This window comes from Amblyomma maculatum, chromosome 10, assembly GCF_055883805.1.
Source record: "Amblyomma maculatum isolate TAMU_Amacu chromosome 10, ASM5588380v1, whole genome shotgun sequence".
NCBI lineage: Eukaryota > Metazoa > Arthropoda > Arachnida > Ixodida > Ixodidae > Amblyomma > Amblyomma maculatum.
In genome coordinates, this window is record NC_139353.1 from 76,267,965 (window position 1) to 76,340,053 (window position 72,089).

General features: G+C 45.8%; 1 protein-coding gene across 1 annotated transcript; it reads left to right on the plus strand.

Annotated features, from left to right (window-relative positions):
• The first annotated feature begins 329 nt into the window (after positions 1-329).
• LOC146176832 (sodium-dependent low-affinity dicarboxylate transporter 1-like) lies at positions 330-38,260 on the plus strand. Its single transcript, XM_084581406.1, has 15 exons — positions 330-464; positions 3,857-4,006; positions 4,565-4,840; positions 5,722-5,956; positions 12,090-12,152; positions 12,279-12,348; positions 13,467-13,586; positions 16,834-16,950; positions 19,863-19,943; positions 21,578-21,685; positions 23,889-24,060; positions 30,088-30,249; positions 31,158-31,312; positions 33,054-33,138; positions 38,093-38,260. The coding sequence occupies exons 1-15, from the start codon at positions 330-332 to the stop codon at positions 38,258-38,260; spliced, it is 2,097 nt and encodes a 698-aa protein (XP_084437532.1).
• Positions 38,261-72,089: the final 33,829 nt, after the last annotated feature.

The following is a 72,089-nucleotide window of genomic DNA, read 5'->3' on the forward strand; positions in this document are numbered from 1 at the left end:
GACTCCTCCTTACATGGTCGTATCTACGGTGGCTTTGTTACGCGCCAGCACTGCTTATCGCATTTCTAGTCTCCATGCCACGCGAGAAAATGAATTATTTTCGCAATTTATTTCCGGCACTTATGTACCATTCAGGCCATATGTACAATTGACATGTAATGTGATTTAATTGGCACTAGAAAAAGAGAGTTGAATAGTTCAGCCTCCTGCTATCCAATTGGCCCTCAGAATCATCAGTAAGCACGTGTTCCTGAAAAATGCTTAAGCACCATCGTGCTGCACGCTATAGGCCCATATACCTGCGCGTCTATGCGCAGTTCTTGGCCTCCATGCCTCCCGCCGAGAGGAAGGCAGCCGACAAGGGATGGCGCTACTGGTGTCGCAAGCGGCTCACTGCCCGCCTGCTGTTGGGCTACGCAGCGCCACCTCTGCTCCTCACGCCGGCCTTCGTCATCAACAGCGACGTGAGTTTGCACCCTGTCATTGGGAGTGAAAATTACATCCTTCTTCCCTGTGTCCAAATTTCGGCTTGGAACGTGGATATGATTGTCGAAGACCCCGACAGAAGTCTAACGGACGAATGTATTGGCCACTTCTGTGCAAGAGAAAACGCGGATTCGGTAGCTTTGCTCATTCAAGCGCATGCTGTTTGACGGACTTTGCACTGAAAACCTGATCACATAGAACTGTGACCATTATTACCAAATTCCATTGCTTTTTTGTAGTTGCTACACTCCTTCTGCATAGACTGCGGCTCACAACTATAGCCTACTATACTGGAAAAATTAAGTATTTAAACATATATCAAACTTTACGGCATCAGTAGTAGGAGCTGGCCGACTGTTTATAAAGCTTACAAAGAACATTATACCGCCGGCCATTGCAATTGCTATTTTGCCCATGATGCCGCTATTTAAATGCTGAACACTGCTTAGCTTCAGGCGTCTTTAGTACGAGCCCCAATAAGAATTTATACATGGATTACACTTGGTATGAAGGTACTGCTATAGACGTGGTCGACACGTCGACACGAGGTGTCGGTTCGAACTTCGTTTCTTGCTGCAGAGGGGAGCATATTGCTACGACGATGATAAAGCGGGCAGTGGCGCGGGGTTGAGTGCTAGGCCCGCTGGCCATTAAACCATATTTCATCGTCATGTCATCACGTCGTTCTGTTTCTGTTGTCACCGTGTTCCATCGCTTGTCACGCCACCACCACGTAACATTTGGTTAGAGGTGCGGTTCACCCCCATCCTCGCCTTGCCCCGTCGAAGCCAACCGTACGCCGGGTCCATCGGCCGAGAGCCCGTGGAGATCGCCGCCCAGCTTTACCCCAGCCCTTTTCACTCAGACCCGACCAGCCGCTCTCCCCAGCCCCGTCCCCAGCCTTGACTTCAACACATGAAGACCAGGAAGAGCCCAAAGCCGACCCGACCGACCCTACGACGAAGCGACCTCACTGACCTCACGATCACTCGAGCGAAGACAGCACCCCCGCCCAAGCCGTTCAGCGTGCCCACGAGCCTTGGCCTTCGGCAAACGGTGAAGATTGGACCTGACGCTCCGGGGCAAGCATTCATCCCATCTTCGCATTCATTGTGATGTCCAGCGTTTCATGTCCTAATCCTGTGTCCGTGTTCATCGTCACTTCATGCAATGAATTTCTAGCAATCGATCGGGACGATCGCTCGGTGTCCCCGGGTAGGGCTACGAAGATGACGAAGCGGGCAGTGGCGCGGGGTTGAGTGCTCGCGCTAGGCCCGCTGGCCATTAAACCATATTTCATCGTCATGTCATCACGTCGTTCTGTTTCTGTTGTGTCACCGTGTTCCATCGCTTGTCATGCCGCCACCACGTAACAATATTTTCTCGCCAGTAATGATGCCATCAGTTAACAGAACTTACATACATATGGGCAGAAGGATTTGCTAAACAGTTTTTCAACAGTTCCCCGCCGCGTTAGTTGAGACGAGTGGCTGCAGGTTAAAGTTGTTGTGGAAAAAGGAGTGTCTAAGCACAATAAAACCAAATGAGAGCTGTGGAGAGTCGCGAGGCATAGTGTAACGAAATTCTATCTTTTATGAACTAATTAATTAGCAATGACTAACTAACTATATTGACAATTACTGACACCTGGAACGAGGCGTCAATTCACAAGTTGTAGACATTCTTAGAAAACAGGGCCCTTGTACCGAGTTTGCGTCGTTATCGAAGTGTCGCTATCTTACATGACCTCGAGCCATCTGACTGGTCGAAACGCCGGAACTGAATGTTGCCACTGCGGAACCAGAAGAGGTGGCAAAATCATTTTCCAATGTTTCCACCAATCAGGTGACTCAAGGTCGGGGAGATAGCGATACTCACGATAACGACGCAAATTCGGAATACGGGCCCAGGTGTGCTTGCACCGAAGTATCTTTTCTACCTGCCTGAAGAGATGTTTAACTAAATACAAAAACTTCAACTTAGCAGCGGTGAGGTATCAGTGTCTCATAGTGTCTCTCGAAGGGAATGACAGCCGATTTTCTCAGGTGCACAGTGTTCGACGGGGATTGTGTGCGCTGGGAGAGACGCGTTCCAGCAGCCAGTCACGTGGTAGCATTCTTTCAAAGCGTGTAATAGAGCTACGTAAATAACATTTGTTAGCAAGAGTTCGCGCTAGCTGTTTTTCGAGACATTATACTTCGTCAACTAAAATTTTGTTCCTAAAGCAAATAACTAAGCAAATTCATCTTTAACAACGAAAAAAATTATGTATACTGCGACGCCCAGCAGCTCTTAGAAACCCTCAAGTTGCGTTAGGCTCCGGCCATACATAGCACGATTAGCTTTGAAAAGGAATTAAATGAGCTTGCTTACTATTTTTCCAAATATAGTGAAAATATAATTGAATTACAATATTAGTTCTTTGTTCTTCGCGCCAAATTCCATGTCATGTCCTTACTCCCTTCCTTTTCTCGACACGCGCCAATAATATATAGAAGACAATGGCAACAATACGAAAAAAAAAAAGGCATGATCAAACACTCGACGCTCATTGCGTTCAAGACTGAAACGAAAGGCGAACCCGGCGCGCCTTGCTGTCCAGAGCTCTACATTGTCTGACGCTTTCGAAGCAGGTCATATATTCGGCCGGTGATCCCAGGAATCGACCATGACAGCTTGCGCTCATTAATGTCCCCGTCATGTACGATTCCGCCAGTTTTCCTTCACCCCACCCCATCACCGGACAAGTGTAGCCATACATCACTGTGCCCTAGCCGACGCAACAGCTGGTGCCATTGCATGCTTCTGACTAATTTTGAACACCTTCTGACGCCATCTGTCCCTTCGACGGCCTTTTGATGCTTTACATCTTACTGCTTGGGGAATGGTTGCTACTGTCAGCTCCAGATAACAGCATTAAATGATACTGCCAATGGACCTGATTCGGCAATACACAGGACACGGACGGTCTCGGACACGCAGTTCAACTCAGTTCTGTCTCTTTTTGTCTCTGCTGCAGGCTCGCCCACGCTTTCCGCAAGTAATTCATGCTGCAAAACTAGCATCGCCTGTAGAAAGAGCAGCGATGAACTTTAGCAAAACTTTAGTAACTAGATAAATAATTTCGCTCCGAAATTACTACCAGAAATGTACTAAACCGTGACTGACGTAATGAATAAAGCGTGACAATATGCATGTTCAAACAAGTGGATTGAATGCTTTTGACCTGCACAAAAAGATTATCTTGTTTTCGTTAGCTCCGAAGATATCTAAAGAATCGGATGCTTTTTTTTTTTTGGCGTTGTTGGGGGGATTTTCTGTCGGTAGCACCTCAGAATGTCATCTTTAAACTATGCCGGCGCATCCACAGGTGGCATGGTGGCTGGGCGTGGGCCTGCTTATGGTCACCTGGACCGTGCTGGGGACGGTGCCCGTGCCGATCACCTGGCTGCTTCCCTTCCTTCTCTTTCCCCTGGCGGGCATCACCTCCGTCTCGGACCTCGCTGACAGGTTCATGGAGGCGAGTGTTAACGGCCTTGCCCAGCGTCTCTGCGGGAGTGCAGGTCTTAGCAACTGGTGAAATGGCTTAGTCCTTTTGAGCCTCTACCTTTCATGTCATCATCCGCACCAAGCTTCCAATCGATGGATATCGAGGAACGACTACGCCTTGCTTACTTACGTGCCATAGAAGATATATAACATGACTTGGGAGGCCAGACAAGTAGCTCTAGTGTTTGATGTGGATGTTTCTCGGTGTGTCATTTGTCCAGATGCCGACGTCTTCAGACCCAATGCGTGACTTATTTCAGGAGTGTGTTTTGTTCGTCTTCCAGCATGCGGCCCAACAGCCAGTTTGGTAATTTTAGCATATTTCCGGTTACGACTTTGTGTACCGAGCGGCTTAAATTCGTGTATTTTTGACAAACCGGGCAGATTGTTATAAGTGCAGACGGACAAACGGTTCCAATCGATGAGCCTTTCGGCATTGATTTCCCCTTATACAGCCAAAGAAAAGCCTATTGATGCGCTTCGAATTGTGGCGGCGCACCTTGTAAGGACCTACGTTTTCCACGTGTAGGACGGCCTGGTACTGCTGCTGATGGGCATGAACATGATGGTGGCCGCCAGCGAGCAGACGGCTCTGAGCTCGCGCATCGCCCTGTACCTGATAGAGGCGTGCGGCTTCCGCCTGCGGGGCATTTTGCTCGGACTCACGGGCGTCACCTTCCTGTCGGCGCAGCTTCTTATGGGCGGCGCGACCACGCGGTTCATGGTCGCTGTTGTCGAGGCCACCATGTTCGAGCTGCAGCACGACATCATCGCCGCCGTCATCGCCCAGAGGAGGCGACGGAGCGTATGTGCACGTGTAGTGCTTTCAGTTTGAGCACGACTGCAACGACAGGCCAGAATCGAGAACTATGAATTTAAAACAAGGTTCAAATTGTTCGCGTTCCGGGGAAACTGCCATTGGTTTCTTGAGCACCCGATCGGCAGCTGGCTAAAAAAGGTAATAGCCCGTGCGCGGTGAAGGCAATTAAAAGAAGCTAGAGAGCAAGAAACCGTAACGATGTGTGAGCTACTTACAATAAGGCACATTTACTCCTCACGTCACGATAGAGGGACAGAAGTTATGTTGACGCCATTTGCCGAAGTATGTGTGCGAGTCCGATTAACTGCGTTTTGTGAGCGTGATTATTGGGGTGGTCATTAAGCATGTTACTTCACGACAGTTTTGAAGGCGAATATTTTACTTCTTGTTTCTCATTAGCATTAACCCTTTAATCGCAATCAACCTTGAGCCAATAACATGATGAGCATTTCTTCAGTCCTCAAAGTATGAGTGAGCACTTGCACGTGCCTACAGAACGAATTTTACTTGCAAGATAAGTGGTGTACAATGAAGCTTCTAAGCAATCAATTACCCGCAATGCATTGCTTTAAACCCTCCTGATCTTCAATTCCTTCATTCCCGCGTACAGTCCCTTTATTAGTATCACTCTGATATTGTTATATTGTTCGCAAATGATTCGACATCGTTTCGCTTTGGTTAGGCTACCCCTGTGCCATGAAAGTCGAAGAACCATCACTTTCGCGCACTTAGCCGTTTTTTCTGGTCTTCGATGCAGCGCGCACCATCGCGAAAGCGATGCAGGCTATTAGCCGTCACTGCAGATGTGCGTGCGGGATGAAGTACTAAGAACTCATGTGCGCATCTCAATGGGTGTACCACCGCAGGTGCGCACCACTGTGGGCGACGAAGTGGTTATGACGCCCGTGCACGTGATGGTGATCTCGCCGCGCCGCAGCCCATCAGGCTTCACTTCGCCCGAGGATGAAGAAGACGAGGAAGAGAGCGAAGAGAGCAACGAGGAGGAAGATATGCGGCCCCAGGTGTTGGTGCCGTCTATAGGGCCGCTGAACGCGCGCAACCCGGGCGCCTACTACGAGCTGCACTCTAACGCGCCGGACGGTGCGCTCTTTTCATCACTTATTTTGCAGCCTTAGCTCGTCTTAAACTTCGCTTCCTGCTAACCTGGTCCGAAACGATGGGCGCAAATTCGAGGTTGGTTTTAAGGCAAAAGCTTTTCTTGGCTCATAAGTGGTGTGAACAGAGGGTGTCCACCAAACTAACGTGTGCGCACGAACTAGCACTCAAAGCAAATTACTTGTCATCACCAGGAATCGAATCGAACTTCTAACTCGCGCTGCCCAAACGAATATGGAAACGATTACGCCACTATAACTGCCTGTGAACGTATCTGTAGTTCCCCTTGTCTAGCGTAAAGACGCCGGATTGAGCTGAGGGAAGGACAACAATGACTGTAAAAAATAAAAAATAAAACATGAACAAAATATATACAACCTGTGCTAGAGGTGGTCAACGAAAGCGCTTCGAAAGCTTTTCGAAATCTGCGTGTTCAAAATTAGGAAGGAAGCAAGGACAATGAATCTGAACTTAGACTACATTGTCTCGATGCGCGCTATCCCCACCGCCACTGAGAGCATTGAGGTACCCTAGTGCATAGAGGAAATAACAAAATTCCCATAAAAATAAGTATCAGGCAAAGAGACACGATCTCTCTAGTACTATTCACAGCTGGCTTTGAGGAAATGGCTTTGATGAATGGGAATGGAATCACTTGGGGATAAGGGTCGATGGAGAATACTTGAGTAATCTGCGAATTTCTGGCTGACATTGTCTTGCTAAGTAACTCTGGGGATGAACTGCAAATAATGATTGATGACTTAGACAGGAAAAGTAAAAAGGTTGGCTTGAAAATTGATTTGCAGAAGACTAAGGTAATGTTCAACAGCTTCGGGAAGAAATTGCAGTTCACAATAGGTAGCGAAGCACTGGAAGTGGTAGACTAATATATCTACTTAGGACAGGTACTAACCGCAGATCCAGATCATGAAAGGGAAATAACAAGGAGAATGAGATTGGGATAGAGTGCATTTGGCAAGCACTCGCGGATTATGACCAGCAGCTTACCGATATCGCTGAAGAGTAAAATATACAACAGTTACATCTAACCTGTACTCACCTATGGGGCTGAAACGTGGAGGCTAACAAAGAGGGTTGTACTTAAGTTGAAGACAACGCAGAGGGCTATGGAGCGAAAAATGATAGCGGTAACATTAAGAGATAGGAAACGTGCATAGTGGGACAGAGAAATAACTCGAGGGTATGATATTCCTGTGCAAATCGAGAAGAAATGGGCATAGGCAGGGCCTGTTGTACATAGAGAGGACACCCGATTGTCTCTTATGGCAACAAATTAATTCCAAGGGAAGGAAAGCGTAGCAGGGGGCGGCAGAAAGTTAGATGGGCGGAGAGGGTTAAGAAGTTCACAGGGGCAAAGCGGATGCAGCCAACACATGACCAGGCTAATCAGACGAGTATGGGAGAGGCGTTCGCCCTGCAGTGGGTAGAGTCCTGCTGATGATGATGATGAACTCAGCATTAGACTAGTCTGCAAGCTCGGATCGCCGAAACGAAAGCCGTGATCAAGCGGTTGAAAGGGATGTATTCTTTGCGCAACGCTCACTCCAGCGTGATCTGACCGATACCTTCCCAGAAGTTATTCTGCACGCTAAAAGTATTGCCACCAGGACAAGAGTCAAGAGAATGTCTCTTAGGATCGCACGCTATCGCTGATTTTACAGAGGACCGTCCGTACTCGGGGATCTCCTGTCATCTACATTATTGAATCGCAAAAACGAGATTCCGCTGAACATTCCCTCCTTAGTCGTGAACTGAACTTCAACTTCGCTGCTGCCCCTAATCCTGCAGGAGTGACCTGCGCGGTCGAACTAGCAGGTCGACAGGTTGATCCTAGTCGACGAGAGGAGGAACGTTTGGGTGCATTGGAGCCCTTGGAAAACTGTCGCAGATAAAAACGAGGCTCCTATGGTTGTCAGAAAAGAAATCCATCGAACAGTTGCAGACGAACGGCAAAATAGCAATCTTTCCCGCCAACAAAGAGAACGCCACCGTCAATACAACGGGAAAATGTCTGAAATTCATAAGGATGCAGACCCCTATATGAAGTTAAACCGAAATCCAACAAAAAACATTTAATCTGAACTACAGAAGCTGTTGACTGAAGTGTTCAGGTACGTACCTCTTGAGAGGAAGCACTTGGGCAACAAGTTTCTTTGCCACAATAGCACGGCTCCCGCGATCTACAGAGTTCCAAAAGTGAACTAGCAGGTGTACAATGGCGACCAATAGTAGACTGCAGGCGTTCACCACTATACAATTTGTCCCGCAATCTCCACGAAGTGCTTCGCCCACGAGTTAGAAAAACGACGACGTGTGTCAAGGACTTTCGCCACTTTGTGGAAAAGCTAAAGCAGACATCAATTGAAGACGAGGACGTCATGGTTTCATTTGACGTGAAATCTATGCTCATGTGCGTCCCTGTGGACTTCGCAGTGCAGTGCTGCAAGAAAACACTTTCTGAAGTCGACGATTTACCTTCAAGGACTCCGTTCGATATGGACAACCTTTACCGCCCCTTGAGGTTTTGTCTCGACAACACGTAATTTGTCTTCAACGTAACTTTCTACAGGCAGCGCTTCGGCACAGCAATGGGAGCACCAGTCTCAGTTGTCTGCGCTAACGTCGCATTAGAAGCCATTAAAAAAGCAGCCATTTCCGTGTTCCAACCGGCACCGAAGCTATTCCTCCGCTATGTCGACGACTGTTTCAGCAGTATGTCTCGCGAAGATGTGCAATCTTTCCTACTCCATCTAATTTCAATTCAGCCATCAATGCAATTTACCGTGGAAGAAGCCGAAGAAAAAATAATCCCTTTTCTCGATGTTCTCGTACAGGGAAATAGAATCATGTTTCGAACCTCAGTGTATCGAAAACTGGCGCACACCGGAAAATACCAACTTTCAGTCCGCACACCCAATTGGACACAAGGGGTGAGTCGCCAAATCTCTCTTTAAGAGCGCTTTCACCCTATGCTGGAGCCAGAAAGAACGCTGCTGCTAAATCGATAAAGTGAAGCAAGACTTACAAAACAAGAATATCTGCAGCAGCTAGAGAAAAGCCAAGAGTTCTCCGCTCACGCTTCCCAACCTGGCCAAGCGGGCGAGCATTCCGTAGGCTTCCGGGGTGAACAAAGCACTTCTATGCATATTCAAAGGTTATGTCGTGTACATTTATCTTGGGCCTCCAGCAAGTTGAAATAACAAGATACCCGGGCGTGATGTACAAGATACCACGTGGAAGCTGTGACACCAGAATGACGTCACGAACAGCGGCTCTACATCTAATTCTTTGGCGAAACACAGCGTATCAATGGGACACACCATCGACTGGGACGAAGCATGCCATCGCCACAGAGAAAAACGTATCATCGTGCCGCTTCATGCAGCACTCTGTGATCAAGGGACCCGTACGGGTCCCGAAACGTCGTGCTTTCTTCCTTCAAAACACTTTGGCGGGTGTGTGTTTGTTTATACAATGCACCACTGCAATAGACTGGTAACTCTATAAGCTTCGCTACAGTTGCGCGTTCCATTTCTTCCGCCGCCAAGCAACCGTGTAACACCGTGAAGTTAACCCGACAGGCACTCCGGCTACATTGCATCATCCGTCATGGGGCGGCGTGCCGTGCTGTATGTGAGCTGCAGCGACGTTGACTTATTTTGATTAGCCCATCCAAAGTAATCACTCCTCGAATGCTTTCCAGTCTCGCTGCTCCTACAAATATGACGTATAGTTTCAATGCAAAACTTGGTTCCTTATGGTTCGCGCAACTCTAGCAAAGCCTATACAGTACGTTAGACAGACGCGTTCCGCCATCTAGCGAGGTTGACACAAAACACCGCACCTAGCAAATGACTGGAGAAGAGAAAGGCTTTCGCATTACACGGTTTTAAGCAGTCTTAAAAGCGATCATGTAAATTTTGTTTTATTTGCGTAGGGCCAGCCACATTGCTTTGTAAATATTTGTGTCTTGCTGCAATACCTATATAGCTATAGACGTAGTCTTCTTCTCACCTATCTGAGGCACTCGGCAATCTAATGCTTACCTTCAGAGACTGATATAGAACTCACTGACAATTCTCTGATGTCGAATGACACCTTGGAGGTTGTGATTCGCACTGGCACCAACAAGCTGCACCAGGTAAGCTACAGACCAGCCTCCATGTTGAACATGATATGCAGGACGACGGTATATGGTCTCGGATTGGGAGTGTAAAAGGCAGAGACGAGCTGTAGCTTGGGAAAGGTGGTGGAGGTGAAAACTTAATTTCGTAGTATAGCAGGAAAGAGATTTTCTAGACATTCTCAGCACTAGGCGGCATTCTTAGCTTAGAACCCACTGGACGAGACCACTGCCCGTTTCCTGGCAACGAAGGCAATTTTAGTTTCTAGGTCGGAGCAGCCCAGAATTGCTGTCTCGCAGTACCTAGTAAGGTGGGGCTAGCGGGTAAGGACCGGATTCCATTGGCACGGCCGTAACCACTGGTAAGAATTTAGCTAACTCGCCACAGTGGGCAGTACACATTATGCATCCAATCAAAGTGCTTCAAGACTACTGTTTCTCTAGAGAAGAGAGTTCACCTGGAGTCTTCGAAGAATTTCCTCGTCAGCCACACCTGCAGTGCCTTGGAAGGGGCTTGGTAACGGCGATGAATTTCGTGATAAAAGTGCTATATTTCGCAGAAAATGAAGAGGGTTTGTCCTACATCTGCCCTATAAAATATGGCATCAACCAGGCGTTCACTGTGAGTGAGCGTTCGGGTAGTAGAAGCGGGTGGCGCGAAGTCGAAGCAGAACCGAGGGGGAGATATCAGTAGGGAAGACAGGGAGGGTGCACCGTAGGAGTGTTACAGTATGAGGCTACGCTTCACTGAGGAAAGGGAAAAAAGAGAAACAGGGAAGGCTGAAGAAGGCTTCATCTGCCCATATAAATTCCTTAGTGTTTGGTTTAATGAAAATCTTTCATGGAACACTCATGTTTCCGAACTGGTTAATGACATCAGCAAAGTTGCCGGTTGCCTGTACAAGATCGCTAGTTTAGTACCGGTTTGTGTCAAGCGTTCGATATACCATGCGTTGTTCTATTCGCGGCTCACATATTGCATTCTCATTTGGAGCACGACAACCTACAGAAACCTTGAGAGATTAGTGGTCGTTCAAAAGAGGCGTCTAAGATCGATTGAAGGGTATTATGGTAGGCCACAACATTTGCCTACTGCACCGTTATTCATCAAGCACGATAGGCTAAAAGCCAATCAGATTTATTATTTCCACTTGTTAAAACACATCCATCGGCACAGGCTATATGCATCAATACCAGATCATAGCCTAGCGCGATATGAACTTCGAACCCACAAGAAACTTACCTCTAAGGTTGGAACAAACTACGGCAAACAAACTCTAACCTACCAAGTTCCCACTGTTCTTAACAGGCCCAATCCTAATGTTGACTTCTCTGTTAGAAGTAACACATTCAAACGTAACATTAAAGCATACCTAATTGCAAACAATATTTAATTTTCTCCAATCTAACATTTCAAGACTTCTGTATGTTGATCTTAACACTTTGGTTGAATTTTCTTGGTTGGAGCAAATGAATTCAATCGCCTATGTTAGCAGCTTATGACTGGATGGCAAATTATGATTCTATTGTATATGCCTGTAATACAGTTTATTTTGTTTTTCTGCGCTCCTTTTGCTGCTGTGGTTTCACGTGTATAACAATCTTTCTCCGGCATATGTGTTTATTACTTGTGTTAGGTTGTATATGCCTAGATTGATAATGTATTATTTCACTGGTCTGTCAAACTTTGCTTGGATTCCGAGGCCTCGTCAGGTTTTTCAACCTTTTGCCTCGGCTGCCCCTTTCTGTAGAAAGAAAAGAAATAAATAAAAAAAAAGTAATGATGTAAGATACGGAACCATGATTATGCTAAGTATAAGGGATACACTGATAACATGCGCAGCAAAAGTGCACAGACGACATCCTTGAGTCCATTTTGAACAGTTCCTTTGCACTACAAGAGCTCTCTTCGGGTATGCCTTATTGAGCTCAGCCTTTTAACTTCTCGGTTTCATCCTTGTTTCTTCATCACAGATCCGAAATTAATCGCTGGAATGGAAGCAGTCATACCCGAAATTGAGGAAAACGATGATGCCGGTGAGAAACAAGTGCCTTTTTATTACAACCAGTTTTTCAAAAGTGAACTTGTCATTCTTGTTCCCGGCATCTCACACTGGACAATCTTCATAGATACTCAATATATCGCCTTTTCCGCCATCGCAGCTGACGTGCCGAGAACAAGCCCCATACTGAAGCATCGAAACACGGCCAAAGTGTTTCTCCTGGAAGCACAGTAAGTACTTGGGCAAGTCCTATGTTTCGGGAGGGCACTTATCGTGGTCACATTCCATATCGCCTGTCTCAAACTCTTTCCTGGATGATACGCTGACAGGCGGCTACTGAAAACGGGCAAAAACATCATGTCCATTCGACTGAGCTCAATATATTACCAGCGGCCAGCACGTGGTTTTTAGGTTTTCTTTATATCGCTCGCTATTACTCTGCATTATTACCATTCCATTACTCCTTTCGCTTATCAGGTGAATATGATGGTGGGTTTAATGAAAAATTGCTAATACAAGTTAACGATGAAAGGTGCCGCGGATACTGTCGCTTGTTTCTTGGAAACGTGATCGTCTGGTTGCACAGGTAAACAGCAGAACAAGCGAATTACAGACAGGAGACAGCAATAAAGGAGAGCGTAGAGGGATGATTTGCAGGTGTTTCACTGCCGAGCAAATATATATTTCGACATACATTGTCAGAATGTGAGAAATTACCTATTCGCGTTTGAAACTCGTTCGCGCTTTAGTTTATTGGACATCTTCGTACGTCAAGGGCATAATCCACACTTAAGGTGCAATTGGGAATAAAGTGGAGAGAAGCCCCGTCTATTTCCCTGTCGTCGGAAAGAAACATACAAAGGGCTGTCCAGGGCTTCTGTTGTTCAATAGATACCATGCGCACGCAACCACGCAGGTAAGATAACAGCTTTGGCAGGTGAGCTTCCGGCAAGTATCACGTTGGGCACTTGCTTTCTAACGGGGCTCGTATATCAGTCTGTAGAGATTTACTTGAAGTCGAAATGTCACATATTTTCTCAGAATTTGCTAGTTCAGCACTCTACTCTCTTTTCCGTTTGTGTCATCACTGCGGGCAAGGAGTCGTTCTAACATCGCTGGCTGTCCCAAGACTAACTAACGTTAAAAGCGGACATGGAGGATGAAAGAAAATGTGCGAAAACTGCAAATCGCTTAGCCTGACCGATATATACTGTGCAAAGCGTCGTCCACTTTGGCTGCTGAGCATTATGTTGCGGAATTAAAATGCGACGCTCACAATTTAGACCTAAGGTTAGTAACGGAAACATGTAATAGTAAATATCAACATGTTGTTGTTTCTCTCCCGTAGCCGGTTGCAAAAGATCAAGAAGGCACTGCTGATCAACGTGGCCCACAGCAGCGCCGTCGGGTGCATGGCCAGCATCCTGGGCAGCACGTCGGGCATTTACCTCCGAGACTACTTCCACCTGTGAGATTACCTCCCGGTTTTCGTGCATGCGTGTATACCTCATGCGAACCTGATCTGCACTTTGTTGTTGACGCGCCCCAGTTTTGCATACTCAATCAGTAACGATTTCGGCCATTCCTTTATTTTACGTGTGTTTTAGTTGGATCATCAAGGGCAAGTGGTTTAACGCAAATTATTAAAATTGAAGGGGAATAGTTGGGCCAACCGCGGCATCTGCCATCGCACTCTGACGCACCTGAGCTGCTTGTGGTAGAGGCAAAGAGGCTGCTTGAAATATCAAGAAAAAAAAGACAGTAAGTTAAATAAAAGAGAAAGCGATAGGCGGTCAGGAGACCGCCTAAGTACAGGGTAGGAGGGGGGCAAAAAAATCTAGTCCATCTGCGTGTTGTGCCGAGTCAGGAAAAAAGAAAGAAATGACTGATGCTCAACCCTGTTAAACCTAGTTAGGCGAATCAAAAACGTCGTATTGTTTGGTTTTACTTTGGTTAGGCTCACTTTAGACATAGGAAGACCTGGTTTTAAAGCGATTAGGCTGGCGAGATTACGAGTCGAGGACGCCGTCAACTACAAGTGGAAAAAATGTGATGCTGCATCTGCCATCAAATTAAGGTCAAAGCTCGTACGGTGCATCATGGTTAAGCTATATAGCCGCAATGCGACCTCTGATGCTTTTTCAAGACCTGGGATGATACATGGCGTAGTGAGGCCTTTTTTAAAAATCGCAAGCGCGTAGTACACTGCACTGAACAGCCGATGTGAAGGCTCTGAGCGTTTCTTGAATGCTAGATAATATCCGGCGCTGAACAGGAGGGAAAATTGCAATTTGCAGTCCCCTTTTGAGTGTTGTCTGCACGCGGCATGCTGCACATTCTTACCTCTATCCTTAACACAGTGCACAGCTGTGACTGTGCGAAGCTCAGTGTGTTACTGCTTTGTACCCCTGCTTAATCGACATTCAGATTTACTAGGTTCCAAACTCCTATTTAGGTAGCGCTATAACGCATCGGCGTCATTAGGAACCCGTCTCATCAGTTTATGGTCTGTAGGCTCTCCATGAAAGCAGTGGTACACTGTGGCATCAGCGAGCAGTCATGATAGCGTAGAAGGATGCATATATGATGGCGCCAGAGCGACAAGAAGGGGCACTCGTCGTCAAGTTTACAGCGCAGGAGGGTGTCTTTGTGGGTCTCGTTGTTTAGAGATTATTCATCCTAAACGTTGTAAATTGCTTTGAAGGCAATAGAAATTCGGGTTCTCACCCTTAGAAAGGTAACAAAATGAAATGATACAAGAACTTCTCTTCGTGGCTTGGAAACAATCTTCCAGGTTTTGAACATTCGACTAAGGGCTTACCTCGCTGTGTAGAGGAAGAACCCACCTCATTTCATATTGTATAGGTAGGTAGGTATAGCAAGACATTAATTTACTAATGTAAGCTTTCTCTGTCTGCCTTATCAGGAACCTGAAACGTGAATGGTGCAACTACTTTAAGAAAACTAATCAGCTCCGCCGCTCCTACGAGGGAATAAGCGGAACACACGAAAGCAATGGAAGAGTGGAAAGTCACCGAAGAGGGAAGAAAGCAGTCGCCGCAGTGGCACAGAGGTTGTGATGTTCTCATGCTGAGCACCAGGTCGCGCTGTCAAATCTTGGCTGCGGTGACACCGCCTTCGATTGGCATAAAATGCGAGAACATCCATAGTGGGCTTTTGCCGCGCGAGGCAGATTTATTGTTGTCCGATTGCGGAACGGATCACGTACCCATCGGCGCAATTATTTGGGACCTATGATCCCTTGAAAGCTTGTACCCAATAAAACCGGTGGGTACCCGGCAGCACTGGGGATCAAACCTGGTACCTTCCGAATATCAGGCGGATGCTCTACCACAAGGCCACGCTCAAACCAATTAAATACATGTCGAAACCAATTAAAGACATCTGAAGCGGGCAACAAATTTCTGGCCCTCCGCAATGCTTTATGCTATGTGCAAGTTCCTTGCATTATACCATGCATTCAATGCTAGTACGCTGAAAGCGAAAACCGATCAAAGGCCTAAATTAAGAACCTGAACACAAAGAAAAACGTAAAAAAAGCAGTTAATATGCGGCTAGGTTGGTTTTTGCAAACTATTCATGCGTTACCTACCCAAAATAGCCATGTCTGCCAACACGTTACTCCAGTGCACTAAAACGTTACTGAAATATTCAAACAGGCTATACTGTCTTGGCTGTAAGCGAAGGACAATGGCATCTACCGTCAAGGCGACTTGACCTAAATGCACCCCACCTACTAACATATGAATATGATGAGGGCAGCCGTGTTCATATATATCATAGACATGCGTTGCCTTTCACTGTTTAACGCTATGTGCTGATGTGAAACGGTGGCTCATCCGTGGCACCTTGTCTATTATGGTGGCGTTTCATTGATGCGTCAGCAGAGAGAGAGCCGACGTGACGTACACCACTGACTGCGTGAGTGCCGCTTGGTTTCTTGCTACACTCAACCCGTCTATTTCATTGACATCACCCAGGTGACAAGAGAACGATAGCTCGCGTTCAATAATTCAAATTTATTAATGTTAATGCGTCAGTCTTCCCGTCGCGGGGTTCTGACTCTAACGTCAGAATTTTGCGTCCATCAGCGACCAGATTGCTTAAATGATCATACATGTCATGTGGCCACGAAGAAGCGATCACAATCATACCCACATGACTAAAATTCATGAGCGGCTCCTTTGGCCTACCGGGAAACTGGGACCCTGCCGTCACGTCACACCCAAACCATACTTTCCTGAGAGACAAAAATTCCAAATGCGTTGTGATTGTGATGGCGTCAGATAAGTCACGTGACCTCGAAAGACTCGCGGAGCACTGCGCACATGATTAGACAGCAAAATTGTCCCCTTGGCCAACGAAGGAAATCGGTGGAGTCCTACCACAACCATCGATGGGTGTCGGCTGATGTGCCGACAAAGACACATTAAGGCAGCAATGAAACTGCCGAAAACACACAAGTAAGAACTTGAATAATATCCCAACTTCAATAGGCGATAAAAGGACGGTACGTTTAAAAATAAACTGCTAAAATGCATGTTCTCACGTCGGGAGGAACATTCTAGTACATGATATTGAGATGCAGCTTATGTTTGTTTCTACCTGTGCATTATGACGAGAACAAGCTTACCATTAGTGTGTACACAGTGGCCGGCATGTGTTCGGTTGACTCTCTCCGCATTCTGTGGCAGCACGTACGGGTACGACGCCGTGACGGCCCTGTCTTGGACCCTGCTTGGGCTGCCGGTGGCCACCGTGTCCGTCTTGCTGTGCGCTCTCATCACCTACTTCCTCTTCCTGCGGGCATAGTGAGTGCACTCCTTTTGCACGAGCTGCTTTGCCTTACGAACAGTATGCGGAAATGCTGTCCTACAATAAATATTAAAATGACAAGTGCTGGAAATATTACATGGGTTATTGAACCTTTTTGAACCAGTATCAAACTATGCGAAAGAAAAATGATGTGCGAGGCCTTTTAGTTTTGTCCTCATTTTTTTTTAGATGAGCGATCCTCAACAATGAGCCCACCGAAACACCCCTATTATATCATATGACATTGAAGATGAAGTTAAATTATATCTTCGCTATAGTTCTTAACGTTTTATATCAGATGCATCCTGTACACTGAGCGTCTGCTAAAACGTACGAGAGCTGTAGGCACTCTAGGCAAAGCAAGAGGTCAAGCTGCCAGTATATTTTATATCTACTACTCCAGCCTGCGGCTTTAATATTCATCCCCTCTCCAGGTAATGCACGCAAGGAAAAGCGTATCTTGTCAGTAAATCCTCCGGAAAACATTAGTGTGAAGTATGTAAAGAATTTTTAAAAATGCTTAAATGATAATTTGGGTTTCAAAACAGGATTGATAAACCTTTGGTTGCTTTTCGAGCTATTTACTCTTTGCGCAATACTGAATTTATGCAAAATAATCAAATTTCCGAAGGCTTCGTTTAACCTGGAGCTTACGTTATGCTTCTCGCTCAGTTACAAAAGTCGATAAGTGCTCATGTTCTTCACGGCTTCGTTTAACTGAGGGCTTACGTTGCTTTCTTTTACACTGCTACGAGCGCTAGTAAGTGCTCAAGTTCTTCACTGCCAGCTGAAATCCTTGTGAATCAGCTTGCATTATATGATTGCCCTCTCGAACACATCTTCTCCCCCTCCCCACCCCTCTTCCCACCACTTTGACTGCTTGCGAAGAACGATACGACTGTAGGTCGCAGCACATGCTCTAATGGTGACGAAATATCTCTTTACGGGGCTAAACGTGCTTTGATGGCCGCCTCGCCCGTGGTTTTGGTTTCTAATATTTCGTATAACTTTTTTTATTGTGTGGATTCAGCATGTGTGCAACGCGCACATCTTTCCTCGTTCCCGTAGTTTAGTGTTCTGGGAGTGAGTGAATTGAACAAAATGTTTATCTTCTTAGGGCGCTAGTTTACTCGCCTTTGCTCTGGCTGTCGAACGCACCTTTAATATCTATGGAAATTAATAGTGCGTGGAAGCCATCTGCCCGGATTCGTTGCAATTTAATATCTAAAGCGTACAAAGCCTGTACGACACCACACAATCTAGTGAAACCGAAATGGTTCGAATGTAAAAGTTGGCGTCACTCTAGAAAGCGGTATGGTCGACCGTATAGCAAAGTTGTAATACATTGGCGAACGTGGAATTCATAACTGCGGGCCGATAAAAATGGGTCATCTCTGGAGGCTGACCAGGTTTAGGAAGGAATATAATACCACCTTTGCGCTTGGCAACTGAAAAATGGCGCAGCCGTAAAGCCGAAGAGATTATAAAAAGTAAGTTTTATGGCGCCCCATAATTCTCGGACTACGCGCGGCGTCAATCCATCAAGACCGGATGCCGTACTAAGTTTGACGCGGGAGATTAGAAGCCGCCTCATCACGGAAAACACCCAGCGTGGATGGTTACGAAAGTGATTGATTGGTCGAGACAGTGATAACCTCTCAGTACCATATGCCGTCACGAAGTCAGTTATGTTTGAAATAACCATTAAAATAAACAAATTACGTAAATTTTAGTTGCTAGGCGGCAAGTGTCCTCTGATTTGTCTTGTCTTAAGGTCCAGTTCAAAGTAAGGCAACCAGCCCGTGTTAGCCTCTTCTACTTAAACGGCTCATGAAAAGCTAAATAAAAAAAAACGCGCATCAGCTATAGGTATTACATCGATCATCTTCCCTACGCAAACATATTTAAGATAGTGTCATCAGCACGGAACATATCGGCGATGAAAATGGTGCTCATCTTCTCCCCTCTCAACTCAGCACACGCCTGTGCGCAAGAAAAAAAATAAAGAAATGAAGAGATCACAAAGAAACCTCTCACCCTCCTTCCCGCGTAACTTGGGGCCGTCTAGAGTGTGCACTCAGCAAGCCCCAATGACGTCAGTGGGGAGGGTGCGCGCGGGAAGGTGTCGCCCTAATGATGTGTTGCGAGCGGTCGCCAGTAGCAATTTTTAAAAATTATTTGTGAAATATAGGCTCCACGCAAAACTTTTACGTTTGACTAGAGCATCTGACTGGAATACTTACAAATACCTCTTTGCACGGACTTGTTGCATTATAATATTACCACAAGTACCGCTTCAGCGATCTTTTAAATGCCTTATGCCTAAGAAATTGCAATCTACGTTGGCGTCAACAGATAGCTACATCGACCACTGCAGTACAACACTACGGCACCGCTACATGTTGAACTGCCAGTCTCACTCATTGCATTGAATATCGTGGTCTTCACCAAATTGCACGCTTGCCCCATCTCGCAAGCACGCAGCAATTCAGATGAAACGGCAGATATTTGAACTAACACCTTATATTGTCACTGGCGTGCATTAGACTAGTTAAAATATCCCATGCTGTAGTATTGTGCATGATTAAAAAGTAGTTACGCAACCGGTAACTTTGTTTTTATTTACTCCCGATAGCGCTGCATTTGCCTAGTGGCTTCAACATATTTGGCTCGTACGTGGGAGGCGGGGTTTTCTTCTTCGTTTAATCTCCGTTAAATACCAGAAGGCGGTCGAATAGCTCTTCATTAGAGAGTCTCTCATAGACTGAGTCGCTTTGGGACGTTAAACCCCACAAACCAAGCCAAATCATATAGAGTCCTTTCGCAAGTTATATTTATTCAATGCATTTTCTTCATCGCATCGGAAACAAACTTGTATGAAGGGAAACATTTTTGTGCTTTGTTGCAGCGATATCCAGGAGGATGGCGATACGATAAATGCGATCACCGAGATCATCAGGAAGAAGCGAAAGTTTCTGGGGAAGCTCACGTGAGCCTACTTCTCTTCTTTCTGCGTCATGCGTAAGCAGCTCCGATCGCAAGCTGCATGATGTGTGTTCTTTTGCACACTCTCTCTCAGCGTAATAAACATATTGACGCGAGCTGTGCGACATAGGCCTTCCCTGCTGACCTCCAGTTAAACCCGATCCAACTGCATCTGCTGTGGTCACCATGACTTCTCCTCTCAACTTCCTTGTGTCATTATCTTCCCTAACTTTGTTATCTGCTGTTTGTATGGCCCATCTGTCCACGACTTGGCCCTCCTCATATCAGCTAGGATGTATTTAGACAGTGTTTGTTCGTTCAACCATTTTGCTCTCTGTCAGTACCATGACGTTACCGTTGATTTTGCACTTCTTGTATGCGAGCCCCCATTGCCATCGTAACATGTTAAGTATAGATTTCAAATGTGTGAATATTGCGCCGCTTGCGCGAAAGGGAAGAAGGGGGGGGGGGGGGGGGGCGCATGTATTGGATCTACGAAAAAGAAACGCGAAATCTTTACACATAACATATGCACTTATGGAATAGGTGGAGCTTAACGTGCAATCGGAGACCAAAAGACAGTATACGACGGTATATTAAACGATAATTGAATTCCAATATCAGGAATTCAGTCGGCAAGATTTCGATCCCACAGTTCCCGCGCCATGTCACAACCATTACAGGAATATTCTAGCAATTTTAGATTCCGTCAGTGCCGGAATGTTTAGCTACAAAATATTGCTATTAATTGGCGACTACAATGTCGCCGATTACATTTTATTGCGTTAGCAATACTGCTCCAGGTTTCAGCCCGTCGCGTACTCCCGGGAAGGGCCACGTTTAACCTCGAGCTGCAGCCGAGCCGAATACGGCTTTAACCAAGCCGTATGGACGTGCTTTAGTGGCCTATAGGGGTAACGTGAATTCCAGGGTGTTGGCACGCTGATACGGACATAACCGTCCCATGTGAAACGTCAAACCCAAGTTGGCAGCTCCTGCCAGCCCACATTTAAAGCCCCGCTTTATCATCTCAAGCTACACCATGAGGTACACTACATGCTGCACCGTAAACGAAGCCATTGATGTATTGCTAACGCAATTCGACCCAATATAACTAGAGCTAAACCACAGCCAATTTTTTTATTACGCAATCAACGCTGAAAGCTTTCTCTGGTGTCTGGTTTCAATCTAAGAAATAAGTTCTGAAATCGCAGCGGTTGTTAAAATATTTCCTTGGGCGTTGGTCGCTTTGATCGACTCCAAAATCACTTTTTAAACATGCACAGAATGATCAAAACAATATAGCGCATTAACTTATGATTGGCGGAAGCAGTGGGCGGAGGAAATGTGCTTGCTCAATCTGCAAATAATGCAATCGAGACAGGCATTGCACCTTAATTTTTAGGAAAACTAGTTACGCTCAGATGCTCACCGAAGGATTAATGACGTGCAAGGCTTCCAAACCAGAGACTCTGGACATTCGACCCGTTTTTTATGTCACGAGCGTGTGACTTGGACTCAGAAACCAAAAATCAACTGTCATTGACATCGTTGTCACTTGTGAAAAGCATTTTCAGCGAGATGACTTGAGAAAAACGCCCAGTTCCAACTGGTTCGTTTTGTTTGGCGCCTCTGCAGGCGCAAAGAGGCCATCCTGGTGGCCTCACTGAGTGCGGTGTTCGTCTTCTGCGTGGCGGGCAGGGGCATCACCAGCATCTTCGGATTGCAGGAGCAGCTGTCGGTCAAGTAAGATTCTTTTATCGCCGCACAGATGACATGCTTTCAAAAGGTAACTAGGCGCCTTTTATTTCACATCAATTTACTACTCTTGAGACTCCCAATTTGATGGCATTACATGATGTGTCAGCACAGGTGTAAGCAATCGTGTATTACAGAAAAATATTTATCTAATTTATATATCTCCTTATGTCCATACAACGTTTTACTGTAGTTTGTCTCTTTTGAGACGTAAAGCATCGCGAATAGCAGGGAAGTATCGTAACAAGTCCTGCGTAGCCATCGGATGCCAGATAGACGAAATTAAGGCAGGATATTATATCTTTAATTTTAGAAGAATATGCTTGCAACATACACAGTGTTTACGTTGGTTGCCTTGTTTTGTGATAAAGATTCGCTAATTTAGGAATAAAGTATAGTGACTATTTTACGTACCAATATCTTCTGAAAGAAGTTAACAAGAAGGGAAATTTACACTCTGAGAGCTGTATTAAGTCACAATATCCACTCACGGGAGTCAGACATAAACTGCATAATGAAATATGTATATGGTGGGGATGCTTTTAGTGCCCGCTTCAGAGAGGCATGCTATTCATGTAAAATAAATCTCTTCCAATAAGTTTGTTCTCTGTTCTCCAAAATGTCAGCAGTGTCTTTTCTTCAGGTCGAGAGAGAAGTCATGAGGTATTTGTTTAGTACTCTATGATATCCAGGCCAATAAAAAAGAACCAGCTCGTTAGAACGGGAAGATCAAAACAAAATGTCTGTTGATGGTGGTGCATTTCCTCAATCGATTATTGCGCTTGCAGTGCGTATGGCATTTCTTCGAATGTGACAACAAACTGTGTTATTCGATACAGGGCACTATAGCTCGAACAAAGACACAAACGGAAATAAAAGACGCGGAAAAAACGCTCGCTGAGAAGCCAGCATATATACAAGCAACTAAGACATGCGCATAAAGGAGGACCATGCACAATTAGCAAACCATTCGGGGTTGGCCTTTCTAAGTTTTGTCGATTATGCATAGGCCTTCTTTCTGCGCATGCCTTGGTTGCTGATATAATTACTGACTTCTCAACGAATAATGCTACTAGAAGTTAGCGCTTTTCCTGCTCGTTTCCTTTGCTTTTTGTAATTTTTTTCGCACTAGAGTTTCATGTCTCAAGCATTATGCCTCATCTAGGCCAAACCAATATTCTTTTTGACCCAATTAACAATATCATTTCAGCAATTAATTACACTCTCGACATATTTCAATTTCATTTTCGTCATGGAGGCACGTGCATATTATAGGGCTTTGTAATAAGAGGCTACAAAGCATTTAATGGGCACTCGAATGGAAAAATTCATTTTTATTGTGTCATTATTTATGCATTCCATTTTATGGCAACCGTGTAACGATTCGTACAGGCTCAGCATAACTACTGATCGAATAGTAAATAGGTAACGCGAGTGGTTCCTTTAATCGAAGGCATGTCAGACACGACAGGCACCAACTTTCACGCTTTTGGATAGTTTACAAATATCCGCTTCTCCCGTTGCCGAAGATGTAGAGCTTGTTATGACAGAGCATTTTTACTCAGTTCATCACTGTTGGTATTCTGCAAATAAGCTTCATTTACGCACTGAACGCTAGCCTCTGTTCAAGGTCGAGTTATGAGACCCCGAGTACGGTTTTGTCTTGCGCCACTATAGTCCCCACATATAATTTCTGTTCATATAGAGGATTCCTAAATAGCATTACTTGGCCTCAAGGCTGAGGTAATTATTGAATATGGACATAATCTGGAAGCGACAGTCCTGTTATGCATGTTGGATCATTTGCGATGAAGTCACTGAGGAAGGAGTTTTCTCAATTTCACCTTTATATACTGTAGGTTATTTGCTTAAAATTGCTCACCGCACCACATACGCCTCTGTTTTAAAGCGTCACCTTCATATGTAATTAACCTGTGCGTCACTGAAACCCAATCATCGTCAATTTCGGTATCCAGAGCCGATTTTTACTTATTTTTTTGTATGAGCACCGTCACCACCACTTCCGTAGCGGCGGCACAGCGCCATTTATTTAGTTTTGCAATGTACTTGCGCTTGTTTGTGATTAAATAAGCTTTCCTGCTCCTATGAGCGTCGGCGTCTATGGCGGTGTTTTGGTTACATTCTGGTGTTCATGTGCGCTATATGCATGCGTTGCTCTTGCCTGTACCAGGTACGCACACGAGTCGGTGAACGTGTTCGTGGTTGTGGTGTTGCTGTCGTTTCTGCCTCGCGGTCGCCACCGGTCGCAGGCAGTGCTCGACTGGCGGCACGTGACCACGCGCATGTCCTGGCGCACCTTGTTGGCCGCCGGAGGAGGCCTGTCGCTTGCGGGAGCTGTTGAGGTATAAATGTTAACACGCGCTGATGGAGCTCAGCATAGTGTAACACCGCTTGCCAACATAGACTGCGCCAGCCGCAGTCGTACTAGCGCGCTGAAAAAAAAAAAAATAATTGCGCAGGATTACCGCGGCTAGACCTTGTTATCCGAACGTAAGTTCTGTTAAGCGTGGATATACGCGGTCATGCTAGTGTTTCTTCTTATTGGAGCTTTCGTGTTTTTCTGTCTCGAGCCGATCAAGCTTTCTCTTTACTGCTGCTTCTCGGCGAGGTATGCTGTGGATATATGATCAGATTCCGTCTGACGCCTGCGCTGAAGCGTCGACGCGCTCGCACCAGCATGCACCTCTACCATGCCGAGACAGAGCAACCAAGCGTCGGCGAAGGAGTTGTTACACCCACGTATAGTTGCGTGCGGCAACAGCAGAGCTACCGTGTCCGCGATCGGGACGATCGCTCGATGGAAGAAGCGGGCAGGACGTGGACAGGAGCTCACGGGCTACGCCGGACTCCGGCGGCTTAAGGCCAAACGCGTAAATGAATAACCTTTGAGATTTGCTGTGCGAAGAGTAAATTTACGCTCTTAGAAATTCTCGACACACAGAATGCATAAAGGACGCAAAATAATCCTGCTCTGCTGAGTACTCGCGACTTTCCCATAACACTCACGCGGCCGCCAGCGGCACCAGCTGAATGATGACGCCGGTGAATGGTATCCAGCTTGTTTGCGCGCCTCTCGCCTAGTTCTGCACTTTTTCCTCAGTCGCTGATGTTTATTCTGAGGACGGCGCGAAAGGGACGAAGACAAAGAAGGAACTCGAAAACAATCGGACACGCGCCAATCAGCAAAATCAGAACAATCAGAATCAACATCAGCTATGAACCAACTAGCCCAAATCGAACTATTTCCTCAGTCGCACCAGGCGTGTATCGCGTTATTACGTTTTGAGTTGTGTTTTGCAATAACGGCGGCATCAGGCTAGCTTTGTGTCTGTATGTACCTGTAAACAATCAACAATGGTAGAAAACGTAAAAGCAAGGACATTTTCTGTATGCGCATTACCGAAGCGTGCAATTAAATCAGAGATAGACATGCAGACATTTATTCTACACTGTATGTGCAAGAAACAATGGATAGTTTCCGCAAGAAACATTTCTTTGCGGGAATGAAAATGTTAAGTAATGCGATAAGACGTGGATGACAAATAAGCAAATATGCAACTGAAGTAGCTCTATTAAAGTTCACTACTTCTCCCATGTATCTCCGTAGCCCTCGTTTTCTCACGCTGCTTAGAGTTTTCAGGGTAATCAACGAACATTTGAGCAAACTGTGACCAATGCATATCAGCCACAATGATATATTTTGGGAAAACCGACGTTGAATCGTGATTTTGACGTAAAAAAATTGCGAAGCAGCTTTCGTTATCCTTTTTAGCGGAGATCACTTGACCTTATATATATCTTGAAAAAAAAAAACTTGTTCTCTGTCTAAAGCGGTTCAAGAACAGTTACAAACAGTAATTGCCGAATTTGCACTAAATGATCTTAATGAAGCTCTATGTGCATAGAGCTTCATGCAGGAGTAGTAGCTCTGCCTAAATCCCGTGCAGCTTTAAGCAAAGTAATGAACTTTCCATATAATGAGTTCCTAATCTTATTATGTTTCGATATGGATTACATGGGCAGCACATGAAACGTATGGAAGGGACATCGAGTCTGTGGACTACGCACACGAAAATATACGTACTTCCTATGACACCATGGCCCCGATGTGGTGGTTAAGTGGCTACGGCGCTAGAATGCTGAACCCAAGGACGCGGGATTGAATCCCGGCCGCAGCGGCCGCTTTTCGGTGGAGGCGGAAAGCAAGGCGTCCGTGTACTGCGCGATATGTAAGTGCATGTTAAAGAACCCTGGGTGGTTGAAATTTCCGGAGTCCTCTATTGCGGCGTCTCTCATAGCCTATCTTTGGGACGTTACCTACAAATCGAACCCAAGGAAACGTTTGACCACATAGAAGTTATATAAAATTATATCTACAATATTTTTCTACATGGTTGCTGGCCTTACGGTGCTGGGACGGTAGATCAACGCAGCTTGCGGCTGTGGCTACTAGGCACCGAATTTTTATCTGTTGTAGGCCGTCATTGCACCCGCCACCGCTTCGGTTATGGTGGACGATGGCTGTTGTGCGGCGCGCGCCTTTCTCTCCTTCTTCTTTTTTCTTGTCTATTTTATGTCCGCACGAGACAGCGAAGGTGGCTCTGCAACAGAACCAGTAACAGGCCCGTGCATTTTCTTTTCCTTCTTCCTACAGCCACAACAACTAGCCGTCCTCGCGTGTGCCCATTTTCGGCCGAGTGGCGTGTCAACGTGCGGCCATTTCCTCTGGGACTTTAGAGCTGCGGTAAATCCGCGGCCGCGCTTGTACGGTAGTCAATATTTTAAGGCGGAATCTAATGCCTCATACTGTCGTTACCAAAGGTGTCCGCGTTTCCGGTGCATGCCTTATATGGGCATACGCCAATCACCAGACGCCAATCACTTAATAGCAATTAGATGATATCGCAACATGATTTCAGGCATTTTCAAGATAATTTGATAATAATTTACGACTAATAATAAAATAGTTAAGCAGATGCCCATAGGAACCTTAGCATTTGGAGGTCATCGTAACTATCACTAACCATCACTAGTAAAGGGGTGTTTAACTAACACCAAACAGACATTAACTAGTACATAGAAAGTGCAAGTCATGGTTAACTATAACTAATCAATAGTAATGGTAAGACGTTGTCCGTAGCCGCCACATGGTGAGGCCAACGGCCGTGACATGGGGACTGGATGTGGCTTCATATCCGGTCATGTCTAATAACCGGAAGGGATAAGAGGTCACATCCGGTGCACGCACATACGAAGCTGACCCCGTCGGGCGTTCGATTTAGGCGTCCGTGCGGCCCCTTTCATTTGGAGCTTCCTCGAACCCCGCACCACATAGCATATATAGAAATAGACGCAGTACAGCAGGCATCAGCGGCGTTTAATATTGATTGACACCAAAGAAAAGGCGCATTACCTGTCGCAATTCTAATCACACACCTACGGTCTCGCAGTCAATATCTTAGCAGCACGGTGGGAAGGCTTCAACCTTGAAGCACTTAAGTGAGCTGAAGTGCTCTCTGAATTTTCTAGAATTCCGTTGCTGCAAGGTAATGACTGTACGCACCTATGGGGCTGAAATGTGGAGGCTAACGAAAATGGGACTAATTAAATTGTGTAAAACGCGTGGAACTATTGAACGAAAAATGGTAGGTCTAAAATTAGGAGAGCGTGCAGAGTGAGTAAGGGAAATAACTCGAGCTAATGACATCCTAGTGGAGATAAAGAAGAAATGGGCGCTGGCACGGTATGTACTGCGGAGAGAGGATAACAGATGGTCGTGAATTGGATTTCAAGGAAAGTAAAGGGTAGCATGAGGCGGCAGAAGGTTAGGTTGTGCGGATGAGGTTCAGAAATTCGCAGGAGTCAGGTGAATGTAGCTAGTACAGGACCGGGTTAAATGAGTATTATGGGAAGGCCTGCTGCGCTGCCGCTGGCGGTGGCGGTGAAGATAGTGACAAAGATCTTTTCACCGAAACAACGTGACGCAGTTAAAATCTTTGGTACCTAATAGTCGAGAAATGTATCTGAACAAAGGGTTGCATTACTCGAATGTGGGAGGTGCACATATAATTCCAATACCAATGCACTCTACATCCTTCCTGCCAGGCATAACGAACCTTACAAATTACTCTGTGTTGTCGCCTGCGTGGAGGTGCGTCAATCATGTCCACAGATAATCGCCGTGTGCTCGTCAATTTGCAGAGAGAAAAGACACCACTTTTGATGCACTTTATAAGTACCATTGCTTAGGACATTTCCTTTAATGCTGAAAGATTCTACTACATACCAAACTGCTGCACTTACAATGCATCGCATGATACATCTATTTAAATCTTGCGCATGGATATTCGCACATGCGAAAAGAACTGCACCAAATGGTTGCTAGCCGGAACATTACCGGTATGATGCAGCTGGTATATGCCGCATTTACTTGTTGCTAATACCCCATTTTTTCAAGATCGCATTGTCAAAGTAGAGAAGGGGTGCATAGTTTATAAATATGTTAAATAGCCTCGTAACAACTAATGTTTTGATATGGTATATGGGGTTCAACTTCCCAAAGCATGAGGCTATGAGGGACGCTGTAGTGGAGGGCTCAATAAATTTCTATCACCTGGGGTTGTTTAACGTGCACTGACATCGCACAGCACACGGGCGTTTTGCTTCCCGCATCCAGAACGCATCCATCGCGGCCGGGATTCAATCACGCATCCTTGATTTGAGTAGTCGAGTGCCCTGAGTCACCGCTGTGTGCACAAAACGGTTTTTGCCTGTTAATTTGAGTAAATATTAACAGAGAAGACAGCGGTCTCAATACTTGTGCAGCAATAAGAGGAATATAGTTTCCTTTGAAGGAACTCTGGGAAAGCTTCGCGTAGCCATTTCCTCTGGTGACATAGAATATAATGGAATCGTGTTTATTCTGCTGCGACTCAGGGAGATATTTAATAGTAAAAAGATAGGACGCTCAGCCATTTTCATTGCTGGTCTCTGAAGTACGAAAATAGCAATTTGCATTGCTGGCGGTCGGGCCTACACTCCCATAAAAGAATGACCGAAGACTAATCACTGATTACCAAAAGCATGCGTTTCACCTAAACATTTTTGAACGCACAGCGCGCTGATGCGGCCACCTCTAGCACTATCGAGTTAAATCAATATACATTCTCATGGAGAAAGTAAAAACAAATGAGGGACGGGGTACTACATACTACACATGAATTTACCACACGTAAAGAACTGACACAAAAATGAAATAGCAGCGCATCGATCTGCTGATAAACGGTGATTTCCAGTTTCTAATATGCCTTGTGGACAATACGCACTGATATCGCATTAGCGCAAGAACAGTGCGCTTGAAGATAGTTCTAGAACGCTCTGGAACAAAAAAAAAAAAATGGGTGTAGCGAAGCACAGCACACGTCAGTGTTCACAGGTGTTAGTGCGTCTTAACGACAAATTCAAGAACGCTTGAACACAGACGCGCATTCTACGCGCTACGCCCGCTTAGACGGCTTGTTGCGTCGAGTGTAAAGCAGAACAGCAGCTTGCATGCTGGGTTTAAAATCATAAATATGGAAATGATATGCAAAATATGTGAAAAACGTGTATTTTTATATTTTTTCACATAATATGCATATCCGCATAACTCGATATCATCAGTTCATATAAGCATTTTAATCAGGGTCTCGTCCGTTCATACACTTGCCTTGAGGACAAAGGTATTAAGTGGTGTTCAAGTGCTCACTGGAGACCGTTGTACATATTACGTGTGTTTTTTTATCGCTCCTTGACTACAGCAGTGACATTTGTGTATATGTGCAGCAAGATTTGACGGCTTGTGGGCTGAAATTAAGTGGAAAACGAGATAGCTGGCCACGAACTGCGCAATGCGTGCGTGTAGCTCAATTTCGGGTTTATTGAGCCGTTGAAAGCAACACTTACAAATGAATTGAACCAGAATTGAAAATATTTTCGGTATCCATGTGTGGTCGTCGCGTGTGGGACGAGCGCTTTCCCTGCCTTCTTGATGAGATTGGAGCCACCTCGTTACGTAGTGTTACCATGCTGCTTTACGCTCTCAGCGGACGAGCGTCTTGTAGAGTGCATCGGACACAATCGGGGTCCAGTTAATGCGCCGTGTGATTTCTACCCACCTGAAGTAGATGCAGACAGAAGCACCGTAGAGTACACTGAAGGACAATTTAACTTTTAAGTTTTGTTTTCTTTACGCTGAAGTTTCAGGATGTCGGGTCACTCTCCTATTCGTACAAAGTTTCAGCGTTTCCAGGTCGTCCTCATATGGCACTGTCGTCACCGGCACGCAATTCAGTAGGCCTAAACCGCACTCGATGTGCATTCTGACGCAGTCCGCGGGTCTGTCGCGGTGCATCACCGAGAAGCTGAGCACCCTGGACTTCCTCAGCCCGCTGCAAACCCAGGTGGTGCTGATCCTGCTCACTGCGCTGCTCGCGGAGGTCAACAACAACGTGGTAATCGCCAGGTTCCTCATACCGATAGCGTCGGACATTGTGAGTGTTCAACTGCTCCACTTTGATGTATTGTCATTCGGTCATTTGTCGGTATCGTGACGCTCAGTACAGCTGGCAGCCTGTGCTTAACGTTTGGGAGACTTTATATTTCGATGGTAAACATTATGAATGCCGCAACGTTTTGCAAAATGATAGCCAGTTCTTTATACTTTTATTTCTCTTAACATTATCTAAACATTTCTACAAACAATAATGGCTGTATGGGCTCTGTCAATTTTCCCAAGTAAGAAAAGCCAAGCTCTTTTCAGCGCAAGAGCCAAGAGGAAGTCAAATTTAGGAGCAAATGTGTCCACACTGACTTGTTGATTCATTTGCTAATTCATTAACTCCGTCACTATACATTCCCGTAACTGTGACATCTTGGGTGCTAATGTGCAGTGTTTGCTGCAATGTTGATGACTATTCGGTTTAATCTGGAATTTAAGAATTGAGTGCCTGGACTCCTAGCCCAGAGAAACACTTTTAAGTTACGGCAGATCCTGCGTAAATTTAGAGTCCTCATACTTTGCTGACAATTATACCCATTACGGCTATTATAGAATGATCGTTGATCGTAAGCACTTGACTGCCTCGCTTGCTGCCACGAAAAGTAATTAACGTGGTGAAAAACATTTGGTGCTCTAAATATGAGTCGCACGAGCCTTTAGAGCCAGGCTTCTTCACACAGAAGAGCCAGGACTTAAAAAAGCACATTTGCTAATAGGCACGATCTATTTCTGTTTATTTTACTCATTCACGTCTCCCCTCCTAGACATAGCGATTGGAATAAAGATTAAACGTGACATGATTGGCGCATCTTATCGCAATATATCGACTGTTTTGCATGACAAAACAGTTCAGGCGGAGAGCTTGGCCCATACGATTAACTGGGCCGGTATACGGCGCAGGGCGTGCTGACCAACGTGCACCCTCTGTACTACGCCCTGCCCGTGGCGATGGCGTCTTGCACGCCAACGATTCTGCCCACGGCGGCACCCAGCATCGCCATCGTCACCTCCGCTATGGACATCGAGGTCGTTGACATTGTGAGTCTCGGTCTTCCGTACATGAGAAAAAGTCACATCCACTTGACACTGCTTCAAAACACATGCAACGCGTTCCGCGGATAGATTTACACTCTCTTCGAAATATTTATAAAACACAGTGTTGGCAATTAAAAAATAATGCAGGATTCTCAGCCTCCGCTCATTTTCTACTACATCTGAAGACTTCTTGTGCACTCATCGGCTTTTTTTCATTCATGAAACCAGTGCTATTTGTAAAGCTGCGCGGAAGCATGAAGGCCAGCATTGGTTCTCTCAATAGGGAACCCAAGCTGAAGTTTCGTCGTGCGACGCCAGCGCCGCGCCTCCCCCAGTGGCTAACTGCTGAAGCTACTGGGGAGAAGCGTGGTGGACACTGCCAGTTAGACGGTAGTCTTAGCACTCGACCTTACGCACGCATACGCGCCCGCCAGTCCCCGTTCCAACTGGGAGTAGGAGGGGAGCGGCGCCGAGCGCGAGCGGTCATTCAGCGGATGCCTTTGTCGAGGAAGTTAAACAGGGGGAAGAAAGCTGGTGTGCATACCTACTTGCTTGCTATGAAGGGTGACACGAGAGGTGAGCATGTCAATAATTCATTCAAGGAATTAGAACCTGCCCATTAAATTCAAAATGAGCTGTTGCTTGCTGCAAAGCATTTCTCGTCGGTACAGAATTGATGCATTCATTAATGTTTTTCGACTCGCGGGTGCAGAGATCGAAACATTGGCTACAGGGTCCAACTGGAGAATGAATTTACTTCGCGATAAATTACATGAAGGCCACCGCAGCTTCATGCTTGCACTAAGTCCCAGCTTTGCAAGAGCAACTTCCGTCTCGATCGGCAAGCACTTGCGTTTGATGGCATGATCATACCTGGTATGAAATAAACAAATGAGTTAGCGTATGCTTTCATCGCTTTCTTAGGCGTGAGTTTAGCTTCCCAAACTTTCCTTATGAAATGTTAACCTTATACTTGCATCTCTGTCCAATAAGCTGGGAGCAGATGCAAAGCAACAGTATAAAGCTCAGAACTGCGCGTCACGTGTACCGGTTTGGCACCATGCCATGAACACTGCGTTTGCGCAGTCAGGTGTGCGTCTCTAAAGCCCTTATTCTCGCAAACGTGAAGTCTAAACACGGCGTGAGAACCGAAATATGAGACTATAGTATCTTGAGAGCTAGCTTCTCAACCTAGTCTGGCCTAGCTTAACAGAATATAAGAGTTCTGCTACCTCGCGAACAGCTGAATAGGTGATGCTTCAGTTGGAGGACGCGTGTCTTTTGCATATCAAGGCTTTTCTTGGGATAGATACGGCTGGTACAGAAAAAAATGTTTATGTACATCCTTTGGTCCTTGAGAGAAAACGAAGTCTTCTACAAGTATGCCATATGAAAACAAATAAAGCGTGCTCCTCATATTTTACAGCGCAGAACATCGATTGATCGCGCTGTGCTTTGGAACATTTTGTACTTATATCGCATATAACGAAATGATTAGCCAAAACGAAGGACGAGCGTATTCGATGTGGTCGCTTACTTCCGATGCGCATTTCGCGTTCAGTCGTGCATTCAACCTTATTCAAGTTTGCTTTAGGCGAAACAAGTAAAAGAAGATTTTTCTGAAGGTAGCTGCCCATGATACACTGCCATATTCCACAAATGCAGCACGAGAGCTTTGCACGCGCACGGAAGGGAGCGGATGCAGCAGTGCAAAGAGGTCGCGCAGCCCCCGTATTCCGTTTCTATTTTTCTATCCTTCAGATCATGGCGCTCCCCGTCAGGAGCAGCAGTGCCACTGCACGATGCTTTCGGGTTCTACAATGGCGGAACTATGGTCGCACTGCACGTGTGCGGAGTTGTGGACCGGCCATGTTGCCGGTTGCCATCATCAGTTTGCGGCTGGTTGCCGCTAGGTTCAAGCTTAAAGCAGCGTTGAGGTATAACGCAAATCCAGCATCCTGTAGATGTCGACGTGTCTCCTAATGAAATCAATTGTTTGCAATTTGTACGACTGCAAATAAATGGACGCTATAAATCTTGGATATAATTCTTTTCGGCATTGAAATATAGTCTTTTCTAGAGGAGACAGTCATCTGGTTGGAATTTTAGGTTCATTAAGCACGTGTCCGTGCTTCTCAAATAAGTCTCTCTTCTATAGAACTAAATCTTACCCTCTAACTTCATAAAGGCAGATATGCGTATGACTGTTCGCCTTTCCTGCCTTGGCACACTCCTTGTCCAAGCATAGTTACCATGATGCTCCGCAGCCGTCATCCTCAGTGACAATCATGACAGAGGGAATTTCGGATCGGACCGTAGCCGCGTTTACATGAATCTGGGTGTAGCCGATGACTCAAAGCCATTCCCTGAAGAAAAATACTAAACACCGAGGCACAGTGTTAAATAGTGCTTGAAGCTCCCCTCCTACTGCCAGCTCTGTAAAAGTTTACTTAGGTCTCAATCTGCAGCATTCATATAAATTTGGCATACTGCGTGATCGGTTGCAGCTTATGTCGTAAAGTAAGTTAGAAAAATAACGCTTATCCATCATATTTTTCGACGAAGGACAGAGCACTGTGCAGCCTAACTATAAAATTTGGCAAGGGCTGCTCTTGGCTCGTCGACGACACATGCTACAGATGTTGAATGCAGTGATTTCATGGTAGATCACGGTGTGCAGAGTAACAGCGCACAGGGTCAATGTCCCCCTCACCCCTAAAACCTGGAACTTCCCCCTCTATTACCATGCAATGCTTGTACATATAATGCATAATGTGTGCACAAGGGAAATACCTCACCGCGTCAATTGTTTGCTGCTGTTTAAAAAAATGAGGACGTATGCTCGTTTTATTCATTTATACTTATTTACGTACATAAAGTGGATACCATTGGTGAGGTCTAAGCAGTGAGGGAAACAGTAGTGAACAATACAATAATATACAGCGATGACACACAGAATAAGCAGACAGGATTTGGGAAATGCAATATTAATAGCGAAAAGACATAATACAGTAACTTCTAACATTGATAAAAAAAAGACAGGTCCCAATGTTTAAGGCTACGATGGCTCGGGTAGTTAGTTCCAGTTGTTGTTGGTGCGGGGTAAAAAGGAAAACTTGGAACAAATTAGTTCTTGAAAATAAGGTGTTAAAAGAGCTTTGTGATAGTGTCGCGTATTTCTAGCTCACATCGGTGAAGGAAAAAGTGAAGTGTCAAGCCTAAGTTTATGGTTCACAAAGGAAAGAAAATCTGAACGAAAATTTTGTCTTCTTAGCTGTAGTGGTTCAATAACATATAGGCAAGCATTAGTTCGAATGGAGAGTCGGTGCGGAGAAACTTGGAATATATAAGCCTAACTGCTTTTCTTTGTATTCTTTCGAGCTTTTTGCGTTAGACTTAGTGTAATGATTCTATATTATGCACGCTTAATCAAGCTTATGTCGAATTAGGGGCTTAGCATCAGCGGGAGCGTTTCGGAGCTTATGCCTGAGGTACAAGAGTTCTCGGAATGCAAGTGAACAGGTATTATCGATATGAGAGTTCCAAGAAGGGTTATTAGTGACTTTTACATCTAAGTACTTTACTGACGCAAATTGCTGCACTAATGATGATTCCAGTTTATGTGGAAATAGTAGTGAGTTCGTCTTGTGAGCTATAAGAAAAGCACTTTTTTCTGTATTAAGAACGACATCTCATCGCTTGCAGCAGGGTACAATATCAGTAATGCTGCCTTGGAAATCAGATCGTGGTCATTATTATTATTAACTTCCTTAAATAAAACACAGCTATAAGCATACATTCGAATTTGTACACCGAGGCAAACCTTACTGACAATATCAAAATCTGTATACACCACATATAGAGCCTGCTTAGTGGATATAGTTACTTGTCTATTTCAGCAAACTGCAGGAGTAAGAATATAGAGGTACCTAAGATCCAGGCATAATGATGGGAGGCGGCAACGTTAATGGTTACAGTCAGCTGCTCATTGTGTGCATGTGAACTTTACCTGTCGCTTAAAGAAATTTTGAAATTTACTACACCATTAATATCGTGACAAATCAGCTAGTGCTAGTATTCCTCATTGCGAGTGGCATGTACACTGAATGGGTGCAACTGCGTGGAAATGAAACAGCAATCTAATGAAGCGCAATTTTGTCCAGGAGTGAACCTCAGTTTATAAGACGTCTCGACGTTCGTCTCGAAAACCACAGAGAGAGCGGGAACCCGGCACTCTACACTTCGCTTCATATGTCACAATGGAATCACTACGTACAAATGGTTCCAATTCAGGCATGGTGCACCATGCTTGAATTCATTCACCAACTAGCCCAGTTAAGAGCATTGAGAGTACAAATGGTTGTTGAGTCGCCTTTTTCGCGCAGACCTTTGCTTTTAAAACCAATGCGCAAAGCATGATGTTTGTGTTTTGGTTATAACATCAATATCTTCTGTAGCCGTATTATGTTTCGATCACATCACAAGAGTGTCGCAAACGGATCAGCTCACCTCGCTTCTACTGGTTGATTCTGACTGGTGATCATGGTGCTATTTTGTGTCATGGGTGACTAGTGTGTTAGCGCCATGACTGATTTATACAGATTCCGTTGCGCATCGAATTAGGCAGGCTGTATGTGAGGTTTTTTTTGTGATCGCCTCGACACTGTCCGTTTCGTTCGGGAGGAAAACGGCGGTGGAGTATGCGGTAGTGCTGTTGCGCCCGCGGAATAACGTCGACGGAAAGTGCATGACGAGCTGCCAGACGAGCGTTTTTGGCGCCTACTTCGACAGGACAAGCTGATTGCGGAGCAGTTTCTCGACGAATTTGCCATTGAACAAGGAGACATGTCGGATTAGGCGCTGCCGGTGGTAGTGTCGGTGCAGCGGCATGTTTCGTGCATGCTGCGTTGCTCTTCTTTGCCATCGTAGCCTTTGCTGTCGTCGATCGGATACTTCTACGCGCTTAAAACAAAAGCACTGTACCTTAATTTTAAACGAAGCGTAACAAAATGCCCATATTTGCAATGACCTGTTTTCATGTAGACCCCCACGTTCAGACTTCACCGCCATCAGCCCGCATGCCCCTGTGGCAGCAGAAGTTACCCACAGTTAATATAATTGCAACTAATCTCCACAACTTTACACATACTCCACAAGCTCCAACCCCGCCGGGGTGGTGCAGTGGTTACGGCGCTCGACTACTGTTCCCAAGGACGCGGGATCGAATCCCGGCCTCGGCGGCAGCTTTTCGATGGAGGCGAAAAGCAAGGCGCCCGTGTGCTGTGCGATGTCAGTGCACGTTAAAGAACCCCAGGTGGTCGAAATTTCCGGAGTCCTCCACTACGGCGTCTCTCATAGCCTGAGTTGCTTTGGGACGTTAAACCCCACAAACCAAACCACAAGCTCCACAATTCCACAAATCATCTCCACAACTTCAACTGCTTTTTGTTTTCCATATTGTTACTGAACTTGAGCAATATCTTCTTAATGAAATAGGACTCTGAACATGAATATTTTTATTTATTATATTTTATGCAAGGAAAAAATGGCACAGAACTTTTGTCGTGCAAATAAATGCTTGTCATCCGGCAATATCCGCCTGCATCTTGCGATTGGGCGATTCGGCTTCAAGGCATTTCGTCACGCATCGTAATTCTTCATTTTGACTTCACTCTCACAGGTTTATTACGCTGTTTGTGATCGGTGCGTATCACGACGCCCTGCTCCGTATTTTGAGTTTGCGCTGTTTTCAGCAGTCTCGCTATCTCCCTCATTTGATGGGTGGAAATACCAGAACCTAATGTAGGTTCGACTTCCGGTTCCGGCGTTTCCACCAATCAGATGAGGGCAGACGCGCAGACAAACGACACTTCTGAAAACGACGCAAATTTGGAATACGGACCCTGGGCTAGCTGTGCCATGCATGCACCCGTATCCCCCGTCACGCTTAGCCGCATGGACAATGCTTCACGCCACAACGAACCAGCGTTAGCCGCTCATTCGTGTCTTGCGCTGTAACTTGGTCACATCAGTTGGGGCGCCGCCAGACGCCCTGAAGCATCACTAAAGACGACATTAAACAACTAAATAGAGCAGGATTTGGTGCTCCTGTGCAGCTGCAGCCTTCTCTGTTAGGACGAAATTAAATTCCGGCCTCGGCGGCCATATTCCGCCCCCGAATACAAGAAAAGGCGCCCGCTCTTTGTGCGACGTCAGCTCAGATTAAGAGCACCAGGCAGCATAAACTGGTCCGGAGACCTTCGTTGCCGTGGCCCTGAACAGATTTATATGTTTTGGGACATTAGACTCCAAAGCTAAAAGTCGATTCAAAATTTGCAGCCGTTGTAGAACGGTGCTCTGAACGCAGCGCGCATTCCGTATACGGTCGAAAGCACAGCGAAGGCACCTGGAACTGAGACATCTGTGACGCACCCTTTGTAAGCATCGCAAAACAGAAGCAGCGTCCTCACGTAATTAGATGCGAGACAGCAGCATTTATAGAAACGGAGAGGACGCGACACATTTGATTATTAAGTGCACCGCATACGCAGCAGGCCTTTAAGCACAATATTATTGAGCGCACCCACGGAACGCGAACCGTTAGAAAGCGTTAGATAAGACCTTTCCTGCGATACTTATGTACAGTGATGTGATCCCATGTCTCATAATAATACGGGTGCTTTAATTTTTCTAAAAAAACGACATTTAGCGAAGTAATCTACGACGTGTATGAGCCGTATGACATCCTGCAATAACGTCGCTTTCAGTGACGAGGCTTGCGCTCGTTCCTACTTTCGCAGCTGTATCCTGGGCTGGCCGTCAAACTTGCCGCGATGCTTCTAGTGCTGGCCTCCGTGAACACTGTGGGGACGCTGCTGTTTCCGTGGGGTGAAATGCCAGCATGGGCCATCGCCAAGAAGCTCACTAATAGCGGCCCAGTCCTTGTCAACGCCAGCAACACCGCCTAGCGCTACCTGAGTAGCGGCGCACCTACCATTCCGCCTTTTCTTTCTTTCCCTTTTCCTGGTGAATTTCCTTCTCTCTACGACGACGACGACGACGACGACAAACAGAATGATGACTGTGGCCTCTTACATCCCTCTCCTTTCCTACACTCCTTCCCTTTGTGCTTCCTCCTTGCCTCTGCCTCTCTTTCGTGCTTATCTGTAATTGTTTTCCCTTTATTGCTTTATGGCGCTTCTAACTTATACTTTTCATTCCTGTAGTGACATCTATGCCTAAGCCTACATCGACCATCCTCTCTTGGCTGCGCTATAGTCTATGCGCAGTTTTTTTAGTGTAGTTTAAGGTTTTTTGTTCATTTTTGCCTAGTGTGCTCGAACTTCCTCGTACTTCTGCAGTGACCAACAATCTGTGAAGCGCACTTTATAAAAGTACGAACGGAATGCGATGAAATCTGATGCACAAACAAGCCCTCAATTCCCCCGCCCCATCTCTTTGTTACGCTATCTCCTAATATTCCATTTGAAATAGGGAAAGGTTATGAACTCAGACACGGCTTGCCGCTCAAATATGCCAATTCTGCTTGGTCTATTTATGCATGATGTTGATGTTGATTAAGTATGAAGCTGCGCATGTCCTCTTGTAGAGAAAAAACATCCCGCCCCTTCTTACTATATACAGAGGCTTTCCCATACACACCTGACCAAGCCTGCCTGCGTAGTAACCAAACCTGGTGTTTCGAGTCGGCGCGAAATCGAGCTACTCTCCACCATGCCGGCTTGGAAAACCTAGCCAACCAGCTTTACGGCTATATTCAGCTGGAAGACGCTTTTCCAACGATATATTCACCGCAGTGCCTGTGCTGTGCTTGTGGATTGTCCTTTTGTGCGAGCTGACTGCTACCAAAATGAGGGGTGAAGATATGTCGGCGCCTTGGTATGACAGAATGCGTCCAAAATTCGTCAAGTTCGCGCTGCATTGCGCATGATGTGTTTTATTTAATTTTACACGTACATTAGAAATTGGGGTGCGGGCTAAGCAATACATGTTACTTCAAAGAAATGCGTGTTGTGTTTCTTGCAACAATGTTTGTTTGAGTTTTGTTTGTTATTTGAGTACGATCTTTTGATGTAACTGAAATACGTACTTGAGAGTGCCTGTTCATAAGGAGCACCGCTTTAGGAAGCATGTTTTCGTTTACTAAGTTTTAAGTTCGTGTGAGATGGTAGAATATGAAATCGAAACATATTTTCCTCAAGCCATTGTTCTGTAGCCAGCCCGTTTACAAACGTACAGAAAAACCTTATAGTAGAATGAATGCAACATACTGGTGACTGCGGTACTTTAGAGGTTGTCGGACGAATATCTGTAGCATATTTCAGCATCGATTTGAAAACAAATTTCGGCTTTATAAAAATACATGGGGCAAAATTTGAGATATGCTTTTGTCGAGGATTTAGATGTTAAATCTGCAATACTCATACGGTGCTTCACGACTTAACTGGTTAGGCATGTTACACGTCAAGTGTTTAAAGAAGAAAGCGCACTTTCGCATTACGTTCGGGCTGCCGAGACGTTTTTGCAGTTTTTCTTCAGTGTGGTTATTTAGTTTTTACTTTTATCTTTTTTTAACTTGTCTATGTTCATGTTATTTGTATTTATTCTTTCATATGCCACTATCAATATTTATAGCCTTTAATTATTTTAACATTCATATTATTATAATCACTGATGACTATTATTTATTCTACATAGCCTACAATTAGTAATTGTGGAAAGGAAAGGTGCAGCATCCTTCAGACTTTGTGAGCATTTGAGCCGCGTGGCTTCACGTTTTGCGTCCACCCTTTGACTTCAGCAACATAGCCTATTCATGTAGTCACATTAAAAATGACAGCCAAAGACAGCCACGTATTTTGATGCGCTTGAACGAATACACATACTTCTGTATATCGCCCATGTTTGTTTGATCCTTCACACCATCATGTCCGTGGCAGCTTGCAGTTGCAACGCGGCTTATTGCCATTCCCCGAAAACTGCAGCAACAGAAGTTCCGGATGCGCCACTAAAATATAAAGCACGACGAAAAGGAAGTCAATAAAGCCATGTGTTTTGTTGAGTATACAATGCAGAGCATCAACTAAAATGTGGCGCAATGAATTAACATCAGGTACCTGATTCTAAAACACGTGCTCAATTCCTGTATATGCAATTTTTTAAATTCACAACGTTCAAATAAATTGCGGACATATTTCCTGGAGTGTGTTCCCCTTTAGGTTGCATAATGCAATGCTTTTTTTTTATTCTTAATTGCAGCAAAACCAGCCGCGAGCACAGCCAGGATGTGACGGTACGATAACGGTTACACTATGCAATTACCTTCACCGTATTCAATTCTTGCCTTCACTGAGTAAATTTTACCTTTAGGTTGCGTTCAGAGACACCTCTCTGCAACGATCGCCGTTTATCTCGCTTTAAAAAGCTCCGCGCCGATATTCAAGTTAACTTTTTCAACGTACCAAAGATGGCGAGACGGACGCCACCGATGTATAAGCTCTTTACAGTAATTTTAATCCAGAAAAGATTTTATTAGTGAATTTAAGTTTCCGTACTGCGCGTTAGGCTCGAACAAAACGTAAGGTTGTGTTTTATTTTTTAGTGACGCACCTGGAACTTCCATTGCTGGAGTTTTCGGGGAACGGCAATACGCTGGAAGGTGACATGGCCGAGCACTGATTGGTCGAGAGTTTGTGTGACGTTATGTGATCACGTGACGTGGACGAATTATCAGGAGTTGCCATTTATGGCAATGCTTTTGAGAGGGGTACCGTACACACCGGCACTTTTGCATACCGGCTCGCAGAGCTCCTAGGCCATGCAGGCAGGTTTACATGGTTTGGTTACAGCGGGCCTTCGCATATGCGTAGCATGATCTTTTACACAATGTAGCAGATTATGCTATCAATATTTGACCGGAAACCGAAGCCGAAGTGAAAACAAAATATAAAAATTTGTTATTATTTAAAATTCACACAGCTGAAATTCGTGGATATCGACTGTGTCTAAGAAAAAACGGGACCCAAAAATATCCTCGAGCTGTTGCGGCAACACAGCCGTGTTGATATAATCTAACAAACCTAATTAGTAGTGCTAATATGCCGCTTTTCGATGGAGGCGAAAAGCAAGGCGCCCGTGTGCTGTGCGATGTCAGTGCACGTTAAAGAACCCCAGGTGGTCGAAATTTCCGGTGTCCTCCACTACGGCGTCTCTCATAGCCTGAGTCGCTTTGAGACGTTAAACCCCACAAACCAAACCAAACCAGGTTGTACTAATTATTATGACTACGTATCACGAAGTAGTGGAAATTAGTGATCGTTATTTCAACATAGTTTTGGAAAGAGAATACGATTCTACATGTAATATTCCATAAAAGGCCTTAATTAACATGAATTTCTTACGACGAAAAACGTTTCTTCATTCAACAGAATATAAATTAGCATCGGTTAACCTTCACTGTATATTTTGCTGCCAACATATCGATTTGTAACTGTGTGCAAAACTTGCTCACCTATTCAATGGAGCAAATTGGAATCACCATGTAAAATCTGTTCGGCCTAGTCCTGTAGCAACCACGTGCAAAGTATTCATTGTCTAAAGCGGGACCTGGCTGGAGTGCTTATTTGGACACCAAGATACTTTGTTGGGCGAGTTGGTACTTGACTGATTTATAGTTCATTATTAAATGTCTTTATGGGTGCTTTTTTCCCGGAGCAAGTGTCTGGGCATGTAGAAGAGCGAACTCCCATTCCGCCAAGCAAGAAAGGCCTCTTGGTACCTCAAGCTCGGCACAGTGCCTCCGGAATTCCTGAAGACCTTTGGGTTCCTGAGGTCGTCTACTGGTCATTGCAGGAGACTCTGCCGTATAATGATGTCTGAGATGTGGAGGCAAGCCCGCCATTTCAAGGATTGTCTACGACTCGTGTGTGAGTGCATGTATAGCAAGCAGCGTGCGTTTCGCAAGTACACAGAGTGGAATGCCCTGAGTGAAAGATTGACGGAATTCCTTTGGAAGGTGGTTCTACCTCTGCTTCCACGGAAGAAGAAGATGAACAAAGATCAGCAAGGCAAGGTATTGAATTTCGCTGAATAAGATATACCTCTAGGTATTGATGAGATGCTGAGGCTGGGTCCTAAACATGCTTTTGAACCTAGAGTTGATGAGGCTGAACAGGTAACCATGTCACGCTGTACTGCAAATAGAGTTGAAGATTCTGAAAGGTCGCGGTGCATCCATGAGTGCATGGAAGTGCTAGAGCACACAAAAGAAGGATTAAAGGGGAAACGGTGCCCTATTAACTATATTGCTAAATTGATGGCCTCAAGAGACCTCAGAGTTATACTATCAGATAAAGAAGGGTATTTTACTATTTTTTCTGAGAACCAGTTTCAAGAAAAAGCCGAGGCTGCTGTTGAGAAGAATTTCAAAAGGTTTCCTATGGAAGCGACCAAGATAAAAGAGAGGGCTATGGCTCTTCTAGATGATCTGGGGCTTGAACGGATACGTGAACAGGTGAAGAAATGCAAGCAACTACATTTGGAAGTATTCTTTTCGGCAAAAACCCATAAACCAGATGTTCCGTTCAGAGCCATCGTATCTGAGAAGAGCACGTGGCAGCACCTGGTGTCCAAGTATTTGCAGAAGCACCTTTCCTCGTTGACTTTATCAGACCCTTTAAGGCTACCTAACTCTGAAGCCCTTGTCGTGTTCCTCAAAGAACACAACCCAAGAAATAGTGTCGGCTTCAGCATGGGTGTCATGGATTTATATTATAGCCTTCCCCATGACTGCCTCCTTAAGCGAGTACGAATGTGCATTTCAGAAGACAATAATGAATGTGACTTCATTGACGCCTCAGGTGTTAGTGTTGAAAGTTTCCTTGAACTTTTGAGGTTCTACCTGGAATCCACCTTCATAGGATGGAAGAACAAGCTATATACGCAGAAGGCTAGAGTATGCATTGGATCGAGTGTTGCACCGGTCTTGAGTGACATCATCTTAATGTACGTGGACAGACACCTGAAGGATAACTTGGAGGGCTTGCATTATTCCACCTTCAGGTATGTGGACGACTTTTTCGTATTAACAGACCGTGAGGGATTCAATCAAAGAATGAAGGACATTATGGATGTTTTTACTGAGTGTGGATCCGGCCTGGAATTTACTGTTGAGAAACCAGTGGACGATCAGTTACAGTATTTAGATATTTTGATTCAATTCGGTGATGATCATTTTTGTTGGGAATACAACCCGAGATCGATTAAGCCGTTGCTAGGCTCCAATTCAGGACATTCCAAATTAGTGAAGAATGGGATGATAAACACTTGCTTATTAAGTGCGTTGACGAAATCTTGTTACCACGGCATGGGCAAGAGTTTTGAAAGACAAGTGAAGAGAATTGCAAAGGCCGGTTATCGCGAGTCAGTTATTATTGAGGCCAGTTGCCGGGTACTGAAGAACCTTAAAAGAACGCACAGACTGAAATCCCTGCCTAGCATGGGTGAGAGGAAGAGGAAGGTTGCCGTGGTACCGTATGTGCATAGGATTTCGCATGGCCTCAAAAATGTAGGCAAGAGGTATAATGCGGACGTCGCACTGACCGCCCCGCTCAAGATGAAGAGGATCTGCCCGGCTGTTCAAAGGGAAAGAGAAGAGAAGAAGCAAGAATGTGGGGTGAAACATAGAAACCCCTATGTTGGATGCAAGACAGGTGTTGTGCATAGGCTTCCACTCTCTTGTGGAGCCAGTTATATAGGACAAACCGGACGGTGTATAAATAAGAGACTACAGGAACACTGTAACAACTTGGAAATTGGAAAGGACAAAACGTTTCTAGTATCCCATTGCCAGTCATGTGAAATAATGAAGAAGGAGAAGAAGAAATGCACTCCTAAGCTTGACAGTGTTAAGATTTTATATCGCCACAAAGAGAAGATAACGAGAGAGATAGTGGAAGCGTATTTTATTTCAACGGACAATAAGTGTGTCAGCAAGACGTCTCTTGCTCTTTCAAGCAAAGAGGTGTCCTTTTTAAGTGATTTTTTTAAGTAATTTTTATGCAGCAGGTGAACCCAGGGGTTTTTCACGTGACTGTTTCGTTTTCTTCATGTTTGTTTTTCTGGGCCTTGCAGTAAGCGGCTTAGGCTTAGTTGTGAGTCAGCGCATGTACTGTGGCTTTCTTGTTTCTTGTCCCTTGTTTTCGTGTTCGCGCTGTTTATATCAATAATGAACTTATTTGGACAGTTTCCAAGCGTACGTAGGTTGACACTAGCGCCCCTTCTTCGCCAAAATGTGGCAGGCTGCCAACTGAATAGTGCCCCACTAGGCTGCGCGCAAGGCCCAACCCTTTTCTCTGAAAGAATTGCCAAGGGCATTACAGAGCTCTTAATTCGGTTAGTTGATTGCTATATTCAGACATGGCTACCATTGTAATCCCTTAGTTTCTGAGCCTCGCCATACACGGCTCAAAGGGAGTTCGCTCTTCTACATGCCCAGACACTTGCTCCGGGAAAAAAGCACCCATAAAGACATTTAATAATGAACGTATAAATCAGTCAATCAATCAACCAGTTAATCAATCAATCAATCAATCATTTTGTCAAATAACCTTTCTGGTTCCATGCACTGCTTAGATTCTGCTTCCGCACCATGATCGTCAAGATGCCGCAGGTTGCCCAAAGTCAAGCGATGGAAAATGAAAGCACATAATCATGTTCGATGACTACAAGGCGTATATCAACAATGCATTTTCTTTGACGTTTGCATTTTACAAAAGACACTCCGGTCATATACAGAAGTGGTGTGGCCAACATTCTCGGGAGCTATGCATTGAAGAAAACCGAAATGGTACGAGGGACAAAACTGCCGATGAGCTCAATATTTTATGATGGCACGTTTCGGCATTAGAACTTAAAAAAAAAAAGTTTTGATTCCTTACACGTCTTTATTTGTTTTATCCGATGCACTCTGACCCTACAGTAAAGCATGGTTTGGTGGGTATAGTCTGCATATGCCTTTGGTTTTACGCCGCAGTTTATCATATGGGAGCGAATGCGGGCGCGCCTTTAGAATTATAACGCCCCATGAAACCCACTCTACAATATTGTTTTTCGATTGGAGTGCCATGTACGGATATTGACACTGCCGAGAAGTACCGGAAGCAGTCTCGGCAGAGAAACGTAGCAATACATTCAGTGCAAGAGAGCGCTCTAGACCTGTGGGCAATCTAAAACAGAATCAGACGTGGTGTAGTGTGGCAGATGAGTAGTGACTCCTGGTCCTCAGCATACTTTCGCTCTTCCAGCGTTTGTATTGAATGACATGAGAAATGTGTTATAACGGACTGCAGCATTTTGTCGCGTACCATGTTTGCTGTCAAAGACATGCAGCCCGTTTGTCATTTTGTTTCCTGAATGCGTGAAGCATGCACTGTAAGCTCCACCTTCTCTGCATCCGACTCTCCCCCAGCCATCACTGACTCTGCCATTCATCAGTGGTGACTTTATCCATTAGGATTTAGCTGCTGTGGCGCAGACCAGTAGGATAGCACACCACGCAGGCACTGACAAAGATATTTCTCCTCAGATTTTGAGCCTGCGGCGTACAAGACCTGCGGCGTACAAGTGAGGGAAATGCGATCTTTATTTGCCCGCGTTGTTTCAGCCTACACGCGCTTTGCGCTCTATGGTGAAAGTGCAGGCGTCTATGAGATATGTCAAATGTATCTTGCTTGTGTATATGTAGCAGGCGATGATTTAAAAGTTTTCCTTTCACCCACTTTGATGCAGAGTTGAAATCATATTTCGTGACTCTCATTTAGGTGAAAAGCCAGTAAAAAAATTCAGCAATAATACCGGTGCAGCGTGCTTAGAGTAATAGATGGCAAAAAAAGACTTCATATGGAAAAAAAAATGAGGTAACGATATTTATTGAATGCTACATAGTGAAACTACACAATACAGGAATTGCATGCTTGTATTGAAGACATTGTATAATACAGGCAAGCACATCTGCCAACACTGAAATACCAAGAATTGATGCTTTGAACATCAACAACAAAGAGAATATAATTGAACAGCATTGAGTTTATTTGCACATGGTGTATTACTGAGGTGCAACAAAGCATGCTACTGCACCAACTCGACAACTCCAGCACGCGTTTCGGTAAGATAAATAACACACTATGTGAAAAATGCACCACCAACAACAAACCGTAAGGCAAGTGAGGAAAGGCACATATGCGCAAATAACCAATATCAGTTAACGAGCAGTTCAAGTTAGAGTCATAAATCTGAAATATTTTTCAAAATGAATTTAGAATAACTGCCCGAAGGATACTTGCTATATTGAGCCGATGATGTGAGAAGGAAATGCAAACGCTTTTAATTACAAACGAACGCTTCTAGCATACCTAGTAAAGCATGTGCATAGAAATAGATTCAGTAAAGGTATTTAGAAGCTACTGATCTCCAACTCGGCCATTAGTTTCAAGCAGACCGACTTCAGTCAGAGTGTTGTATAGCGCGTGTTGGGAATTTTCGCTCACGCAATATAGCAGCCCTTTTAAGTGACACATCTGTGCACAGTACCGGTATAGGCAGAACTCTCCGAGCTGTGCGCTACCCTGGCTTTCACTTTTTCTTTGGCTAAGGAAGCGGCTTTTCGCCGTGACAAGTGCAAGGATAAAACAGTGACAAAGGCTTAATTAATTTTTGTGAGTAATTGAACTCGTTGCCACTCTGTCTTTGACTATGAACATATATCAAAGACAGCCACCGGGCTACCAATGCTAACAATGACAAAGAGCGGAGCAGAGGGGGGTTTATCAGTATCATGTCCCGTAACTCTTGTCATTCTCTATTCGTCCGCGTAATCAAGCAGCTCTCCTACTTCACTGGCGCATTGAGGAAATCAGGCCTTCATTGAATCTATAGCGAGATGAACCGCTCCTGTTGTCCTGTTTTGACTCAGTCTTCGGCCATGTAATAAACAGGCTCATTGGGGGAAACAGGCCAGGATGAGAACCAACAAGCATAGTGCGCTGCAGTTGTTGCCTTCATTTGTTCAGTACCTATTAGAATACACCAGGCGTCTGTCTCGACAAATGAAATGAGGAAAATGTGCCATCACTGCATGTATTGCCTCTCTTCCTTCTCAATATTATAGGCATTATGCGAAACGAGGCAGTGAGGGAAGTGGGCCAAGTGAAAAACCGACGAATATGATATGTTATGTATTCTAGTTGTCCCTTGTCGTTTACTTAATAAATCAGGAATCCGGTGTGGCAGGATGAATGAAGGAGACGTGACAGAGGCAGAACCGATGAGTAATGCGTGTAGCAACAGCCGTCACTCTTTGTTCGCGCAATAAAGTAGAGTGGGATCGGCGCAAAGAGGCAAAAGAGAAACTTTGTTCCCGAGTTGTGTGAAGTTGGTAAAAATAGAGGATGAAGCACGATTTCCGGCCAGAATTTGTCTGAACGCCGCAAAAGCCGCCACACTTCCGATAACGCAGACTACAGCTGTGTAGTGCACGCATTGCTTAGCGGACCAACCGAGGATTCAGTGGTGTAGTAGTTTCATAATCTGAACATTCAACTTCTTATCGATGCACTAGCCACAAACGTGGCACGGGTAGAAAGGGAGGTATGTTTTCGGAAAGCCGAACCTAAGCTAGGTTGTTGAAAATAAGAGGGGTCACTGATGTTCTTTACGTGAATAAATACGAAATAATGGTGCGTTCTTTGCCTACTGCTGTTATGAGTTGCTTTGCTTACTTATGCTGCTTAGCTGCCGTATCTTTTGGGTCGAATTCAGGCGAAATAAAAGTTTGCGAGTGAAGGGAAGAAATTTTGCATAGGGACCTCACACAAATTTGAAAGTTACCATCGTGGTGCACGTTCAAATTACGTTAAACACCATTCTTATTCATATTCGGGCGAACTCAATGCCCGGAGGTACAGAGAGGCGAAACTTCGGGGTGGCCGGCGTAAGTTTGAAGGTCACTGCTGAATTGGTCATACTCAAATTTGGTTGGCCAACGATTCTGGTCAAATTACGGTGACGTCAAATTTGCAGAACTCAGGAACCTAAATTTAGTGTATGACTCATGCTATTGGTCACATTGGAATAGAGATAATCGAAGTTTATAGGTACAGGAGCCAAATTTAGGGACTGGCCCATACCATTTTGGAGGTGACCACTGAATTGGGCATACTCGATTTTGGTTAGGCATCAAGTTTGATCTAAACCTTAGAAGCTCGAAGTTTGTGGGCCACTTTTGTGGGGTGGCCCAATTCAAGATGGGGGTCTTTGTCGAGTTGGACATACTAGACTTAGACACTCTCGAGGGCACGCCGTTCCTGAGACAAGATACCAAGCAACTGATTTTTGAGTGTTCGTGCGGATACTTGCAGACAGACTGCCTACGCACTCATGAGCTAGCAAAAGCTTTCACATAAAAACGCCCCAGTGCATATATCATAGCATAAAACACTCATTGCAACACTTCCAAAGCTTTACCGATTTTATGCGCAGGAAATTGTAAAACGAGCGATTGCCACTATACGGTGGTGGTGATGCGCTTTCGTAATGATCATCTTCGCCCTATAAACGCGTATACTGTAATACAATGATATCTCTAAAGTACCGCTTATTAACTAATCCCTTGCGATCTACGGTCAACTTGTCATCGCCAAATTCCTTCACTATTATGCGTATTACCACGTACAGAATCGCGTGAGATTTATTAGTGCTTCCTGCAACGGGAGTTAAAAACTATCTCACACATCAAGGCGGCGAACGATACGGCACAGCCTGCCATATACACGCCGAAGAACAGGTTTACGTTGCTTGATCCTTCCTTTTGCTTGCTGCCCTCCATCCTACGGTACAGGCGTCTTCGATGCGGAGTTGCGAGCCCAGCTTCAGCAATGGCGGACAGAAGCCAAGCATGGTGATGCCTGCAGGTGGACATGAAAGAAGATTTATACTGCACAAAGGACGTAATGTGTTCTATAATAATTTGCCTACCGTACCATCATGGCACCTTAAGGGTCATGGTCTAATTTATATCGCATGTCCATTATATGCAGTGCTGTCCTCCTCTCTGTGTGGTACTTATCAAAATTAGGCGGATCATGGTGTAGCCTCGCTTTCTTGTTCATAGTCACGTTTGTTTGTTTCCGTGCTACTGACTGAGTCACTATGTAGTACCTAGAAACGCGAGGAGTATCTAAATTCCCCACCTATTCATCTCTAAATTCGGAAAGAATTAACTGTCTCTTTTCACATGGGCCGTTTTAACCCTTATCACACATGTGTGATATATATTGACCGAATTCTTACGCTGATCCAGTGCCGGCCGACAGGGAAGACTTCACAGAGCATCTTTAACATGTATGCCCGAACGGTATATTCAGCTCATCTATTTCATCGATGTGCTTCGTTCCCCATAACCTTCTCCACACCCAAAAGGGGCGTGCGGTATTGTAACCGGTGCCTGAATACAACTGCATTCATACAACTGCGTTCATTTTCTGCTATTCACATTGTCCTACAGCAGCTGTGGCATCATCATTGAGGACAACTAAAAAAATTACAAGACTGCGCTTAAGTCTCCTTATCAGCGGTAAGGACGAAAGCCACTACAAATGACCGTTCCAATAACTGCATGATCATTTCATCCCTCACATCTTCATAATCATCACTAGTGCTATTTTTATCTTTAAAATCTCAATGCACCGTCATTGCCACCCCTACAACTATCTATATCATTATCACTAACGACAGGGCCATTGTCATCGCTACTGTCATTATTACTATTATTATCAATAACTGCACCACAATTGCCTCCACTACTATAATCCTCACGCCAGACGAGAAGAATTGCACTCGGTTTTTTACTAGCCCGGTGTGGAGTAGTGATTTGCGCGATCAGCAGTGAATCGGAGGGTGGTTCGATGCGCTTCAAAATCTTAAAACAGGCCTTTTGACAGGTACAGTGGTTATAGCCAAGAAAGAACTGATCTTATATTGCTTTAAACTGCAGCAATTAAATCTAGGTATATTCACAGATTACTCAAAGGCTTTTGATTTAATTAATGACCAGATAATGCTTCCTAAACTTGACTTCTATGGCTTTCGTGTTGTTTTGCATGATAATTTGAAGTCGTACCTATCATTTCGTAAGCAAGCCAAAACAAACAATAAATTATCCGTCATAAAATGTGTTTTAGTAGTAGTTCCATAGGGAGGTGTACTGCGACCATTACTATTTATCATCTTCATAAATGGCGTCGTTCACACTGACCCACGACCAACTTTCGTAAGTATGCTGACACGATCCTATTCGTCAGCAATAGCAGGAAAAACGACTTGACCGAAGACGCAAACATGTACTTAGGCCTTATGAATACCTGGTCCATGGCAAAGTATTCAACAATTAATATAAAGAAAACAAAATTCATGCGTTTACGACCAAGAAATAACTTTGCGTGCCTTACTGACCTTCATTTAAAATTGGGGCAGTGCCTTTGGAAGTTGTCCTCGTTGTGAAAGGTGTCTAGAGTATTTTTTGAAAACATTTATCATGGCCAACAGATCTTGATAAGACTGCTGAAGAATTATAAAAACAGTTGGAATGTTAAGGAAATTTCGCTCTTTTCTGCCGAAACACGAAAAACTAATTTTGTGTAGTTCAATGTTTGCTTCTGTCCTAAACTACTGTTAACAGTCAGGGAACTACTACACAATCAAATTTAAACAGGCTGCATATAACAAAGAAAAGAGCAACAAAGATATTGCTAACAGTCCTTGTGACGTCACAACTAGGCGTTTTTTAATATCTCCTCAATAACTGCAATATTGTTTCATTTCACAGATACACAATAATTACTAACGTCCAATTCTTAGCTATGTTTTGCCATCCTTACTGAGCTCCTTGCGTTAAATTCATCAACTTTTGAGGTATTAATTTATTGTGTCAATGTGTTTGTGGATTTTTCTATTCCTTTTCTGAAATAGAGTGTCTCACTCATTTTCTCCTCTTTCTCATGTTGTTGCCAATGTATTAGCTAAGTGCCAATACTTGTACGGGCGCGCAAGCGCGTAATCAAGATCTAATGTGAGTTTTTTTTCTGTGCCCCTATACCGTCTGGATAATGTATTAAGGATTTGAATTCACTTGAAATTCCCACTGGAGGCAGGTTTTTTTTCTTTATAATTTCTTGCGGCGTACACGTTTGGTGAACGGCCACAACCAGCGAACACATCAAGCGAACGGACACAAATGACACCATGAGGCTGGAAAGGCATTCGACTTAATAATAACACATTACAATGTGTCTGCCTCTCTAATGCGACCTGGATAGGGAACAGCACAAGTGCTCTTTGCTCTGTGTCCGTGCTGTGTGTGCTGTGTTGAGCGCTTGTGTTGTGGATTGTTACTCTGTCTGTGTTTTGTTTTGTTTTTTGTTTTTTTGCGCTCTATCTATTATGTACATTATGCACCAACTCGTTCTGGAAAAAGTTTTATTGGTAGTGGATTCCTCCCATTGCTGGCCAAGTAAGCATAGACAACGTCTATGATGTTTTTCGGGTTCACAGTTATCAGCTCTTTTATAAAAAGTGTCTCGAAACAAAAAGTTATCATTCAGTGTCTTGAATCTACCCACGCTCCTCCAATAAATTATTATCGCTAGCTGTAACCCCTGCTGTTTTTAAGATTATATTTTTCTCAAATGAAAATTTTGCGAATGTCTCCAGTCATTTGTCACTATGACCGCATGACCTACGAAATAAAAAGGAAAACGTTCTTTATGCTATATTTGTTAACTGCATACACAATATATATTTACTGTTCATGTCATGTATATTCTTGTACGCGACCACAGGAGCAGGCAGTAACACAATTGCTTAGGGAAGAAAACGTGTTTCCTATTATTATTTTAAATGTCATACCAGAGGTGCAGCCGAGAGCTTCAGTGAAACGTGTGTATGGGACGCTGATTCCTGAGCTAACGTATTTGATATATTTTCTTGTAACTCATAGTGGGTCACTACTTGACACACTTACACAGCATAGCTACTGAAGATCGCTGCAAGAAAAAATGGTCGAAACATTTCTTTGCGAATTGTTTGCTTCGATACGGCGTCACGCGCGATTGCAAAATTCCAACTATTTTCCTTTGTATAACTGATGCACCACCTCTGGCTATGTGGGCTAATCGCGAAATTACGCAAGTCACAGGTTCCGATCTCACCTCTCAGGGTTGGTCTTGTGGATGAGAGAAATGCGAGCAACCAGGCCACTCTGGTCCCCAGGCACCAGGTTCCACATGGACGCGGCTGCTATCTCGTCCTTGGTGCAGGCCGAGAGCGTCACATACGTTCCGTTGCGCGATGTTTCGTAGCAAGCCGAAGGAAATGTGTACAGTCCACATTTCGACCCGCAGTTGGACAGGGCTTGAATAATCAGCTCGTTACCGGTCACACAATGCCCTTGCTTGCAAGGAGCCGCTAGGGGGCCCTTTGAGAAGATAGTGAGGCACAGCTTCACTTTCCCCTCGCCAACTTGGGTTGTCAGCGCCGCCAAGTTGCGAATTCCGCTACTGTAGGTAGGAACACTCTGGATCGCGATAACAGAAGTCTGGATGTAATTTCCTAGAAAAAGCATGCCCATAGCCCAAGAAGTGAGCAGAAGAGCGTGGTTCAGAGACTCGTATCCTGCTGGATAGTAAGGGCTACGGCCGAGGACTGTGCTTATCATAAACATCACTACGCGAGACTTTGAAAACCATTGCTTCGAGAACTCTAACCTGCTGCGGGCCCACATAATGAGTACGATGAATACACCGATGCAGGCGACCACCAGCGCAAGCCAAGCGAATGATGTCCAGGAGTCGATGAAGGAGAGGCGGACAGCAGTTCCGCGCAAGCTGAAGATGCAAAGCTGCGCAGGTGCGTACTGGGCTCCGACGAAGAACGTGGACGTGTAGTTAAAAAGAGCTGGGTAAGGTAACGGCATAACGTCAGCGCTCTTGTTTACAATATCTAACCGAGGTGTTCTTGCCGGGCGGACAACTACTGAGATGTTCCTTGTTTTGTACGCATCTAGAAGAGCTATATCTTCAGGACGAATTTCGGATGTCTCACTCCATCGGTGATCACGGTTGGATTTCTCATATGAATTTGAGTAAATAGCAATAGGAACCACAAAAACCAGTTCCTTATTTTTCTTGTGGCCGAGTGCCTTGAACTGCTTTTCTGCGAAGAGCTCAGAGGCTAACACCATCTTTCTAATGTGGCAGCAATGAAACCTGTCCAGAGGAACGTTAAATCCCTTTGTACTAACCATATTTACTTGGCAAAGACATGGTTCTAGTTTTTGAAGTGTCTCATCCAACATGTTGGAAGGTATAAACAACTGAATGTGAAAATCTTTCGCTGCGACCAACAGGCCTTCCTGAACGTCGACAGTGTGGCTCCAGAACCATGGCGCAAACACTATCTTTTCTTCTGGAAGGAACTCCAGTTTTGTTTGCAATTTCAACGAAGTTGAGCTGACAAACTCCCTCTTAATATCTGATGAACCACCCTTGATGATCTTCACAGGTACAGGCAAGGCCTTGATAAATGAGGTCACGTCGGATGTAGTCCACAGCGGCAAAACAACGATGCGCACAACGGAGGAACCGTTTGAAGCAGCAAGGCCTGATAGCATAACATCTTGTAATGCAGCCGCTGCACTCGATAGGATAATCAAGGAACCTAGATCCCTGAAAGACGTATTCCGCACCATACTTTTCTGAAAACAGAAAGGAGAGCAAAATCTTAGTATATGCTACTGACGACAAATGTTTAATGGCTGTAATATTAGTGAACTTGTAAGCTTATTTTTATATTTACTAACTACCAAATAGTAATTCAGGAACAGCTGAGATACTAGAAGCTTCCTGAGATCGTAAAGAATGTAACCTCTTTACCCTAAAAAGCTTTTAGCTGGAACCTCATGCGAAGGCGTCCTATTCGAACATTTACTTTTTATGGGCACTGATTAGACCAAAGGGATAAATAGGTTGTTGGTCGCTAGAAATTTATTTCGCCGACGCCGCAGAAAGATATAAATCGCAAGCAAGAAAGTAGTTTTTCCGGCAGAAATCTTTCCAAGTTACCCGAAGGCTACCACGCGCAAAGATACAAATTTGTCCTTACCTTGACACACATGGTGCGAACTTCTTGTGAAAAAGGAGGGTTCTTGGTGTACTTCTTTTCGTAGCGCTCAAGTCAATGTCTTCCGGCTGTCTGACAGCTCGAACCGCTTTCCTGGGAAGCGGTAATGATCTTACAATTGCGAAGATGAAAAAGAAAAAGCAGCGATGCGGTCACTCGCATTGATTCACTAGCTAAAATCATACCTGAAATAGAGCGTCTGGCGTAATACACAGCAAGTGCTGTGAATGCATCCTAAGATTGATCGCAGATCCAAATGTGCATTATAAGAGCTCTTAAGGAAGCCGTTACGTTAGCACGGGTTGCAAAAACAAAGGTACTACGGCAAAGACAAAAACAAAAAGCAAAATAATGCTAAGTCCAAAATCAGGCTTCAAGCGTTACATTAGAGCAAGAAACTTCATAGTGAAGTGCATCTAAGGGAAGGAGAAAAACGTCGATGTAGAGTTCCATTCTAGCGTAGTAAAAGTGCTCACTGTCTCTTAAGGCGGGACACGTGTGCTAAAAATGACAATTTTTATTAAAAAAAATTACGTTTTCTTCTTGTGCATCTTTTATCTTAAGTCTTCCTCTTTCATGTCTACTAACAACGGCCTTGAATGTAGAACACAAGTGGTTAAAATTTGCAAGGTGAGCATGCGAGGTGGCGCACTATTGGGCAAACAGAGCTGCTTTTGTGATTGCTGTGAATTTCAAACACGGCGTCTACCACTTTTGTGGCGTTGCGGGCAGGTGGAAAGGGCTTTTTCGCATTTTGTGATTGCCCCAGAAGTTTTAGAAGACATTAAAAACAAATTTTTTCTGTCTCCAAGAGCTGCACCACCACTCTCGAAAAAGCCGCTGCCATTGGCGGAAAGCTGCTGTATTGCATGTTGTCGGGTTTGTCGATTACCGCGCTTTGGGTTTATCAGGGAAACACAACCTTTGAGAAGTTTTGGAGACGCTTGGCATCCTACCTTCTCGGGAATCGATTGCACTGAATAATCCATATGACAGTCAGCGAGCCTCAAGATGTCTGTTAAAAAAACTGCCGAGTCCAAGTCTCATTGTCACCACATTGCGAAGAATGCTCGTACGGAGCATGCTTTTTGGAGGCAGCGCGAGGGACCTACATGCACTGCAGGAGATGTTTAATGAAATGTGACATTTGCAGCTTGTCAAACTACATTTTCCCGTATTTTTTTTACAAAAGCGTCCGCTTCACGCATTACTGTTTGTTGAAACTTTAAATCCCTCTTTTCTGTGTTGGTTATTTTCAAGCAACCTTGCTGCTTGATAAGGACTTACTTCGCCTGTCAGTGTTTTTAATATAAAACATTGGACGGATGTTCTTTAGTAACTTCAAAATACACGCATGCTATTTTTGTTTGCAGTTCGTGTTATTCTCATTCTGCAGAGTGGATTACATTGAAAAGAATACACAATTCTCGCTGCTTTGTGATTTCTATACTGAGATCACATACGTGCAATAAAACACATATTTCAAATTATCAGTCCCAGACCGGCCGGAGTGGTTAGCCGATGTCGTGCGTTGCGCTGATATTGCTTCATGTTACTATAATGTAACGTCGCTATTATTCATAGATACCTTTCGGTGCTTCATACCTCTTTAATTATGGCACTAATTATTGGTATCAATCGAAAAAAAAAGCGTTTAGCGGCTCTTTGGAGCTGAATTGCGTCCAGAACTTCTCCATGGGTGACCTTACAAACAGAGGAAACACATAAAATGCTTGTTGTTGTCTCGAAGTTTGACATCCCAGCCCTTTTAAGAAGCACAACAGGATAAAATTTGAATGCGCACAGTATAAACGAAGAAAAAAATTAGAAGAGTTCAACGCTGCTGAACCGAATATTGAGCGAAAGCAATAGCTACGGGTGACCGAACATTCTTCTAATGCTTCTTCTTCTTTTTCTTCCCCAGCCCACACATAAAGCCCCGCTTTAACCAAGCGGTATGAATGTGCCTCAGAGGCCTAGAAGGGTAACGAAACGCCAAGATCCTGGCAGGCTGATTCTAACATAAGCGTCCCATGTGAAACGAGAGACCCAAGTTGGCAGCTCCTGCCAGCTTGGGGTCGTCTACGGGGCTCGTCTAAAGGTCAAAGGTCAATGGCTCATACTGCGAGCAGTATTGCTTTCGCAATAAAAAAAGTTAAACTCAACATGGACAGATTAGACAATCTAGAAAGAAGCGAATGCCAAAGCATAGCTATACTTCTAGCCGTCTCTATGATTTATTGCAAAAATGCTAAACGTTAAACTGTATAAGCAGCATTACAAAATCTGGGGATAAATCAATCAATGTGGTACGGATATATTAAAAATGAAATAATCATTCCCAGAACCTGCTTCCCACACTTTGACCTAAATTTTCGAGTGTACTCTTAGACATTGATCAGACCATACACTATTCGGATATCAGTGTATGATCTGGCAACTATACTAACGAAAAGATGTAACTAATATTCTAAAGATTACTGAAACCATCTAAGCGATAAAACGTAGCCGTATGTAAGTGGACAGAAATGTTAGTAGACTTTTGTGTTTAGCTCGCTGCCTAAGCTAATATATGTATGGAATAAAACTGATGAATTCGGTGGTATTTTTTTAAACGATCATGCAATGAGTAGTTTGTCTTATTAGGAATTGTCTTTAAAAGATGCCTACGTGTGCTTAGTTATTGAGAGACTTAGAGGTGTCTGAGTGCCTAAATTGTAGAGTGCTACAGCAAGTGACGATCGCGTCTCGCGTGCTATTTGTAGCAGTTATCTCCCTTCGTATTCGCTCAAGCATATATCGGTGCGAACTCTTCGGCACGCTCAAAGTGACAGCCGGTACAATCTCTACGATTTAACATTTCGACACGCACGACCCATGCACACCTCTATTTTTACACTGCCTATTATTTTGAGTACTTTGGCGTTGCTTACCTTTATTTATTGAGATACCGTCCAACACAGACTTCAAAGATCAACTCTAGCCGATGCTAGGATGCTCAAAAAGAACGAAAAACAACGGTCGAAATCTTCTGTCTGTCCCCCGCGCTGACTGCTTCACGAACTTGCTACACGGAGGACAATCCGCACCTCATTCAGTCTGTCTTCCATGTCGGCCGCCTGCAGAGAAGCTTCGAGTGACCTGCGCAGACAATTTTGATATGGTTTCAAAACCGGAAGTTCCTTTGAAAGGGCGGGATGCTGAGAAGTATCCTCAACTTGTCCACTAATCCCACTTTCTTGGCACCTCCGCTTTTACGAACTATTCACGCATATGGTCGATCAAACAGACGTGGCGCTTATTTCCTGCGCAGCGGAAGGACTCTGGGGCATACATCATTTTCAAAAGCGAAACGCGTTCTTTCCACTTTCTCTAGAACAGAGACTTTACTTCGCATAAAGTACGGACCCTGTCTTACTACGCTTGATATTGCCTTCTATAACAAAATGTTAAGCAAGACACACTGAGATACATTGATTTTGGATGGCATCCTGTAGCTCGTTAATTGTGCCTGTACTTTCTGGAAGGGATCGTATGCTCTGCATTGAAGTCAGTTCAGTCCGGATACAGTTGGAATGCGGCGAAATCTCAAGCACCCAAAGTCCGTGCACTAGGCGCCTGCTGAGCACTCGTTGCCTGAATGGTGATAATGGAGAGAACATGGTAAAAACGTTGCAGCAAGAAACATCGCAGAATCCAGTATCCTTGTGAGTGAAGATAGCTAGAATTATATAAAAGTTACCATTCCAAGCACAATACTCGAGGACGCTAAAGCCGTGCCCAGCAAGAAAAAAGTTTATTTTGATTCTGTCACGATGGTGAAGAACAACAAAGGTTGCTATTCATTGTGTCAAGAACAAAAGGTTTTAATGCTGATCCTCTAAGGGCAGAGTCCGTCGCTGCTGTTGTTGTTCCTGGTGTAGGAAGGAGGAAAAAAATGCACTAGCCTGCTACTGTCTCTGTAGCTGAACCACCTCCGCTGCCTCGTGCGGACAGAAGAGAAAATAGAGAAGAAAAAGAAGAGGGAGAGAACGACGCGTGTCGCAACAGCCGTCGTCCACCACCGAAGTGGTGGCGGGTGCAATGACGGCCTACAACAGATCAAATTCGGTGGCAGGCTAGCCGCCGCCGCATGCGGCGTTGACCTACCGTCCCAGCCCCGTAGGGCAAGGATCAGCCAACCTTCACCACTGCCCTCCTCGTCCGTCGCAGCAGACGCTTCGAGCAGGATATCGAGGTTCCCTCTGTGATACATTTTATAACCTTCGCTAGACCATGAAGAAGAAGAAATGGACATGGGCAGGACATGTAGTGCGAAGAGAGGATAACCGATGGTCGCTGAGGGTAACAAACTGGATTCCAAGGGGAGGAAAGCGTAGCAGGGGGCGGCAGAAAGTTAGGTGGGCGGATGAGATTAAGAAGTTCGCAGGGGTCAAGTGGATGCAGCTAGCACAGAACCGGGTTAAGTGGAGAAATATGGGAGAGGCCTTCGCCCTGCAGTGGGTATAATCAGGCTGATGATGATGATGATGCTAGACCATGGTACAATTACATGGAAAGGGTAGTTTTACAAGAATGCAATTACTCCCTAATTACCCCAGAGGCCTATTGGAGTCTTTGGTTCACCGTAAATGCAGACATGCGCAAGGGTCGTGAATTCAACTCTGCTACTCGAAAAGCGCCAAAAGTAAACTTTCAATGCTTTTCTACAGTACCCACTGTCAGTTTACAACTTAGAATGAGCTTTCCTTCTTGGATATAATTTCGAGGCGCATCAAAGCATGGTTATACAAAGCCCATAATGCCGATCTTGTCTTGAAACCATAGAGGTTGCTTTCCATAAATTTATAAGATCTATTGTTCGGCATAGTTTGTCATGCTTAACAGGAGGTGGCGAGTAGGTGGCGTAAGCGACAACCTATTTGATGGATGATGCTTGTAGTAACACGGCACCAATGCCGCGGCCGCTAGACTCAGTGCTCAATATAGCTGGAAATACTCATCAAAATGGCAAGGAACTGGATGTGAGTTCAGAAGTTTCTTAAGCGTCTAAAAGGCTGTCTCGCAGCCGGGTGTCCAGTCGAACGGGACACAGGTTAGAAGCAGCCGGTGAAGAGGGAGTACAATTGAAGCGAGATTACGGATGAACCACCGAATATAAGTCGTTAGTCTAAGGAAACTACGCAGATCTTTGATGCAGGATGGCCCTGGAAAATGCCCCACCACAGCAATTATGTCGGGATTAGTCCTAATGCAATCCCAGTTGACGATATGCCTAAGATCGTTGATGAATTCTGAGGCAGATAGACATTTCTTCGTAATTAGCTAGTAGCCGGCTCCGGCAATCGAAGGCGCATTAGGTGCTCTGAAAACGATCGATGGAATATGACTGTAGGGTTCAAAGCATGAGTGTGTTTTTCCATTTAAAACCTTGCAAACCAGTTTCAATCATAAGCTCGAATGTGTCCCGAGCATTGCATAGGTCAAAGGGCATCACGTTAAACTCGTAGAGTACATAGCGCTCTCATTGTCATCGAACACGATAATGATCCACAAATAAGAATAAAGTTACGTCAAACACAGAATGACGAGGAGAAATAACGGAACCGGTTTAAGCTCATGAAAAAGGCTCGAAGTATATTAAAAAAACTGCGCTCTTTTCTTCTGCAAAACGTAAAAGTAATTTTGAATAATTCAGCGTTTGGTTCTGCAATAAATTATTATTTTACAGGTTTGAAAACCGCTACACACTAAATACAAATGCGAATAATTCCTAACACAATGTGCGACGTCACGAATACACTTTTTTAACTCTTTCAAAATAACTCCAATACTTGAATAATACAGTATGAGTGTATTAATCAGGCATAAAAGAAGCAGAAAGTTCTAGAGGGCACTTTGGACCCCTTAAAGTGCGATGAGGCGAAAGACATAGCGCGGTGGATCGTAGCCCTCCACTACGGCACCTCTATCTCTTTCTCTTCTATCCCCCCACCTTCCGGGTTCGAACCCGACCTCGGCGGCTGCGTTTCGATGGAGGCGAAACGAAGAGGCGTCGTGTGCTGTGCGATGTCAGCGCACGTTAAAGATCCCCAGGTGGTCGAAATCACTCCGTAGCCCTCCACTACGGATCCTCTTTCTCTCTTTCCACTTTCACTCCCACCTTCCTCCCTTCCCTTACGGCGCGGTTGCGGTGTCCACAGAAATCAAGTGAGACAGTTACCGCGCCTCTCCCTTCCTATAAATAAATCAGGTCCGCGGGGAATTGAGACAGATACTGCGCCTTTTCTATCCAGTAAATCAATTTCATACGCCGCCGATGCTTAACGCCTATTGTTGTGGGAGACCTGCGTTTGCCTTCGAGCCGTGCGGACGTGCGTGGCATGGGCTCCGTGAACGTTTACTCGTCGCAGCGGAACTGACCTCTGGACTCCATCCGACACTGTCAGTGAAGGTGTCGTGCACCTCTACGAACCATTGTTCAGACATTTCCGCTCATTGGGACCGACTTAAGAAGCTTTTCCTGTCCCGCCAGGCGTGGGAACGCGCCACCGGTTAGGCTTAACGCCGCCGGCTGCTCATCGCCTCGTGCTTCTTCGAGCCTACATCATCATATATGGAGTACGCCGTCGAAGGCGAAGAAATTTCTTTTCAAGAATTTGAAAATGATCCACGGTGGACCCGCGCCGTCCGGGCCCGCAACAAACTCTACCCCACCATGAAGCAGTCATCAAATGACACATCAGCAGAGTCCACTTCCCAGGCAGGTCCAGGCAAGCCGGCCCAGTCGTTGCAAGGCGTATCTACTACAAACAAAATCAAGAAGCATGCTCCCCTTCCTCGTCTACCAACTTCAGATTTCAAGATCCTGTTCCGCCCGGGTGGTCGTCTCGATCTGCGTCTCGTGAATGGCGGTGCTCTTCTCCACCTTCTCTGCACTGGCACAGAGATTGACTATGCAGATGCTCGGGCTCGGGACAAGCTACGGCTTAACCCTTACAACAACTCATTCACCGTAACGCCTTCAGAGGCCCGAATGAAGCATTATGTCCAGATTCAAGAACTGCGACTTCACGACCAACAGTACCCGGTGAAAACATACGTCGCTGGCCCTGACAACGCTGTCAGGGGGATACTTTACAACGCAGTTTATAACCAGACCCAAGAAGAAATCTTCTCCGACCTTGTGGCGCTGAACGCTAGCCGGAATTTTACGATCGCCGACGCTCGCCAACTAGGACGCACCAAGTCCATATTGGTTACCTTCATCGACACTATGGAGGTTCCAAAACAGCTTGTCTTCTACGGCACCCTCTACGCATGTTATCCTTTCAAGGCGAAAGTTGAAGCGTGCACTACTGCCGCAAGCCAAGCCACCGTGCTGATGTGTGTCCCAAGGAACGCACCGACCTTTGTCCACGCTTTGGTGCGTCTCACCCCATCAAAGAAACGCCGGATTGCACTCCCAAGTGTATCATCTGCAACGGAGTGCACTTCACAGGAACGCGCTAGTGCAAAGTGCGTTTCGAGCGCTCCGGCAACAAGACGCCTGTCTCCAATACTGGGACAACGCCTCCAGCAGGTCTACCACCAAATCCACCACCCAAAAGTCTCAGGGAGTCGCGAAGCCGTCGACGCTCTTCCTCCCGCTCAAGAACTGACCGCAGTCGGAGCCGTTCCGCGTCCTTCCCGCCACTTCCAGGCCAAAAGGTCCAGGATTCCTCTAAAAACCAGGTGAGCTGGCGGCTGCAGCCTTCCTCGCTCGAGAGAGGAAACGCGGAGCTGAGAGCCAAATTATCATCCCAAGGTCGCGAAATCGCTGTTCTTAAAGAGCAGCTCTAAATCCTCCTGAGGCGTGAACGCTCCCCAGCGCCATTGCCCCCAGTGGTGCAACCCCCGACAAATCCAAATATGCCCCATTCCTCCTCTGTCTCTACCCCCTCCACCTCCTCCTCACGCGCCACGTAACCAGCACGTGGGCTCCCCGCTAATCGGAAGCCCGCTGATGATGCTAATTCTCTTTCCCAGCCAGTCACTGACAACCTTGTACATCAGGTCACGTCATTCATGCAAGATTTTGAGAAACACATGATGATGACCCTTAACCCATTCCGCTCTGAAACTCAAACGTGGATGAAGAACATTTCTGACCGCGTGGCGGCGCTCGAAACACGCCAGAGCAATCAAGAGGCGTCTGTCGCGCAAATCCAAACGCAATTTCTCGAGCCTCCCCCCAGAGGTCATACGTCACCCGTTACATCTTCCGCGCTCTCCGTCATTGTCCAAAATGGCTGCGACACCCAAAACCATTAAGGCATGGCAGTGGAACTGCCGGGGGTTTCGTTCAAAACGAGACAACCTGCAGTTTCACTTACAGACCCTTTCCAGCTGCGACACCCCCAGTGTCATTGCGCTTCAGGAAACGTTAATGTCAGTCAAGCTCCGTAATTACGCTACATACGAACCAGCTACTCCACCACAGACCAGGGTCGCCACACTAGTCCATCGCAATCTAGCTGCGATAGAGCACCCGTTAGAGATGGACGACGTGGAGGGTCTCTTGCTGGAGCTCCTCCCCCGCACACGCAAATCACTCAGTCTATTCATCCTAAATCTCTACAGCCCTCCCAAATGTCCTCCTGCCCCTCTTCTTGCTGCTCTCCGCAAGGCGATATCGATAAGCTCGAACAACTCACTGCTTATAATGGGTGACTTCAACGCCAACCACATCAGCTGGGGGTACCGCAAAAACTGTCGTAAAGGCACCTCCCTATGGTCATTCATTCAGGACGAAGGCCTCTTCCTGCTTAATGACATCATGTTCCCCACGCGGATCGGGTCAAGTATTCAACACAACACCAGCCCAAACCTCACACTTAGCAAACACATCCATAACAGCCGATGGGTCAACACAAACCATTCACTTGGCAGTGACCATTATATAATTTCCACAGAGCTCAATATTTCTTCAATTACCCCGCTAAAACGACGAGGAGTTTAAGTGGTGAACTGGGACAAGTTCCGCCAGATACGGACGCTGGCCCCGGACACCATCACAGACCTCCCTGAATGGACCGACACCCTCACCCGCGATGTCGCCCGCGCTACTTCCACCATTCCCGAGCCTGAGGACACGTCGATGCTGATAGCCGCCTTCTCCATATGTGGGAAGCACACGCCAGCCTTCAGCGGCGCTGGCTATGTCAAAAGCACAATAGACCTCTTAAACGACGTATCTCTAACCTTGTGTGCGAGATTGAAGCCCATGCACGCGACCTAGTCCATCAACAATAGGGACAACTCTGCGACCGCATGAGTGGCAATTTAGGCCTCAAAAACACTTGGTCCCTACTGAGGCATCTCCTCGACCCGGGTCACTCCAAGGCTACCCAACACAGGAATATCACACGCATCTTGCATCAACTCCCCCCCCCCCCTCTCAGACGATGTGCTTATCCAAGCCCTTAAAGATCAATATCTAACCACAACCCCTCCCACACCTCTTCCCCCGTATTCGGGAAGCCCCGGAGGCTCGACGCGGATATCTCCCCAGCAGAAGTTCGCGCGGCCATGCACAAACTGCGAACCACCTGAGCCCCCGGCGCTGACAAAGTCACTAATAAGATGCTCCGCAATCTGGACGGCTCGTCTGTAGAGGCTGTTGCGGACCTGTTCAATCAGTGCTGGCGAACGGGAACCTTCCCCTCACAGTGGACTCATACCTGCATAACTTTCATCCCCAAGCCAGGCAAGCCTCTTGATATCAAAAATCTACGCCCTATTTCCCTTACGTCTTGCCTCGGGAAGCTCTTCGAGAACGTAATCCTTGCTCGTCTCCAGGAACACATGGATGATAAACTCCTCTTTCCCCCCACAATGATAGGATTCCGACCCCACCTCTCCACACAAGATATCATGCTGCAAATCTCAGATGACATCATTCACCCCCGCAACAGGAAACGCACGCGCGCGGTGCTTGCCCTCGACCTGGAAAAAGCATTCGACAATGTACACCATTCGGCCATTTTGGACGCTCTGTCATCCCTACATGTCGGCCATCGTATTCATCAATACATCTCAGCCTTTCTTCGCCAGCGCACAGCTGAAATCACATTTGGCTCCCTCTGCTCCCCTGTCTTTACCCTTGGTAACCGAGGCACGCCTCAGGGATCTGTGCTCTCTCCGCTTCTGTTTAATAATACTCTCATCCCAATGACAAAGGCTCTGTCAGCCATTCCCGGCCAGTCGCACTCTCTATATGCTGACGACATCACCCTGTGGACCTCCACAGGTAATGTGGGAACCATTGAAGAGAGACTGCAGGCTGGCGCAGATGTGGTGACCTCTCATGCTCAGAGGGTCGGTCTCGCATGCTCACCGACCAAATCTGAACTTTTGGTCCTTCACCCGCCTAGAGCGAGAATTGACAAAGCTCCCCCACCTAGAATCGAGGTCACTATTCGCGCCGTCCGAATCCCGGAGGTGGAGAGAGTTCGCATCCTGGGGATGATTCTCCAGAACAATGGCAAGAACACTGCCCCGATCACCAAGCTCAGTGTTACCGTTCAACAAACAGTCCGCCTGATTAGACGAATCGCTAATAAACACAGTGGCATGCGGGAACACGACCTCCGTCGCCTGATCCAGGCTTTCGTTCTTAGCCGGGTAGTCTATTCATTACCATACCTCTTCCTCTCTCGAGTAGAGGAGAACAAGGTCAACTGCCTTATCCGCCAGGCGTACAAGACGGCCCTCAACCTTCCCCGCCACACGTCGAATGAACGTCTTCTTAAGATGGGCGTACACAATACCCTCGCCGAACTCATCGAGGCTCATCGGTCTGCCCAACTTGATCGGCTCTCCTCCACCTTAGCCGGCCGTCACATTCTTGACGCTATCGGTCTACGTCCCCCTGGATATTACGCCCACACCTTCTCCCTCCCACGCCACACACGAGAACTCCTTACCATTCACCCCCTACCCAAGAACATGCACCCCGAACATCACGTGGCTCGTCGTGCTGCTCGGGCTGCTGCCCTACACAAACACTATGGCACAGAGCCGGAGATCGTCTACGTCGATGCTGCCTCTTACACATCTTCTCCCGCCTTCGCCCTAGCTGTAGTGTCAAACTCCTCCACCCTTCTTACCGCAGGTACTGTCATCGCTTCCACTTCCGCGGAAGCGGAGGAGACGGCAGTAGCCTTAGCAATCTCTACTACATCGGCGACCCTCATTTTTACTGATTCGAAGACAGCCATCCGAAACTTAGCGAAAGGGCGTGTTTCCGAACCCGCGTTCCGGCTTCTCAGCCAATCTACCGTTCCTATCCGACCTATTCAGCTTCTCTGGGTCCCAGCCCATGCCGGCCACTCAGGTAACGAGGCGGCTCATTCTTTTGCTCGAGGTTTCGTCAGCAGAGCAGGAGCCGCTGACGCCTGGGGTGACGCTCGAGATCGTATGGTCACAAACCACGAGATCACTGTGCACTACCGCGAACAACGTCTTGCCTATCCACCTCCACACAAGTCTCTCACTAAATTGCAGCAGGTGACGTGGCGCCAGCTACAATCTCGCACTTTCCTCTCCCCTGCCTACCTCGCCCTTGTTCACCCGGGACTGTTCACGCCAGAATGCACCCTCTGTGGTGCTCAAAGCGGATTTTGCTCACATTCTTTATTCTTGCCCTGAGCATCTTCCACCTGCCGAATTGCAACTCACAAACCTCGAGTGATGGGAGGCTACGGTGTCCAGTTCTGAGCCCGTTGCTCAACGGCAGCTGGTGGACTGGGCTTTGGAAGTCGCCGGGAAACGTCACCTTCCGGCCACGACACGCACCCAAGAGCTATTCCATCCCTAGGATGTCACAGCTAAGGCTCATCTTAATAAAGTTTGTCACCACCACCACCACCTGTTGTTGTGGCTGTAGGAAGAAGGAAAAGAAAATGCACGGGCCTGCTACTGGCTCTGTAGCTGAGCCAACTCCGCCCAGTCCTAGGTGATTGATTGTTTGACTGATTGATTGATTACAACTTTATTTTCCACCGATTTAAGAGGCCCCCTACTCCCCGCATCTAGTACGCAGGCCTGAGGAACGGGGGCTGGAACTTCTGCGAATAAGTACTGGCGCCAGCAAAGAGCCGTCCGCCTGGCGGCAGATGTACATTCGCCAGGCGTACGTGAATCGCATGGTGAGATGACCTGCCGTGGCGGTACATCACGCGCCCCTTGTCGAACACAATCAGCATTTCACTGAACGCTTTAAAGTTCACCGGTGTTCTATAATTCATTTACAGGAAAGAGAAGGCGCAGTGTCAGTCACTAGTTGAATCCCGCTAACATCCTCACGGTAGACAAGAGCAATTTTCACGATCCGGGGTGTGGAGCCAACACCACCTAGACTACAAGGCCTCTTCATATCCTCCTCCTCCTCGCGCCTACGTCATCACACTACGACGGAGCTCTTTCGTCGTCTCCCGTCTCGGCGCATATCCGGGAGGCGGGTGCGAGGGGTGCGAGTGGTTAGCCTAGGTGGTGTTGTTCATGCTCCATCTGCAGTGCGAGATTTCGCCTTTGTGCTACGTGTGTAGCAAAAGTTTTGCTGATTTTTTTTTAGAAATAAGCACTAGATAGGTGGCGGTGACAAGTCTGCGCGGATGCTGCAGTGTTTTCATCAAGTGTGCACGTTTTGAGAATGCTTGGACATTGCTGTGTACCGCGGTGCCGCGGAAACTATGATGGTGGGGATACAGTGAGAGTCTTCACGTTCCCATCGGAGCCAGTGAGAAGGGCTCAGTGGATAAAAGCCATCCATCGTGCCGATTTTACACCAGGAAAGCGATCGGTGGTAAGGCAAATATTCCTCTTTACTATTTGTTATCGACAACTTCTTTGCATCATTAACGCTACATAGATACTCCGAGATTATGTGTACGTGATACATACCTAAAAAATAACGAGGGACTTTAGCAAGTAAAGTAGTGGAAGGCGAAAGCCCGAGAAATCTCATCTTGTCTAGCGTTCCTGACATCTGCAATCCCACACTTGAACGCGTGCCAAGGAACGCCACGTGACATGCGATGGCGTACCCTCCAAACGCACACTTGTCGGAGAAAGTGCTACGGATACTGCGCCTTTCCTCCCGAAGTCTAATCTTGTCTAGCGTTCCTGCATCTGAATTCCACACTTGAACGCACACCGAGGAACGCCAAGTGACAGCTGCCGCAAAAGCGGGACACACTTAGTCCACGACAGTATGAGCCATTAGAGGCTTCCACCTTAAAAAAGAAAGTTTCCATAGCTATGGTGTGAACCTTATTCTATGCTACGTGAAAGTGACTTAGAGACACAGTATTACTGATATTTAGTGCGCGCGGACTTTAAACTAAATTGCGATCATTAGAACCTTAAAAGATAGGGCTGCTCATTTTTTTTTTACCTTCAGGTATTGCATCCTTCTAACGTCTCATTTCACATCCTAGGCCTGCGAGAGTCCCTTTAAGCCTGGGGACATGGTCGACAAAGCAACTTACGTGGATGAGAAGAAAGGAAAATTGATTGAAGCTAAGCTGAATCTGGTACGACTTCGACCTGACGCAGTACCAAGCATACTCCCAAACTGCCCACCGTATCTTTCTGGTCCAGCTACAAGTGCCTTTCGAGAGTATTTTTTTAATAAATACTTTCATACTCGATACATTTTACGTATTTATTGAGCTGAAATCAATTCTAGAGCCAAAAATAAAGTCCACTGCTGATCGTAGCATTACATGTTTTGAGTGCTATGAAATCATTGCGAAACTTTCTTCCCATTTGTTTCCAAAACGAGTACAGAGACTTAAAAATGTCCCAGCGTTTATAGAGCTGACTTTCTGAAGCTATGTTATGTTTATATCCGTAGCGTTATACTAACACTGGCACAATAGAAGAAGTGCTTCTGGCTTTTCAAAAACTCATTTAGATTATGTGCTGTTTCCTGAAACTTTATTCTTCTTTAGAAAATCCGCTGCACGAATATACAGACGTTTACTTGCGATATTGCAGCCGACTGAAAAGTTAGGGATCCCTAACGGCGCGGTTCAGGTGTCCACAGAAACAAGTGTGACAAATACTGCGCCTTTCCTTTCCTATGAACCAATTATTATTATTGTTATTATTAAACAACGGGGTTTAAAACACCAATGTTTTCGCATGCGGCAACCACAATTCTAGTGAAACAAGAATAAGCCCGCAGCAACGAGCAGCAGCGCGCAGCTTCCGCGTTCGTCGTAGTGTGATGACGTCATGGAGGAGCGGAGAGGCCTTGAGTAGTCAGGTGGTGTTGGTGGAGCACTCATTTAATTGTGTTGATGTGTCTGCGCATTTCTGTTTCCTTTTCTGCAAACAATGTCTTGCTCATTATCTCTCCTAGTAAAATTATTTTGTTTTTTTTTTCGGCTGTTGCGGCGGGCTTCTTTTTTCTCTTATTTTTCTTTAACTTCTCTTTTCTGTCCGCACGAGGCTGCGGAGGTGGCTTAGCTTCAGAGCCAGTAGCAGTCCCGTGCATTTTCTTGCTGTTATTGTGGCTGTAGGAAGAACAAAAAGAAAATGTACGGGCCTGCAACTGGCTCTGTAGCTGAGCCACCTCAGCTGCCTCCGATTGATTTATAGGAAGGGAAAGGCGCGGTAACCGTCTCGCTTGTTTTCTGTGGACACCTCAACCGCGCCGTAAGGGAAGGGGGGGTGAAAGTGGAAAGGGAGAAAGAGGAGCCGGTAGTGGAGGGCTGCGGAGTAATTTCGACCACCTGGGCATCTTTAACGTGCGCTGACATCGCACAGCACATGGATGCCTCTTCATTTCGCCTCCATTGAAGCGCAGCCGCCGAGGTCGGGTTCAAACTGCCTCTGATTTATTTATAGGAAGGGAAGGGCGCGGTAACTGTCTCACTTGTTTTCTGTGGACACCACAACCACGCCGTGAGGGAAGGAAGGAAGATGGGAAGTGAAAGTGGAAAGAGAGAAAGAGGAGCCGTAGTGGAGGGCTACGGAGTAATTTCGACCACCTGGGGATCTTTACGTGCGCTGACATCGCACAGCACACGAACGCCTCTTCGTTTCGCCTCCATCGAAACGCAGCCGCCGAGGTCGGGTTCGAACCCGGGTACTCCGGCATCAAATTGCCTCATATTGATTTATATTGATTTATATTATAGGAAGGGAAAGGCGCGGTAACTGTCTCACTTGTGTTCTGTGGACACCGCAACCGCGCCGTAAGGGAAGGGAGGAAGACGGGAGTGAAAGTGGAAAGAGAGAAAGAGGTGCCGTAGTGGAGGGCTACGGAGTAATTTCGACCACCTGGGGATCTTTAACGTGTCATGCGGACAGAAGAGATAAAGTAGAGAAGAAAGAAAGAGAAGAGGGAGAGAAAGACGCGCGCCGCACAGCCGTCGCCCACCACCCAAGCGGTAGCGGGCGCAATGACGGCCTAGAACAGATAAAAATTCGATGGCAGGCTAGCACTCGCCGAAAGCGGCGTTGACCTGCCCGTCCCAGCCCCGTTAGACCAGGAACAGCCACCATACACCACCTAACCTCTTCATTTTCTTTTCCTTCTTCCTACAGTCACAACAACAATTATTAAGGCGGTAGCCTCTAATGGCTCATGCTGTAGTGGACAAAGCGTGTCCCACTTATGAGGCGTTCTGATTGGCCGAGGCGGGATGCGTCCCTGCCATCTGCAATGCCATACTTGAAGGCGCGCTCTGTGAAAGGTGGCTGTTCCTGGCCCTACGGGACTGGGACTGGTAGGTCAACGCTGCTTGCGGCGGGGACTAGTCTGCCACCGAATTTTGCAGAGGCTGTCGTGTGGCATTCATTGACGCGTGTTCTAATGTGGAATTGCAGATGGCTGGAACGCTAGAGAAGATGAGATTTCTGGAGGAAAGGCACAGTATCTGTCACACTTTCTCCGACAAGTGTGCGTTTGGACGGTAGACCATCGCTCCTGTCGGCATTCGATCCTTGGCGTGCGTTCAAGTGTGGAATAGCAGATGGCAGGAACGCTAGACAAAAAGGGACCTACGGCTTTCGCCTTTCACTACTTTAGTCGCTGAAGTCCCTCGTAATTTTTGTTGTTGTTGGGAGTGTTTAAGCTAAGTACCAATATTTGAACACTTGCACGGGGGCTTAGGCGTGGAAACAAGCTCCAATGCGAGCATTGTCTGCGTCGCTAGCGTCTTGATTTGAATTGAAGTCTTCAATTAAGGAATTAAATTCATGAATTGTATTTAAATTCACATCGAAGAAAGATTTTTTGTTTATAAATTCTTGCTGCGAGCACTTTTGACAAACGGAGACAAGCAGTGAACACATCCAGCAAATTTACACCACCATCACCTGTTTCTAGTTCAACAAAAATGGCCCCGCCGGGGTGGCGCAGTGGTTACGGCGCTCGACTACTGTTACCAAAGATGCGGGATCGAATCCCGGCCTCGGCGGCCACTTTTCGATGGAGGCGAAAAGCAAGGCACCCGTGTGCTGTGCGATGTCAGTGCACGTTAAAGAACCCCAGGTGGTCGAAATCTCCGGAGGGTCCACTACGACGTCTCTCATAGCCTCAGTCGCTTTGGGACGTTAAACCCCGCAAACCAACCAACCAACCAACCATCAACAAAAATGTTACGCAAGTAATAGACGTCTATTATGTTTGGGGGTTCACACACATAAGCTCCTTTGAAACACAAGTTTCGAAGCAAAACTATGTCTTCATTCGTTATTTTCAGTCTACTCTGGTGGGGCGTAAACTATTTTCAACTTCAACTGTAGCCATTTCCTAATGATCTTGTTTTATCAGACTGGAAATTCACATGACCGTCTAGAAAAAAACAGAAAATTCTCTATGCTATAGTAAGGTGAAAACATTTCTAGGCTCATGAAACGAAATCCCGTGCGCGAGAGTTGTGCGCAAGATCTGTCATATTACGTGAGAATCTGAGATTATTTCGGCCTACAACAGATAAAAAATCTGTTGTAGGCTAGCCCCCGCCGCAAGCGGCGGTAACCCACCTGTCCCAGCCTCATCAGGGGAGTACCAGTCCCAGCCCCGTGCGTTGTTGTTGTTATTGTGGCTGTAGAAAGAAGGAAGAGAAAATGCACGAGCCTGCTACTGGCTCTGTAGCTGAGCCACCTCCGCTGCCTCGTGCGGACAGAAGAAAAAAAAACACGAGGGAAAGAAAGACGCGCGCCGCAACAACAGCCGTCGTCCACCATCAGCGAAGCAGTGGCGGGTGCAATGACGGCCTACAACAGATAAACATTTGGTGGCTGGCTAACCCCCGCCGCGAGCGGCGTTGGCCCACCATGCCAACCCCGTAGGGCCAAGAACTGCCACCAGGACCTCGAACCACCAGCCCCGTGCGCTCACCATCCCAAATTTATACGCGCGACACTATGTCCTCACACATGCGCAGTAGCGAGCGTCGCTTCTGCTCCGCAAGTGGTGGCAGTGATGGAGTGTCGTCACCGAACTCCTACTGTCAGCTCCTCGCAGCTGTGGGGAGCGGCCGCTTC

What these genes read in the sequence shown, in the direction of transcription:
- LOC146176832 (XM_084581406.1), top strand. Translation starts at nt 330, where the DNA reads ATGCCTCCCGCCGAGAGGAAGGCAGCCGACAAGGGATGGCGCTACTGG. An exon ending in GTGTTTCTCCTGGAAGCACA is followed by an intron (nt 12,349 to 13,466) that starts GTAAGTACTTGG and finishes TCTCTCCCGTAG; the next exon opens with CCGGTTGCAAAAGATCAAGA. An exon ending in CTCCGAGACTACTTCCACCT is followed by an intron (nt 13,587 to 16,833) that starts GTGAGATTACCT and finishes ATTCTGTGGCAG; the next exon opens with CACGTACGGGTACGACGCCG.